Below are 72089 nucleotides of genomic sequence, written 5' to 3' on the forward strand. Positions count from 1 at the left end.
GTTTCATGTATAAATGGATACTGCAGATTATTCCCTCCCTTGTTGTCCATGATTTTGCTATATAAATGATTGTGAATCTCTTGAGTTGATGTTGTTTAAGCTTCAATGAGTTTGGTTACATTGTTCTCAATTCTATCGGATGTCGTTCTCGGGCGGTTAAATTACAGTGATGTCTTGAATTGATTTTTGATGTTTATGTTGATGGTTTCAGTTTGTTAATGGATGTTAGATTGAAGTTTGATTTTGGTTTTTGGTTGAATGTTTAGGATTTCAAATTGCTAGGTTTTAATTTGAATTTTGGATTTGGTTGTTTGATGTTCTGCAATTGGTATTCATGCATGGCGGGTTGATTTTGTTTCAAAAGAAAAGAAATGGCTATTTGGCCAGTTTAGTCACTAATTTGTTTTGATTAAATCAAACGAATTCCTTTAGTTAATTACCTACTGTTTTTGTCTTTAACCTTGGTATTTTATTTGAATTATAGTTAAGTGAATAATAAGCGACAAATATTTTACAATTTAAATTATAATTACTCGGGTAACTATATTTAATTTCAAATATATAAATGGCCTGAATATTGGCTAAATTATAATTTAGCCCTTGAATATATTTTTAACTTATTAAGTTGTTGGTTATAACTTTATATTTCATTTTGAATTATAATAACTATATTTAATTTCGAATATCAATTTGGCATGATATTGGCTAAATTAGAATTTAGCCCCTGAACGTTTTTATAACTTACTTTAGTAAGTTTTTGGTTAGTAACTTTATACTTTGTTTTAATTATAAAAAAAAGTAATTAATTTGATTTCGAATATCAAATTGGATAAAGTACAGTTTAGTCCTTAAACTTTTATAAACTTAAAATGGTTAAGTTTTTGTTGTAACTTGGGTAACTTGAAATTGAAGTTATTGAGTTCTGCTTTTAAAATGGATTATTATATTAATATAAACTCGGGTTTATATTTGATAAACGTTTTAAGTCGAGTTAGACTTGGATCACCCGAGAAGTGAGGTTAGCTTGGTAGTTATTGATAACTCGGTTAACCCACAATTGGGAAATTAGTTATTAATTAAATATTTTTAAATAATATTTGTAAATTGGATTTTAAAGCGAGAACTCAATAGACTTGTATTAATTGAACGTTTCTACCTATTGGGTATTTTTGTGTTGTTCTGGATTGTTTTATCCCAACGTGTTAATTGTGCTAGTCCTATGTGGTGTCTAGTACTCTCTAGTGTTAGGGTCTGTTTTTAATAATTATTTTATTTGTCTAGACCCGTCTACTGTTCGTGCTTTAGAGGCGAACCAGGATTAGTTGCTTGCCGGTTACACGTTGATTAGCAAGCAATGAGTTTGTACTTACTATTTACCGCTTTATTAAGTAAATTGTTATTTTAATATTAAATATATATACTGTACGTATATTTCAAACTGTTTTTAAATTATGGCTCTTAGTTGGAACATGCTACCTAATGGGCATCATTAGGACTGCGTGCGCACCGTTAATGATCTGGGTAAGGTATTTATGGAAATGTGGTAACTCGGTGTGAGCATAGCTCTCGGGACCAAATAGAGTAACTCGGTGTAGCACATCTCTCGGGACTCTTGATATGGTAAAAGTGTGGTCAGTGATAACTCGGTGTAGCTCAGCTCTCGGGACGAGGCCTATTGGATTATATTTATTATTTAGAATTGTGGATTAGGGTTCCAACTATTATTCGTAATATCGTTATTAAATGTTTTAAAGGGTTTCCCACTTGATAAATGTAAATAGTGGTATAAACTCATCTCAGTATATCTGACCACGTTGTTTTTCCAATTTTTCCCAAGGTTATGATCTGAGAGAGTCTGGTGATCTACGTCTTTAATTTTCTCGGAGGTTTCATTTATTTTAGTAAAACTATCAAACTGTTTTATTCTTAGACCACAGTAGTTGACTAGACGTCTTTATTTTTGTTACAGTTGTTTGTCGGATTGGTCCGACTGGATATATTGCTTTGGCATGTTTATATTGTTTACTCTGATTATTTTTATGCCATATTGGAGACTCGTAGTTGAACCAGTATTTATAATATTTAATGTTGAATATTATAACTGCTAGAATTAGGCTGAAGTCTCGGTTGCCCCCGAGCATTGGTTTTCTTGCAGGTTTATTATAAATGTATGTTAACCGAAAGGCTAGCTACGGGTTTTGGTACTACATTATCCATACCCTAGCGCCGGTCACGATTCATGAAAATGGGTCGTGACAAACTTGGTATCAGAGCGTTGGTTTCAAACCAAGGCCATTTGCATGCTATGTGTTTACTCTGTTAAGTGTTGCTGTGTCTTAGGAACTACTGCGGATATAGGTTTCTGTCATGTCTTTAGAAACGTCATCTTTTGATTTTAAAATATTCTGCCTACACCAATTGGATTGCGTCGAGTCGGTCATTATATGTTGATTTAATGCTTTTAATTATTGATGTTATTTCACTTGGGTGAATATTTTATTGCTGTTGATTCCTCGGGAAATCCTATTTGTTTCTTGTTTGTTCATACTTGGGTATGAAATATTTGTTATTTAAATTGTTTTTGTTCAATCCTTAGGATATGAATAACGCTGTTCGTACTCGTGCTCGTGCTGCAACAGAGCAAGAGGCTGAGGCTGATGATGCGATTTCCATGGAAGTCGATCAGAATGCACCACAGGTTCAGGCTAATGCTGGACGTGGTAGAGGTAGAGGTGCTGGTAGATGTAGAGGAGCTGGTAGAGGTAGAGGACGTGCTGCAGCAGGCGTTCAGGCACCAAGAGTGCAGCAGGCACCGGAGGTGCAACTGGCACCGAATATGCAGGAGTTTGACTTCACTACTTTCTTGGCTGGGATTGTTGAGATGCAGAACAATCAGCTCTTCTGCACAATCAGTGTACTGTACTGGGTCAGATAGCGCAGCAACAGCAACCTCAGGCTAGTGCTGTAGCTGGTATTCGTGGACTTACTGGTGTCGACCATGTTCCGACAGATAGAGAGGCGGTGATGAGTTACACGAAGTTGACTCCGACTACATTTGATGGCACTGGAGATGCCCTTGACGTTTTGGAGGAGTTTGAGTACAACTGCCAAAGGATTCAGGCTACTGATCGTCAATCAGTGATGCTTGTGGAGATGTCGCTTATGGGTCCAGCTAAGGACTGGTTCCGCGATAACATCAGATCAGAGACGGCTATAGTGACTTGGGTTGAGTTTGTGGTCAGGTTTAGAGGCTTTTATCTACCCTTCTCTGTTACTAAGAATTTCAGAGAAAAACTGCTAAATTTGAAGAAGGGGGATAGATCAGTGACAAATTACACTACGGAGTTTGTCCGTTTGGGGCGGTTTGCTACAAATCTACAGGGTGATCGAGTGCGGGTGAATGACCGCTATGTTAGGGGCTTAGGCTCGGAATTTCTTTCTTTGTTGATAGGGACAGACATGGAGTTCTCTCGAGCAGTAGATAGTGCTCGTCGGATGGAGAGCTCATTGGTTCAGTTTGGGACGATCTCTGACCCTTTCCAGATTCAGAAGGGAAAGAGTGATCTTCCTAGTGGGGGGGCAGCAGGCCCCATTGCAGCATGGTAGTGGGAACTACTACAGCGGCTCTTCTCAGGCCAATAGGGGGATTTGTCGGACGCACAACAAGGGGAGGCATAGTGCTAGGGGTGCTTCGTACAGTTCCAGCAGCAGTGGGAGTAACCGTTGTTTAGGACGCGGATACAGTGGTGGATCTAACATTCCGTTCTGCCAGAATTGCAGACGTAGGCATTATGGTCAGTGCAAGTTAGCTCCTATAGGTTGTTTTACTTGTGGCCATCCGAATCATTTCTCCAGGGAGTGTCCGACATCTGGGCAGCAGATGTCTAACTCCAGTGTGGCACAGTCGTCTTACCAGCAGTAGAGACCTGCGTTTACTCAGTTTGTAGGGTACTCTCAACCTGCAGCATCTTTTGGTGGCCAGCGGGACCGTGGTTCTGGTGTCAGAGGTTTTGGTGGCCGTGGTAATGGTGGCAGAGGTTCCAGCAGTTATGCTACTGTGAAGAGTTCTCAGCAGCAGCCACAGGGTCAGGTCAGAGTGTTCGCTCTTACTCCTCAGGATGCGCGTGCATCAAATGCTGTGGTGCAAGGTACCATTCCGATTTCTTTTACTGGTGCTTTGGTTTTATTTGATGCGGGTGCAACCCATTTGTGTCTACTTGCTTTGCTGGAAAATTGGGTATTGCACCATCTACTTTGCGTGAACCTCTAGTTGTGTCTACACCTATGTCTGAAGGTGTAGTAATGGACATCGTATATCCTTCTTGTCCTGTTGTTATACATGGTAGAGAATTATGTGCTGATTTGATTGTGCTTGACGTGCTTTCTTTTGATGTCATCTTGAGGATGGATTAGTTGTCACGCCACTTTGCTTCTATTGACTGTCGAGGGAAGTCAGTCGAGTTTAGGATTCCAGGTGATCTACCTTTTTCCTTTCAGGGAGAAAAGGCGGAGACACCTAAGAATCTGATTTCCGCCTTCAAGGTGAAGCGGATGTTAGGTAAGGGTTGCCAGGGTTTTCTTGCTGTGGTTGGAGATATGGAAGCGGAAGTTAGGGATATGCAAAGTGTACCGATTGTGAGTGAGTTCACAAATGTGTTTCCAGAGGAATTGCCTGCATTACCACCTGATCGTGATATTGAGTTTTGCATTGATGTGGTTTCTAGTACAACTCTGATTCCGATACCGCCGTATTGGATGGCTCCTGCAGAGATGAAGGAGTTGAAGGACCAGTTACAAGAGTTATTGGATAGTGGGTTCATCAGACCGAGTACTTCTCCATGGGGTGCTCCAGTTTTGTTTGTGAAGAAGAAAGACGGTTCCTTTCGACTGTGTATCGACTACAGACAGTTGAACAAGGCTACTGTCCAGAACAGATATCCTCTTCCTCGCATCGATGATTTGTTTGACCAGTTGCAAGGTGCAAAGTGTTTTTCCAAGATTTATTTGAGGTCAGGGTATCATCAACTTTGGATTCGTGATGTAGATGTACCTAAGACTGCTTTTCGGACGCGTTATGGACATTTTGAGTTTCTGGTTAAGTCCTTTAGTCTGACTAACGCACCAACACCGTTTATGGATATGATGAACCGAGTGTTCAAGCCGTTTTTAGATCAATTCGTTATCGTTTTCATTGATGACATTTTGATCTATTCTCGGAGTGAGGAGGAGCATGCTTACCATTTGAGGACTATACTACAGACGTTGCTTGAGCATCAGTTGTATGCTAAGTTCTCAAAATGTGAGTTCTGGTTGGATCAGGTTACTTTTTCGGGCACGTGGTGTCGAAAGATGGGATCAAGGTTGATCCGAAGAAGATAGAGGCGATTATGGATTGGCAGTGGCCGAGGTCAGTTACCGAGATCAGGAGTTTTCTTGGTTTAGCTGCTACTACCGTCGGTTCGTGCAAGATTTCTCCAGAATATCTGCACCGTTGACTAAACTGACACAGAAGGGTGTTAAGTTTGAGTGGACTGACAAGTGCGAGGCGAGCTTTGAGAAGCTCAAGGAGATTTTGACTACAACTTCGGTTTTGGCATTGCCTTTTGGCATTGATGGTTTCACAGTGTATTGTGATGCGTCTCGGATTGGTTTGGGTTGCGTGCTGATGCAACATGGACAAGTGATTGCTTATGCTTCCCGTTAGTTGAAGAAGCATGAGGTAAATTACCCTACTCATGATTTAGAGTTGGCAGCTGTGGTTTTTGCGCTGAAAATTTGGGGGCATTATTTGTATGGTACTACTTGTGAGATTTTCATTGATCATAAGAGTCTGAAGTATATCTTTGATCAGAGAGAGTTAAACTTGAGACAGAGGAGGTGGCTAGAGTTACTGAAAGACTACCATTGTACTATTCATTACCATCCTGGTAAGGCTAATGTGGTAGCCAATGCGTTGAGTCACAAGTCTTCAGGCAGTTTGGCTCATATTTCTGAGGTTGGGCGTAGACCCATGGTTAGAGAGTGGCACAGTTTGATAGCTTTAGGCTATGGTTTTCAGGTTTCTCAGGCTGGTAGTTTGTTGGCACAGTTACAAGTGCAACCTGTTTTGATTGATCGGATCAATGCTTTACAAGCTGAGGATCCACAGTTGAAACAGATTATTGAGGAGGTTCAACAGGACGGTAATTCTGAGTTTACTTTTGTGGATAAAGTTCTGAGACATGGTTCGAGATTGTGTGTTCTTGATTCAGATGGTTTGAGGGACCAGATTCTGGAAGAAGCGCACAAGTCTGCATATAGTGTTCATCCGGGTTCTACTAAGATGTATCATGATCTTATGGGTACCTATTGGTGGAGCGGGATGAAGAAGGATGTCGTTTAGTATGTTTCCAAGTGTCTGACTTGCCAGCAGGTGAAGCTGGAGCATCAGAGGCCTTTTGGCTATTTGCAGCCACTACCTATTCCAGAGTGGAAGTGGGAGCGGATTGCCATGGATTTTGTGGTTGGTTTACCACGTACTCGACATGGGTACGATTCCATCTGGTTGATAGTTGACCGTATGACCAAGTTTTCGATCAAGGTTTCGTATCCTGCTTCGAGGTTGGCTCAGTTGTACATCGACAGGATTCTCAGTTTGCATGGTGTACCGTTTTCTATTGTTTCAGACAGAGGTTCCGTGTTCACTTCGAGGTTCTGGAAAGCATTACAAGAATCTTTGGGTTCACGACTGGATTTCAGTACAGCTTTTCATCCTCAGACTGACGGTCAGTCTGAGAGGACTATTCAGACATTGGAGGATATGCTTAGGATGCGTGTTCTCGATTTCCAGAGTAGCTGGGATGCTCATCTTCCATTGATTGAGTTTTCTTACAATAACAGTTACCACGCGAGTATTGAGATGGCGCCGTATGAGGCTTTGTACGAGCGCAAGTGTAGATCTCCTATCTGTTGGGAGGAGGTTGGAGAGCGTAAATCTCGGGAGCAGAGATTATTCAGATTACCTCAGAGAAGGAAGTGTTGATCAAACGGAGGTTTAAGACTGCTTTTAGTCGGCATAAGAGTTATGCTGATACGAAGAGGAAAGACATTGAGTTTCATGTTGGTGATTTTGTGTTTCTTCGGGTTTTGCCTATGAAAGGCGTGGTTTGTTTTGGAGTCAACGAAAAGTTGGCACCGAGGTATATTGGTCCTTACGAGATTTCAAGAGGATTGGAGCTATGGCTTATCGTCGGGTTCTGCCGCAAGACATGTTTTAGTGCATCCTGTGTTTCATGTTTCTATGTTGAAGATGTGCATTTCTGATCCTTCGCACGTGATTGTGCCTCATAGCGTTGAGATTGACCAAGAGTTATCGTATGAGGAACAGCCAGTTGAGGTTGTTGATACGCAGGTGCGTAAGTTGCGGAACAAGGAGATTCTGATGGTCAAAGTTCTCTGGCGCAATCATTCTGTAGAGGAGTGCACTTGGGAGACTGAGTCGGATATACGGAATCTCTATCCTTTTCTTTTTCCGTGAGGTACCATGCTTTGTTTTTAAGTTATTTCTATGGTTGTTATCTGTGTACGTGTTATTCTGGCGTTAATTGGTTGTCGTGTTAAATACGAGGACGAATTTGTAATTAGTTGGGGAGAATGTAATATCCCGTAAAAATTTAATTTATTTCTTGATGAATTTCCGATAGTTTTCTGGTCGTTTTTGGTTTAGTGGTTCGGTTTGTGGGTCAACCAAAAGGGTTGAACCACACCCTTTAAATCAGGTCTCAAAAGAGACCTGATTTGTGATGAGTCTCGTAGACCTGATTTGTGATGAGTCTCGTACGAGACCTTAGAAATTAAGCCTGGTCTCGTTCGAGACCAGGGTTCTCGAATGAGAACCAGCTTTTAATTGCTGGTCTCGTTTGAGAACAGCTTTTCCGTTTCAGGGGGCACTTTCATCATCCGTTTCTAACCTAATCGACCTACTTAAATACCTAAATTTCAACCCTAATTCATTCTCCATACTACAAACAAACTATAGCCTCCATCATCTTGCTAATTCTCTGAGAAATCGCTGCTCATTATCGCTCTCAAAGTTTCCAGAAAATCATCGGTAAGTTCTCCTTCGTTTCTTGATCGAAATCAGAATCGTTTGATCCCGGAGATTGTAGACTCGATTCTCTACGTTTCCCCATCTCATTTTCGCATAACGGTACGCTATCGATCTCGTTTTAATCGCCGTACGGTTTACCGTTTTAAGTTTGTATAATCGGTTTCATGTATAAATGGATACTGCTGATTATTCCGTCCCTTGTTGTCCATGATTTTGCTATATAAATAATTGTGAATCTCTTGAGTTGATGTTGTTTAAGCTTCAATGAGTTTGGTTCCTTCGTTCTCAATTCAATCGGATGTCATTCTCGGGCGGTTAAATTGCATCGATGTCTTGAATTGATTTTTGATGTTTATGTTGATGGTTTTGGTTTGTTTACGTATGGTAGATTGAAGTTTAATTTTTGTTGAAGGTTGAAGGTTTAAGATTTCAAATTGCTAGGTTTTAAGTTGAATTTTTTTATTTGGTTGTTTGATGTTCTGCAATTGTTATTCATGCATGGCGGGTTGATTATGTTTCAAAAGAAAAGAGACGGCTATTTGACCAGTTTAGTCACTAATTTGTTTTGATTAAATCAACTGAATTCCTTTAATTAATTACCTACTGTTTTTGTCGTTAACCTTGGTATTTTATTTGAATTATAGTTAAGTTAATTATAAGCGACAAATATTTTACAATTTAAATTATAATTACTCGGGTAACTATATTTAATTTCGAATATCTAAATGGCGTGAATATTGGCTAAATTACAATTTAGTCCTTAAATATATTTTTAACTTATTAAGTTGTTGGTTATAACTTTATATTTCATTTTGAATTATCATAACTATATTTAATTTCGAATATCAATTTGGCATGATATTGGCTAAATTACAAATTAGCCCCTGAACATTTTTATAACTTATTTTAGTAAATTTTTGATTAGTAACTTTATACTTTGTTTTAATTATAAACAAAAGTAATTAATTTGAATTCAAATATCAAATTGGCTAAAGTACAGTTTAGTCCCTAATTGACTAAAGTACAGTTTAGTCCCTAAACTTTCATAAAATTAAAATAGTTAAATTTTGGTTGTAACTTGGGTTACTTGATATTGAAGTTTATTGAGTTATGCTTTTAAAATGGATTATTATTTTATCGAATTATTTTTATAAATATAAACTCGGGTTTATATTTGATAATCGTTTTGAGTCGGGTTAGATTTGGGTCACCCGACAAGTGAGGTTAGCTTGGTAGTTATTGATAACTCGGTTAATCCACTATTTCGAAATTAAATATTAATTAAATAGTTTTAAATAATATTTGTTAATTGGCTTTTAAAGCGAGAACTCAATAAACTTGTATTAATTGAACGTTTCTACCTATTCGGTATTTTAGTGTTGTTCTGGATTGTTTTATTCCAACGTGTTAATTGTGCTAGTCATATGTGGTGACTAGTATTCTCTAGAGTTAGGGTCTGTTTTTAATAATTATTTTATTTTTCTAGACCCGTCTACTGTTCATGCTTCAGAGGCGAACCAGGATTAGTTGCTTGCCGGTTATCACGTGGATTAGCAAACAGTGAGTTTGTACTTGCTATTTACCGCTTTATTAAGTATATTGTTATTTTAATATCTATATATATATTGTACGTATATTTCGAACTGTTCTTATATTATGGCTCTTAGTTGGAACATGCTATTTAATGGGCATCATAAGGACTGCGTGCGCACCGGTAATGATCTGGGTAAGCGATTTATGGAAATGTGGTAACTCGGTGTGAGCATAGCTCTCGGGACCAAATAGAGTAACTCGGTGTAGCACAGCTCTCGGGACTCTGGATATGGTAAAAGTGTGGTCAGTGGTAACTCGGTGTAGCTCAGCTCTCGGGACCAGGCCTATTGGATTATGTTTATTATTTAGAATTGTGGATTAGGGTTCCAACTATTATTCGTAATATCGTTATTAAATGTTTTAAACGGTTTTCCACTTGATAAATATAAATAGTGGTATAAACGCATCTCAGTATATCTTACCCCGTTGTTTTCCCAATTTTTTCCATAGTTATGATTTGAGAGAGTCTGGTGATCTCCGTCTTTACTTTTCTCGGAGGTTTCGTTTATTTTAGTAAAACTATCAAACTGTTATATTCTTAGATCACAGTAGTTGACTAGACGTCTTTATTTTTATTACAGTTGTTTGTCGGATTGGTCCGACTGGATATATTGCTTTGGCATGTTTATACTGTTTACTCTGATTATTTTTATGCCATATTGGAGACTCGTAGTTGAACGAGTATTTATAATATTTAATGTTGAATATTATAACTGCTAAAATTAGGCTGAAGTCTCGGTTGCCCTCGAGCATTGGTTTTCTTGCAGGTTTATAATAAATATATGTTAACCGAAAGGCTAGCTACGGGTTCATGTACTACATTAACCAATACCCTAGCGCCGGTCACAATTCATGAAAATGGGTCGTGACAATTTCACATGCTTCACTTCATTTAAATAGGAAATGGCTAAAGTACCGTTTAGTACTAGCTCAATCATGCACTTTAAGCCAACTTCTAAACTAGTCGTCCGTAGCCCAAACGCAAACGATTTCCAAATTTCGTGAAAATTTTACCAAAAATAAAATAAAATTTAACGAGAATAAAGATATAATTTTCATTCTCATCCACCTTATATTTTATTCTTAATAAATCATTTTGGATTTATTAAGTCCGCATTGACTCCGCTTTATAAAATTTCTGCTTTCAAATTTTATCAAATTTTCACGATAAACTTTTTAAAATATTTCACGAATATTAGCACCAAAAATATTCGCTGGGGACTTATGAATTATTTTCTATCCAATTCATAATTCCATATTGTCCCCGTTAACTATGCAGTTAATCAAATTTAAATTCTACAAATTTATATTTGCAATCCTATAGCCTTAATAAAAATTTAGGGACACTTGTAATTAAATTTATCTTTAAATTTAATTTACCTACTTCTGTCTAATAAAATATTAGACACGTGGTTATATTTTATCTCTTAAATTTCCGGGTTATTACAAAATCCTAACGTTTCACCTTTTTAGCTATTTAAGCTAAACGTTTAAAACGATACAAAACAAATCCAAACGTTTCCCCTTTTTGGCTATTTAACCCAAATGTTTAAAACGTTACAAAACAAATCTAAACGATTAAAACATTACCAAACAAATCTTAAGGTTTCACCTTTTAAGCGATTTAAGCTAAACGTTTAAAACGTTTTAAAACAATTCCTAATGTTTCACCTTTTTAGCGATTTAATCCAAACGTTTTAAACGTTACAAACAAATGCTAAAATTTCACCTTTTTATCTATTTAAGCCAAACGTTTATAACGTAACGAAACAAATCCTAACGTTTAAAACCTTACGAAACAAATCCTAACGTTTAAAACGTTACAAAAAATCCAAAACGTTTCACCTTTTTAACAATTGAAGCCAAACGTTTAATATGGTACAAAACAAATCCTAACGATTCATCTAGCCAAACGATTAAAATGTTACGAAACAAATCCAAATGTTTCACCTTTTTAGCGATTTCAGCCCAACGTTAAAAATGTTACTAAACAAATCCAAACAATTCCCTTTTAAAACGTTTTAAAACAAATCTTAATGTTTCACCTTTTTGACTATTTAAGCCAAATATTTGAAACATTATGAAAAGAATCCAAACGTTTGAAACGATATCAAAGAAATCCAAATGTTAAAAACGTTACGAAACAAATCCTAACGTTTCACCTTTTTAGCGATTTAAGCCAAATGTTTAAAACGTTATGAAACAAATCCTAATGTTTCATCTTTCTGGCGATTTAAGCCACATATTTAAAACGTTACGATACAAATTCTAACGTTTCTCATTTTTTGCAATTTAAGCCAAACGGTTAAAACGTTACGAAACAAATCCAAACGTTTAAAACGTTACGCAAAAAAATCTAAATGTTTCACCTTTTTAGCGATTTAAACCAAAAGTTTAAAATGTTACGAAACAAATCCAAACGTTTCACCTTTTTAGAAATTTAATCCACACTTTTAAAGCGTTACGAAACAAATCCTAACATTTCACCTTTTTTGATATTTAAGCCAAACGTTTAAAACATTACGAAACAAATCCAAACGTTTAAAACGTTACGGAAAAAATCCAAATGTTTTAAACGTTACGAAACAAATCCTAACGTTTCACCTTTTTAGCTATTTAAGCCAAACGTTTAAAACATTACAAAACAAATCCTAATATTTCACCTTTTTTGCGATTTAAGCCAAGCTTTTAAAACGTAACGAAACAAATCCAAACGTTCAGAACATTACGAAAATAATCCAAACGTTTAAAACGTTAAGAAACAAATCCAAACGTTTCACCTTTTTAGCTATTTAAGCCAAACGTTTAAAACGTTACGAACAAATCCTAATGTTTCTCCTTTTTAGCGATTTAAGCCAAACGTTTAAAACATTTCGAAACAAATCCGAACGTTACGAAAGAAATCCAAACATTTAAAGCATTGCAAAACAAATTCTAACATTTGAAACGTTAATAAACAAATCCAAACGTTTCACCTTTTTAGTAATTTAAGCCAAATGTTTAAAATAATACAAAACAAATCCTAACGTTTCACCTTTTTAGCTATTTAAGACAAACGTTTAAAACGCTATGAAACAAATCTAAAAGTTTAAAATGTTACAAAACAAATCCTAATGTTTCACCTTTTTAGCGATTTAAGCCAGACGTTTAAAACATTACGAAACAAATCCTAGTGTTTCACCTTTTTAGCAATATAAGCCAAACGTTTAAAACATTACGAAACAAATCCAAAATTTGCACCATTTTAGCTATTTAAGCCAAACATTTCAAAAGATATGAAACAAATCCTAACGTTTCACTTTTATAGCGAATTTAAGCCAAACGTTTAAAACGTTATGAAACTAATCCTGACGTTTAACCTTTTTAGCGATTTAAGCCAAAAGTTTAAAATGTTACGAAACAAATCCAAATATTTAAACATTACGAAACAAATCCAAACATTTAAAACCTTATGAAACAAATCCAAACGTTTAAAACGTTTCGAAGCAAATCCAATCAATTATAACGTTACAAAACAAATCCAAACGTTTCAGTTTTTTGGCGAATTAAGCCAAATGTTTAAAATCTTACGCAACATATCCAAACGTTTAAAACGTTGGAAAACAAATCCAAACGTTTAAAACGTTGCAAAACAAATCCAAACGTTTAAACATTTTAGCGATATAAGCCAAACGTTTAAAACGATACGAAACAAATCCAAACATTCAAAACGTTACGAAACAAATCTAAATGTTTCACCTTTTTAGCGATTTAAGCCAAACGTTTAAAATTTTATGAAAAAAATCCAAATGTTTCACCTTATTAGAAATTTAAGCCAAACATTTAAAACGTTACGAAACAAATCTTAACGTTTCATCTTTTTAGCTATTTAAGCCAAACGTTTAAAACGTTACGAAATAAATCCAACGTATAAAACGACGAGACCAACAGGTCTCATACGAGACCTGTGTTGCTTGAAATTAGGTCTCGAACAAGACCTCAGTTGATTTTGCTGGTCTCGTTCGAGACCAGCAACAAACCTGTAGGGTTCGGTTTTGACTCGTTTTCCTTATTTGTTTCAACACGTATCTAACCTAATTAATCACTATAAGTATATAATTTTTTTAACCCTAGTCTTTTCCCCTCACATCAAACAAACCTTAGTCGCTATCCCTTCTCCAAAATCTCTGAGAATCACTAAACAATTCATCGTCCAAAGTGTTGTGTTTATTGCTAAACTGTTGTTCTTAGTTTCAGTTTTTGCTTAAACGACACTTCTGTAATTTAGATCGTTCTCTCTCGTTCCTAGATCAAAATCAGTTCTGTTTCATCCCGAAAATTGTAGACTCACGCCTCTACGATTCCATGCCTTGATTTCGCAAAACAGTACGCAATCGATCTCGTTTCAATCGTCGTTGTTTAACTGTATTGTTGTTGCATATAACTTTTTCTTATTTCAATGTTTACTGCCGATTCCATTTCTTTTAGTTGGCTTTGATTTTGGTTATATTTCATGATGTTAGATCTTTAGGAATGTTGTGATTCATAAACAAATTGATAGTGTTGTGATAAATCTATCCGTTTGTCACCGTTTTGATTTGTTGAATTCACGCAATAAATTCTGCCGTTTCTTGTTCGTTATGTGGTTGCTGTGTAGATCAAACATAATGCCTAGGATCATGCTTAAGGGTTTGCGTTAGCTTCTAGGTTGTTTCTTTTCGATGATTAATGTTGCCTTGTTGTTTGAATCTTCATGCTTAAGGTTTAATGTTGCTGCTGTAACTTCTTGGTGTAATGGAGGGAGTTTTTTGTTTAAAATGAAAGAGATGGCTAATTAGCCATTATGATTATTAAAATATTTATGTTGAAGCAAGTGACTCCTTCAAGTTAATTACCTATTGATTTGTTTTGAAAATAACTTGAATTTCACTTTAATTTATAAATTGATAAATTGTAACGATAAGTGTTTTACAAACTTAAGTTAATATAATTACTCGGGTGATTATATTTGTTTTCAAATATAAAAAAATTGGCTAAATTACGATTTAGCCCTTGAATGTTTTTAAAAACTTATTTGATTAGGTTATTGGTTATTAACTTTATATTTGTTTTAATTATAAACAAAGATTATTATATTTATTTTCGAATATCAATTTGGCATGAAATTGGTTAAGTTACAGTTTATCCCTTGAACGTTCTTAAAACTTATTTAATTAAGTTTTTGGTTTGTAACTTGGGTTACTTGAATTTGAAGTTATTGAGTTCTGTTATAATGGTTTATTATTTTATCAAATTATTTTTATGAATATAAACTCGGGTTTATATTTGATAAATGTTTAGAGTCGGGTTAGACTTGGGTCACCCGACAAGTGAGGTTAGCTTGGTAGTTATTGGTGACGCGACTAACCCACTATTTGGAAATTATTTATTATTTAAAGGTATTAAATAATATTTATAAATGGGATTTTAAAACAAGGACTCAATAGACTTGTATTAATTGGGCATTATAAATTATTTGGATATGGTGGTTGATCTGATTGGTTCTACGTTGACTTGTTATTTGTGCTAGTCCTATGTGGTGTCTAGTACTCTGTAGAGTTAGAGTCTTTTTAATAATTATTTATTTGTGTTTAGACTCGTGGACTGTTCTTGCTTTTGAGGCGAACCGAGTATAGGTTGTTTTCCAGGAGTTATCACGTGGATTAGCAAGCAGTGAGTTTGTACTTACTATTTACCGCTTTTGTCACGACCCATTTTCATGAAACGTGACCGGCGCTAGGGCATGGGTATTGTAGTACCAACACCCGTAGCTAGCTTTCCTTATAACATACAAGTCAATTAAACCTGCAGAAAACCAATGCTCGGGGGCAACCGAGACTTCAGCCTAATTCTAGCAGTTATAGTATTCAACATTAAAATATAACATGCTTTCCAATACTGAATTATAAATAGGCGAAAGATAAATAATTCGGAATAATTATATAACTGCCAAAGCAATAATAATCCAGTCGAACCAATCCGACAACAACTAGAATAAAATAAAAACGTCTAATCAACTACTGCGGTCTAAGAATTAAACAGTTTGATAGTTTTACTAAAATAAATGAAACCTCCGAGAAAAGTAAAGACGGAGATCACCAGACTCTCTCAGATTATAACCCTGGGAAAAATTGGGAAAACAACGGGGTCAGATATACTGAGATGAGTTTATACCACTATTTACATTTATCAAGTGGAAAACTTTAAAACCTTTTTAAAACATTTAATAACGATATTACGAATAATAGTTGGAACCCTAATCCATGATTCTAAATAATAAACGTAATCCAATAGGTCTAGTCCCGAGAGCTGAGCTACACCGAGTTAGCACTGTCCACACTGTTACCATATCCAGAGTCCTGAGAGCTGTGCTACACCGAGTTACTCTATTTGGTCCCGAGAGCTATGCTCACACCAAATTACCACATTTCCATATATACCATACCCAGATCATTGCCGGTGTGCACGCAGTCCTAATGATGCCCATTAGGTAGCATGTTCCAACTAAGAGCCATAATATAAAAACAGTTCGAAATATACGTACAGGATATATATATATATATATATATAATATTAAAATAACAATTTACTTAATAAAGCGGTAAATAGTTAGTACAAACTCACTACTTTCTAATATCCACGTGATAACCGGCAAGCAACTAATTATGGTTCGCCTCTGAAACACGAATAGTAGACGGGTCTAGACAAATAAAATAATTATTAAAAAAACAAACCCTAACTCTAGAGAGTACTAGACACCACATAGGACTAGCACAATTAACACGTCAGAATTAAACAATCTAGAACAATACAAAAATACCCAATAGGTAGAAATGCCTAATTAATACAAGTCTATTGAGTTCTCGCTTTAAAATCCAATTTACAAATATTATTTAAAATATTTAAATAATAATTAATTTCCAAATAGTGGGTTAGCCGAGTTACCAATAACTACCAAGCTAACCTCACTTGTTGGGTGACCCAAGTCTAACCCGACTCAAACGTTTATCAAATATAAACCCGAGTTTATATTTATAAAATAATTCGATAAAATAATAATCCATTTTAAAAGTAGAACTCAATAACTTCAATTCTAAGTAACCCAAGTTACAACCAAAACTTAACTATTTAATGTTTATAAAAGTTTAGGGACTAAACTATACTTTAACCAAATTAGGGACTAAACTGTACTTTAGCCAATTTGATATCCGAAATCAATATAATTACTTTTGTTTATAATTAAAACAAAATATAAGGTTACCAACCAAAAACTTACTTAAATAAGTTATAAAAACGTTCAAGGGTTAAATTGTAATTTAACCAATTTATGCCAAATTGATATTCGAAATTAGATACAGTTATTATAATTCAAAATGAAATATAAGTTATAACCAACCAATTAATAAGAAAAAAAATATGTTCAAGGGCTAAATTGTAATTTAGCCAATTTCATGCCAAATTGATATTTTTAATTAAATATAATTACCCGAGTAATTATATTAACTTAATTTATAAATAACTATCGTTTTTAATATTTAATTTATAAATCAAAATAAAATCCAAGTTATTAGTTAAAATTTAAGTTTAAGGATTTATTTGATTTAAGTAAAAGACTTTGGTGATCCTATAGAGTATTTAACCATCCCCTTCATTCAAAACCAAAACAAACCCGCCATAGCCTACAATCACCATATTCATCAAGGATTCAATTACAAAAATAAAGAATTTCTCACTTTCAAAAAAACAACTCCATAACTCTCAAACAAACTTATAACTAAGCAAACTTCATAATCCATATGCCCCTAACATCAACAAACACAGTAACTCATTTACAAAATGAAACCGAGAATCGTCAATTATAAATGGATCCGAATTGATGGATTCAATCCACAACCGATAGCTTAAACAACAATTAACTAACACCCCTTAAGACTTATAATCATGATTATAGCAAAAACAAAGCGAAAGGAAGGATGGAAATATTCGGCAGAAACAAGTTGACATGAGACATATTTCAAAAACTCTAAAACAATAAACCGTACAGCGATTAAAACGAGATGATTTACGTACCGTTAAGCAAAAACGAGATAGGGAATCGTAGGTACGTGAGTCTAGAATCTCTAGGATCAAACGATTCCGATTTCGATCAACAAACGAACAAGAACGAATCAATTAACTGAATGACGTTTAAAAGCTTTAAAACTGAAATTTACGAATCAAGGGACTTATCGAGGTAGCGACTTTGAAGGACGATAACAGCTTCGTTTCTTAGAGAATAAAGTGAATAAACACGGCTAGGGTTTCTTTGTAGAATAGAGAATGAACTAGTGTCGGAACTTAGGTATTTAAGTAGGTCGAAATAGGTTAGAACGGAAGACGAAAGTGCCCCCTGAAACAGAATGGCTGTTCTCGAACGAGACCAGCAATTTAAGGCTGGGTCTCGTATGAGACCAGGCCTAAATTTCTAAGGTCTCGTACGAGACCTATTGTGTCTCGTACGAGACTTATCAAAAATCAGGTCTCTTTTGAGACCTGATTTAAAGGGTGTGGTTCAACCTTTTTGGTTGAACCACAAACCGAACCATTATACTGAAAACGACCAAAAAACTACCGGAAATTCATCGAGAAATAAATTAAATTTTTTACGGGATATTACAGCTTTATTAAGTAAATTGTTATTTTATTATATCTATATTGTATACGTATTATTTTGAACTGTTTTATCATTATGGCTTCTAGTTGGAACATGCTACCTAATGGGCATCTTTAGGACTGCGTGCGCACCGGTATTGATCTAGATAAGGTATGTGAAATGTGGTGGTAACTCGGTGTGAGCATAGCTCTCGGGACCTGTAGAGTAACTCGGTGTAGCTCAGCTCTCAGGACTGATTATGGATTAAAATTGGTCGGTGGTAACTCGGTGTAGCTCAACTCTCGGGACCAGACCTATTTGGATTATGGTTACATTTAGTATTGTGGATTAGGGTTCCGACTATTATAAGTAATGTTGTTATTAAATATTTTAAACAGTTTGAAATGTTTTCCACTTGATAAATGTAAATAGTGGTATGAACTCATCTCAGTATATCTGACCCCGTTGCTTTCCCAATTTTTCCAGGGTTATGATTTGAGCGAGTCAGCTGCTCTCCGATTCTTTATCTCCTCGGAGGTTTTACTTTTTATTTTAATAAAGTTAGTAAACTGATTTTATTCTTAGACCGCAGTAGTAATTAGAAGTCTTACTTGTCTAACGCTTGTTTTCAGTTTTAGTCCAATTGATATTTATATCGTTTTAGTATTTCTATATTAACTTGGATTAATATGTATCTATGCCATTTTTAAGACTCAGAGTTGGCTGAGCACTTTTAAGAAATGTTGAATATTATAAACTGCTAGAATTAGTTTGAAGTCTCGGTTGCCCCTGAGCATTTGTTTTCTTTCAGGTTTATCTAATTGTTGTTTATCCGCAACTAGTTACAGGTTTTGGTACAACCATACTCATACCCTAGCGCCGGTCGCAATCCACGAGCTTTGGTTTCAAACCAAGGTCTTATGCATGTTATTTGTTATGTGTTTTTGCATGATAAGTGGTGTCATGTCTTAGGAAGTACTGCGGAATTAGGATTCGTGTCTTGTCTTTTAAAACGTCATCTTTTATTTTCAAACTTTCAGCCTAAATCCTATAGATGATGTCTGTCAGTCTTTATTTGATGTTGATGCTATGATTGACAATAAATTTCACTTGGATGTTACTTGCTGTGTTTTATCTTGTTGAGGTTATTTCACTTGGGTGATTATGATTGTTTTCGATTTCTCAGGAAATCTTAGGTTGGTAAATTTTTCTAAAACTCATACTTGGGTATGATGCTATTTGATAAACTTTGGCATTATGCCACTAATGATTTAATAACGATGGATTATATGGTAGTACAATATAGCTTTGGCCGTAATTGTTGCGTGCTACATACGCTAGCACCTATGAGGATACATTTGGGCGTTAGCCTTATTTTGTAATAAATAAATTTTTGATTAAACTTTAAAACGTGTTTTGTGGTCATATATAGTTTGACCACATGTTGCTTTAAAGGTTACATTACGAAACAAATCTTAACGTTTCACCTTTTTTGTGATTTAAGCCAAACGTTTAAAACGTTACGAAACAAATCCACATGTTTCACCTCTTTAGTGATTTACGCCAAACGTTAAAAATGTTATGAAACAAATCCAAACGTTTCACCTTTTTAACATATTAAACCAAACGTTACGAAACAAATCCCAATGTTTCACCTCTTTAGCTATTTAAGCGAAACGTTTAAAATATTTCGAAACAAATCCAAACGTTTAAAATGTTACAAAATAAATCCTAACATTTCTCCTTTTTAGCGATTTAAGCGATAACGTTTAAAACTTTACGAAACAAATCCTAAAATTTCACCTTTTTAGCGATTTAAGCCAAATGTTTAAAACGTTACGAAACAAATTCAAAATTTTGAAACGTAACAAAACAAATCCCAATGTTTCATCTTTTTAGCGATTTAAGCCAAACGTTTAAAACGTTATGAAACAAATTAAAAATTTTGAAACGTAACAAAACAAATCCCAACGTTTCACCTTTTTAGCGATTTAAGCCAAACGTCTAAAACGTTTGGAAACAAAGCCGAACGTTTCAGCTCTTCAGCGATTTAAGCCAAATGTTTAAAACCTTACGAAAAAAATCAAAACGTTGAAAACGTTACGTAAAAATCCAAACGTTGAAAATGTTACGTAAAAATCCAAACGTTTAAAACGTTACGAAACAAATCCAAATGTTTCACCTTTTTAGCGGTTTAAGTCAAACATTTAAAACGTTACAAAACATATCCAATCATTTCACCTTTTTAGCTATTTAATCCAAATGTTTAAAATGTTATGAGACAAATCCTAACGTTTCACCTTTTTAGCACTTTAAGCCAAACTTTTAAAACGTTTCGAAACAAATCCTAACGTTTCACCTTTTTAGCGATTTAATTAAAACATTACGAAACAAATCTAAATGTTTCACCTCTTTAGCAATTTAAACCAAACGTTTGAAATGTAACGAAACAAATCCAAACGTTTCACCTTTTTTAGAAATTTAAACCAAATGTTTAAAACGTTACGAAACAAATCCTAACATTTCACCTTTTTAGCAATTTTTGCCAAACGTTTAAAACGATACGAAACAAATCCAAACGTTTAAAATGTTACGAAACAAATCTAAATGTTTCCTCTTTTTTTGCGATTTAAACCAAACGTTTAAAATGTTACAAAACAAATCCAATTTTTTAGAAATTTAAGCCAAACGTTAAGAAACAAATCCTAACGTTTCACCTTTTTAGATATTTAAGCCAAACGTTTAAGACGTTTCGAAACAAATCTTAACGTTTCACCTTTTTAGCAATTTTTGCCAAACGTTTAAAACGATACGAAACAAATCCAAACGTTTAAAATGTTACGAAACAAATCTAAATGTTTCCTCTTTTTTGCGATTTAAACCAAACGTTTAAAATGTTACGAAACAAATCCAATTATTTTACCTTTTTAGAAATTTAAGCCAAACGTTTAAAACGTTAAGAAACAAATTCTAACGTTTCACCTTTTTAGCTATTTAAGCCAAACGTTTAAGACGTTTCGAAACAAATCCGAACGTTTAAAACGTTACGAAACAAATCCTAACGTTTTTCCTTTTTAGCTATTTAAGCCAAATATTTAAAACGTTGCGAAACAAATCCCAACGTTCACTTTTATAGCGAATTTAAGCCAAACGTTCAAAGTGTTACGAAACTAATCCTCATGTCTAACCTTTTTACCGATTTAAGCCAAACTGTTAAAACGTTACGAAACGAATCTAAACGTTAAAAACGATACAAAACGAATCCTAACGTTTAAAACGTTACTAAACGAATCCAAATGTTGAAAACGTTACAAAACAAATCCAAACTTTTTACCTTTTTTGCGATTTCAGCCAAACATTTAAAACGTTAGAAAACAAATCCAAATGTTTCACCTTTTTAGCTATTTAAACCAAACGTTTAAAACGTTACGAAACAAAACCAAATGTTTCCTCTTTTTAGCAATATAAGCCAAACATTTAAAATGTTAAAAAAAATCCTTACGTTTCACCTTTTTAGCTATTAATGTCAAACGTTTAAAACGTTACGAAACAAATCCAAATGTTGAAAACGTTACGAAGCAAATCCTAATGTTTCACATTTTTAGCTATTTAAGCCAAACGTTTAAAACGTTACAAAAAAATCCAGACGCTTAAAACGTTACGAAACAAATCCTAACGTTTCCCCTTTTTAGCGGTTTAAGCCAAACGTTTAAAATTTTATGTAACAAATCCTAACGTTTCACCTTTTTAGCTATTGAAGCCAAACGTTTAAAACGTTAAGAAACTGTCACAGCCCATTTTCATGAATCACGACCGGCGTTAGGGTATGGGTATGGTTGTACCGAAACCCGTAGCTAGCCTTGCGGATAACAAACATTTATCATTAACAACATTGTACCTGCATAAAACCACATGCTCGGGGGCAACCGAGACTCCAACCTAGTATAACACTTTATATGTACAACATATAAATAATAAATGCTCGGTCAACTCCGAGTCTCTAACATGGCTTAAATATTAAAATAACATAAGTTAATAAAATAATGCCAATAAACAAATAATCCAATTGAATTAATCTGACAACAAGTACTATAACAAGACTTGTAATTACTACTGCGTTCTAAGAGTAAAATCAGTTCAATAACTTTAATAAAATAAAGTAAGACCTCCGAGGAAATAACGAATCGGTGACCAGTTGACTCGCTAAAATCATAACCGTAGAAAAATTGGAAAACAACGGGGTCAGATAAACTGAGATGAGTTCATACAACTATTTACATTTATTAAGTGAAAACCTTTAAAAACCATAAAACATTTGTAAAGCAATTTATCATTATGGATAAGCATTGAAACCCTAAACCACAAATATCTAAATCCACTTGTCATGTCGGTGAGACGTATCTCCATAACCGATCACCGACTACCACTCAAATGAAATATGTGAGTCCTAGGAGACGTATCTTCCACCGGCGCCCTCATTATGGCGAGACGTATCTCAAACCTACCTCAATACCATATGATCATATACCGGTGCACACGCAATCTCGATGATGCCCATCGAGTAGCCCGTTCCAATTCCGATCCATAATGTCAAAAACAGTTTGAAAGCTGTATATACAGTATATATATGCAAAAATACAATTTACTTAATAAAGCGGTAAATAGCGATATAAACTCACTGCTTGCTAATCCACGTGATAACCTGGCAAGCAATCTAATCCCGGTTCGTCTCCAAAGCACGAACGGTCGATGAGTCTAGACAAGGTATAAATAATAATTAAAACATACCCTAACTCTAGGGAGTACTAGACACCATGTAGGACTAGCACACGTAATAACAAGCCAACGTAAAACCGAACACATAAGGTTCATACACATCCAAACCATAACCCAAGTTATAGAATACAAACCATATAAGTTTCCACTTCAAAAAATAATTTGAATAATTCAGAAAACAATTTTAAATAACCCAAGTTTAAATCCATACCAGTGAGTCAGACGAGTTATGAAAACTACCAAACTTCTTCCCACTTGTTGGGCGACCATAGTCAAACCCAACTCAAAGTTAAACCTAAATAAAACTAGTTACAGGTTTTGGTACAACCATACTCATACCCTAGCGCCGGTCGCAATCCACGAGCTTTGGTTTCAAACCAAGGTCTTATGCATGTTATTTGTTATGTGTTTTTGCATGATAAGTGGTGTCATGTCTTAGGAAGTACTGCGGAATTAGGATTCGTGTCTTGTCTTTTAAAACGTCATCTTTTATTTTCAAACTTTCAGCCTAAATCCTATAGATGATGTCTGTCAGTCTTTATTTGATGTTGATGCTATGATTGACAATAAATTTCACTTGGATGTTACTTGCTGTGTTTTATCTTGTTGAGGTTATTTCACTTGGGTGATTATGATTGTTTTCGATTTCTCAGGAAATCTTAGATTGGTAAATTTTTCTAAAACTCATACTTGGGTATGATGCTATTTGATAAACTTTGGCATTATGCCACTAATGATTTATTAACGATGGATTATATGGTAGTACAATATAGCTTTGGCCGTAATTGTTGCGTGCTACATACGCTAGCACCTATGAGGATACATTTGGGCGTTAGCCTTATTTTGTAATAAATAAATTGTGGATTAAACTTTAAAACGTGTTTTGTGGTCATATATAGTTTGACCACATGTTGCTTTAAAGGTTACGTTACGAAACAAATCTTAACGTTTCACCTTTTTTTTGATTTAAGCCAAACGTTTAAAACGTTACGAAACAAATCCACATGTTTCACCTCTTTAGTGATTTACGCCAAACGTTAAAAATGTTATGAAACAAATCCAAACGTTTCACCCTTTTAACATATTAAACCAAACGTTACGAAACAAATCCTAATGTTTCACCTCTTTAGCTATTTAAGCGAAACGTTTAAAATATTTCGAAACAAATCCAAACGTTTAAAATGTTACAAAATAAATCCTAACATTTCTCCTTTTTAGCGATTTAAGCCATAACGTTTAAAACTTTACGAAACAAATCCTAAAATTTCACATTTTTAGCGATTTAAGCCAAATGTTTAAAACGTTACGAAACAAATTCAAAATTTTGAAACGTAACAAAACAAATCCCAATGTTTCACCTTTTTAGTGATTTAAGCCAAACGTTTAAAACGTCATGAAACAAATTAAAAAATTTGAAACATAACAAAACAAATCCCAACGTTTCACCTTTTTAGCGATTTAAGCCAAACGTCTAAAACGTTTAGAAACAAAGCCGAACGTTTCAGCTCTTCAGCGATGTAAGCCAAATGTTTAAAACCTTACGAAAAAAATCAAAACGTTGAAAACGTTACGTAAAAATCCAAACGTTGAAAACGTTATGTAAAAATCCAAACGTTTAAAACGTTACGAAACAAATCCAAATATTTCACCTTTTTAGCGGTTTAAGTCAAACATTTAAAACGTTACAAAACATATCCAATCATTTCACCTTTTTAGCTATTTAATCCAAATGTTTAAAATGTTATGAGACAAATCCTAACGTTTCACCTTTTTAGTACTTTAAGCCAAACTTTTAAAACGTTTCGAAACAAATCCTAACGTTTCGCCTTTTTAGCGATTTAATTCAAACGTTACGAAACAAATCTAAATGTTTCACCTCTTTAGCAATTTAAACCAAATGTTTGAAATGTAACGAAACAAATCCAAACGTTTCACCTTTTTAGAAATTTAAACCAAAAATTTAAAACGTTACGAAACAAATCCTAACATTTCACCTTTTTAGCAATTTTTGCCAAACGTTTAAAATGATACGAAACAAATCCAAACGTTTAAAATGTTACGAAACAGATCTAAATGTTTCCTCTTTTTTGCGATTTAAACCAAACGTTTAAATTGTTACAAAACAAATCCAATTTTTTAGAAATTTAAGCCAAACGTTAAGAAACAAATCCTAACGTTTCACCATTTTAGATATTTAAGCCAAACGTTTAAGACGTTTCGAAACAAATCCTAACATTTCAACTTTTTAGCAATTTTTGCCAAACGTTTAAAACGATACGAAACAAATCCAAACGTTTAAAATGTTACGAAACAAATCTAAATGTTTCCTCTTTTTTGCGATTTAAACCAAACGTTTAAAATGTTACAAAACAAATCCAATTATTTTACCTTTTTAGAAATTTAAGCCAAACGTTTAAAACGTTAAGAAACAAATCCTAACGTTTCACCTTTTTAGCTATTTAAGCCAAACGTTTAAGACGTTTCGAAACAAATCCGAACGTTTAAAACGTTACGAAACAAATCCTAACGTTTTTCCTTTTTAGCTATTTAAGCCAAATATTTAAAACGTTGCGAAACAAATCCCAACGTTCACTTTTATAGCGAATTTAAGCCAAACGTTCAAAGTGTTACGAAACTAATCCTCATGTCTAACCTTTTTACCGATTTAAGCCAAACTGTTAAAACGTTACGAAACGAATCTAAACGTTAAAAACGATACGAAACAAATGCAACAGTTTAAAACGTTACTAAACGAATCCTAACGTTTAAAACATTACTAAACGAATCCTAACGTTTAAAACGTTACTAAACGAATCCAAATGTTGAAAACGTTACAAAACAAATCCAAACTTTTTACCTTTTTTGCGATTTCAGCCAAACCTTTAAAACGTTAGAAAACAAATCCAAATGTTTCACCTTTTTAGCTATTTAAACCAAACGTTTAAAACGTTACGAAACAAAACCAAATGTTTCCTCTTTTTAGCAATATAAGCCAAACATTTAAAATGTTAAAAAAAATCCTTACGTTTCACCTTTTTAGCTATTAATGTCAAACGTTTAAAACGTTACGAAACAAATCCAAATGTTGAAAACGTTACGAAGCAAATCCTAACGTTTCACATTTTTAGCTATTTAAGCCAAACGTTTAAAACGTTACAAAAAAAATCCAGACGCTTAAAACGTTACGAAACAAATCCTAACGTTTCCCCTTTTTAGCGGTTTAAGCCAAACGTTTAAAATTTTATGTAACAAATCCTAACGTTTCACCTTTTTAGCTATTGAAGCCAAACGTTTAAAACGTTAAGAAACTGTCACGGCCCATTTTCATGAATCACGACCGGCGTTAGGGTATGGGTATGGTTGTACCGAAACCCGTAGCTAGCCTTGCGGATAACAAACACTTATCATTAACAACATTGTACCTGCATAAAACCACATGCTCGGGGGCAACCGAGACTCCAACCTAGTATAGCACTTTATATGTACAACATATAAATAATAAATGCTCGGTCAACTCCGAGTCTCTAACATGGCTTAAATATTAAAATAACATAAGTTAATAAAATAATGCCAATAAACAAATAATCCAATTGAATTAATCTGACAACAAGTACTATAACAAGACTTGTAATTACTACTGCGTTCTAAGAGTAAAATCAGTTCAATAACTTTAATAAAATAAAGTAAGACCTCCGAGGAAATAACGAATCGGTGACCAGTTGACTCGCTAAAATCATAACCGTAGAAAAATAGGAAAACAACGGGGTCAGATAAACTGAGATGAGTTCATACAACTATTTACATTTATTAAGTGAAAACCTTTAAAAACCATAAAATATTTGTAAAGCAATTTATCATTATGGATAAGCATTGAAACCCTAAACCACAAATATCTAAATCCACTTGTCATGTCGGTGAGACGTATCTCCATAACCGATCCCCGACTACCACTCAAATGAAATATGTGAGTACTAGGAGACGTATCTTCCACCGGCGCCCTCATTATGGCGAGACGTATCTCAAACCTACCTCAATACCATATGATCATATACCGGTGCACACGCAATCTCGATGATGCCCATCGAGTAGCCCGTTCCAATTCCGATCCATAATGTCAAAAACAGTTTGAAAGCTGTATATACAGTATATATATGCAAAAATACAATTTACTTAATAAAGCGGTAAATAGCGATATAAACTCACTGCTTGCTAATCCACGTGATAACCTGGCAAGCAATCTAATCCCGGTTCGTCTCGAAAGCACGTACGGTCGATGAGTCTAGACAAGGTATAAATAATAATTAAAAACATACCCTAACTCTAAGGAGTACTAGACACCATGTAGGACTAGCACACGTAATAACAAGCCAACGTAAAACCGAACACATAAGGTTCATACACATCCAAACCATAACCCAAGTTATAGAATACAAACCATATAAGTTTCCATTTCAAAATATAATTTGAATAATTCAGAAAACAATTTTAAATAACCCAAGTTTAAATCCATACCAGTGAGTCAGGCGAGTTATCATAACTACCAAGCTTCTTCCCGGATATTAAACTCTATAGATCACTAAGCTTTCCTCAAATTACAGAATGGTCACTAAAAAAACTTTTGTTACAAAATGGTCATTAAACTATACCTTTTATTACAAAGGGGTTCAGCCATCTAAAACGTTGCGTTTTAAGCAAAAACGCAACATTTTTGCTGACGTGGCATGCCAAAATTTCAAAAAGGAACATAGTTGAGTAACCTTTTTGTAATAAGAGGTATTATCTAGTGATATTTTTTTAATTCACGAAAAGTTTAGTGTTGTTTTTGTAACAACATAAACATTTTTGTAATAAAAGGTATAGTTCAATGACAATTTTGTAACAAAAGTTTTTTTAGTGATCTTTCTGTAATTTGAGTAAAATATAATGATCTACGGAGTTTAATATCCCTTCTTCCCACTTGTTGGGCGACCATAGTCAAACCCAACTCAAAGTTAAACCTAAATAAAACCCAAGTTTACATTCTGAATAACTTTAATGAAAAGTATAGTCTTTTAATAACAAGAACACAATCCATCGTTTAGCCAACAATTGGCAAATCACACCATGCCAACATATGTATGTTAAATTTCTTTTAAATGAACCAAAAAGGATAAAATCATCCATTTAAACGTTAAACTCAGATTTGAAACAAGATTCAAACCACAACTTAACCACAGCATGAACTTGACTACTAAAGTGAATAAACACAAATAAAGTATTTCACAACCAAGCAATGCCAACATGCCAACAATGATACAAAACAGCCCCAACACAACCATAGAAAGCAATTCTAACATCGAAGAGTAAACAATCCACAAACTTAATAAAATCATTCATTAAAAACAAACCCATCAACCTATTTTTTACCAAACAAGCCAAAAGATGTAACATCGATTCGAACACATGTAAACAGCCCCAAATATAATTTTCAGCCCTTCTATACCATACCAAAACAGCAAAGTAACGAGCCAATATGATACGAAACCATCTGGCACTTAACCCCAATAATTGACATGAGTTCTAATGATGAAATCAAGTCAATCTAATGCTAAACACCCTATTACAGATTTGACATGAACATCCAGAGATCGAATAAGCCATAACATGGGTAAATCACATTAGAACACAAGCTAGCAACCTAACACATGAATCCCTACTTATAAATCAAGGGATAGCAACACATACAGTTAAGAAGCAAGATCAACGAAAGAACCGAATGAAAATAATAAATCAACACCCGCAACACGCTGAAAAAAGGGTTTGAATAAGTTAACAATCGATATACGTGATGAGGAATTTATTTAACGAAAAACGGAGTGTTAAAATTGCTTACCGAATCCAAGAATGTGAGAGATAGCAAATGAATTCGTATTTCAGAGAGTCTTTTAAGTGCCCAGGGTTTATAAAATAAGTGAGGGCTGATATTTGTCGAATAGGGGGTCTATTTATATGCTCCAACACAAAATTACAGGTGAGGCGCGATGGGAGGCGCGATGCGAGGCGCGTTCGTCCCATCGCGCCTTCACCAGGCACAGAAAACTTATGGGGCGCGTTGCGAGGCGCGATGGCCTATCGCGCCATCCAACACACCTCAATATTTGATCCAACGGTCAACGTTTTCTTGGGCACAATATATCCAAAAATGAGTCCGATCCAACAATAAAATTGGGGAATATGCATGTTTTATCAAAACATGTCAGATTTAGAAGGTACACGAATACATCATAGATTATAAACTGGATACAATTCAAATCGCCATCGAAAACTCACACGACACATGCAACACATATAAGATACAACTCAAACCCCAAACAAAGTGTCACACTTTCTAAGTCCACCATTAACAATCCAAAACTAAGTCGGAAACACAACGAAACCATGACGGAAAAACATGGGATATTACATTCTCCCCAACTTATATAAAATTCTTCCTCGAATTTAAAACAACACAACCCGCGTAATAACATATCATCAAACTATATGCTTTCCGAATGAAAATGCACATAGCCAACGTAAAACACATAAAAAGATACCCAAGGTAATCAATGACAACAATAATAACAATTCTGCATAGCAACTCTTTCTTTTAGGAACATTCCTCAACCAAGTCCAATCCAAACTGTAATCATAGGAATTTCCATGCTTAATGACCTAAGTACTTGCGTAAGCAAAAACTCAAAAGGTTGTTCCTCAAACGATAACTCTAAACCACCACTTTCATAAACCGAACAATCTCAAATGATCACAAAAAGTATCAACACTAACTTCCACTTACCATAAAACGATAATGCCATTTCTAGGTGAAACCAAACGAAGGAATACAAACTCTCCCCCATTAAACTCGACTGAAATTCTAAGGATAATCAAGAACGAAACCTCGAATCTTTTCAATGATAACTCTAACAAAATTTTCACCCAGAGAAGGTCAACACAAGACGAAACACGCCGAAAACATATGGGGTATTATATTCTCCCCTACCTATGAAAAATTTGACCTCGAATTTTAAATCTGAAACTGATTCGCAGTTTAAACGGTCACAACATACATATGCGCAAAAATTCTGATCCTAACAACTTGGTGCTCCGACGATCACTTGATCAACACAAATGTGAACCATAAAAATTTTCCAACGAAGTTGGTTTCCAAAACTAGCTCGAACCTTAATGATTACAAAATCCATATCATCAAAGTTCAAGAACAAACCCAAAGTTCAAACTATAGTTCTTATGATATCAACTCTAACGTTTCCACCATGAACATTGAAAAAACACAATCTGATATATTATTATGTTCCGCAATACTTACTCATTTGTCCACTTATAATGAGCTCGATACCAAAATAATCGACAACGATAATCAATAACAACTAAATAATATTACGGCCAAAAGCAAACACTACTAGGATTATCTAGTCCAACGATCAATACCAAGTTCAATAATATCATCAATTTCGCGAATTATAAAACACAAAAACTCATATCGTCATTCAAAAAAATACGTGAACCTATCTCATGATAACAAAATCTCCAGATTATTCACAAACAATCTCTATCATAATTTTTTCTCCAACCATTAAAAGATAAACATCCCATAATAGTCTAAGGTGACTAACCATCCACTTACATCCTAACTATATTTCACACACTTAACTTTATTCCACACACAAAAGGTTCGATATACGAAGAAAACGATATTCAAATTTTCAACGATAAAACCCTCAATTAACAGTATCGACCAGCCAACATTGTTGCCGAAACTCACCAAACGCGATCATCGATTTCCGAATCAACTAGCTCAAATAATCTAACCAAATATAAATTCTCAAAATTACTCTAATCAACTCACTAAAACCTCGTATACAACGAGAGATCACTTCGACCAATTCACCCCGACCAGATCGTTAGTTATGCTCAAAACCAAACCTATGGGGATATAAAAAATTTCAATACACAAAACATTTATATTCAAAATTTTCCACTTCTCTTTAAAAGACTTTACGTCCTACACCTCCTTTTATATTCAAAATCGAATTACCTTTACCGTTAAAAAAACCATCAGTTTTGTAAACCCTTGAAAATTTTAAAATATTTGCATTTTGGTTTCACAAGTTTTCCTTATTTTTAAATACATGTGCGAATTTCACGAAACAGTTCAACTGGAAAAATTTATATTATCTGTAAATCAAACTTACTAAAATAATTTATACTTTTCTCGTAAATGATCAAACCGTGGAAGAATCCCCCGTATTTAAAATGCACATTGATGTTTCAAACATCTTAAATTTAAATCGCTTTTAAATCTTACTTTCAAGTGAAAATACGATTTGATGAAATTGTTTAACCGAAAAGTTTTAGTATTCCTTGAATCAAATTTAACGAAATTTCTTCCTCACCTCAGAAGGGTAAAATTTGCAATGCAATCTCTTTGTTTATAAAAATACCTTTATATCAATATACTGAAACATTTGAGTAAAAATCAAATCTATATAAACAACTTACTTTTTAAAATTCCAGTGTAAAAATAATATAAATGGAGCATAACCAAATCCCTTAATTCAACAATTCAAATCAAAATCGTAAATTTCCACGAAAGTTTTCTAATCAACAATACTCTATACCGCACTTAGCACAACTAAAATCTCGAGGGCAAACCTTAAAGCTATTATTACTTCTCACGAAGCACAAGATTCTGAAAATACAGATCGATCCCTAACAATGTAATCATCCAAAATACACCACCGTCAGCACAGAGTATTTGTCTAGCTACCTTTTGGTAATTGTTTCAAAATCATTTGAAATCCAACAACTTTATAAATAAATTATCACAATGTGACTCGCGAGCTCATTTCAAAACATCTTTCTCAAAATACTTTATCGCTAAAATCCATTTTACATAATTGTGCGCCAGGGTGATGACATCTCTCATGCCCAAAGAGTTGCATCCAACCCTAATCATTTCTATGCACGTGATGCATGTACTATTATGCATGTATCAGTTATTGGTTTATCTTTTATTTAGTGAACATACTTAGTGCTCAATGCAATCCTATTCGTGATATTCAAAATGCAAGTTCATGATATGGCTAGGCACAATTACGTGTTGAAAATATTTCAAATATTTTAACAAATTAACCTTTGAAATCCATTTGTCGATAAAACATTTGCTAGACTTTACACTATGTGAGATGTGCACTCAATAACCTCAAAATATTTCTCAAACTCAATACTTGTAATCTACCGACATTCGATGTTATATAACACCTCAACCTAATAATTTCGTTACAACTCTTCGGTAAAAGTACCCAACTAACTTCAACCCAACTAAAACTTATACTCAATGAAAATAACACATCACATACGTTCCTACGAAACCTACCTCCAGCTCCCGCATCGCATCATTAACTTAATGAAAACATCAGTGTATTAATATACCGCTCTATGTTTTCGGCCAGATTTCAAATATCTTTTTTAGGATAATCAGAAACCATCAACTATTTCAGGGGAATACTCCCCTCGTCTTTCTCGATATCCAAACCCAAAGTTTTCGATCCACGAAACAAACAACAAAACCCCGCGCAACCCAAAACCGAACAAGGGAAACAAGGTCAAAACAAAGTTTTTACTCAAAGGTTAAGACCATACATCGAGGTACGCCAACCATGACCACGTGATTAAATCATCTCACGTGCTGCTCCGCACGAAGAGACAAAACACAAACAATCAAGTTAGTCCAACAGACAAGCAAGTTATACAACGCAAACTATTTCTAAAAGATATCAAATATGTAAATCATAAACCACGTAAGCATGCCATTCAGCAAAAACAAATCAATCATTCTTAAAGACATATATCAAGACATGCTACAACAAGCTTTGAATTTCATAACGAAATCACCTTGCAATAATTCATCTTAATGGTTCAAAATTCATTTTGAAATTTAAAGTCAATCACAAAACTTTCAAATTTTTTTGTTGAGCCCCACGGTTAAAACAAAATCAATATGTAGAAAAATATCTTCTTATAAAAGAATTTCCAGTGTATCTCAATATATAAAACCATCGAGTTAACCGAGTCATTACAACTTCCAAGCCAAACTTCCAGTTTAGGTAACCCAAGTCAAAACCTAAAATAACCGTTTATGAAACAAATTCAAAACATTTGTAAATCCGAGAAAGTTTTTAAACAGAATTCCCATCCTTTCAAATAAAGAGCTCAACGTAACCCAACTGCTAAAACAGCAATAAAAAAACTCAAGTGAGAATTTTTTTTTGATTTCAAACAGCCATTCGGTAAAACCCAAAATTTTAAGATGTTGACAAAATAAAATTTATGTTAAATTCTTAACACGACAAATCATCTTGTAAATAATATCATTTAGAAAATCATCGTTTGTCAACATCAAACCAACATAATATATCAAAACACAAGAATTTCTTTTACTGGTATATTGACCAAAATCAAACTTATAAAGAATTAATGTCACGACCCATTTTCATGAATCGCAACCGGCGCTAGGGTATAGGTAATGTAGTACCACAGCCCGTAGCTAGCCTTTCAATTAACATACAAACACATATACCTGCCGAAAACCAATGCTCGGGGGCAACCGAGACTTCAGCCTAAATCTAGCAGTTATAATATTCAACATTTAGAATAACATGCTTTCCAATAATGGTATTAGATCGGCTTAACATAAATAATCCGGAATAATCATATAACATGCTAGAGCAATAAATAATCAATCAGACAAATCTGACAACAACTAGAACAAAATAAAGACGTCTAGTTACTACTGCGGTCTAAGAATAAAACAATTTTACAGTTTATCAAAAATAAATGGAACCTCCGAGAAAAAGTAAATGCGGAGATCACCAGACTGTCTCAGATCATAACCCTGGGAAAAATTGGGAAAACAACGGGGTCAGATATACTGAGATGAGTTTATACCACTATCTACATTTATTAAGTGGAAAACTTTTAAAACCGTTTAAAACATTTAATAACGATATTACGAATAATAGTTGGAACCCTAATCCACAATTCTAAATATAAACATAATCCACTAGGCGTGGTCCCGAGAGCTGAGCTACACCGAGTTACCACTGACCACACTTATATCAGAGTTCCGAGAGCTGAGCTACACCGAGTTACTCTACCTGGTCCCGAGAGCTATGCTCACACCGAGTTACCACATTTCCATATATACCTTACCCAGATCAATACCGGTGCGCACGCAGTCCTAATAATGCCCATTAGGTAGCATGTTCCAACTACAAGCCATAATATAAAAACAGTTCGAAATATATGTACAATATATATTTAATATTAAAATAACAATTTACTTGATAAAGCGGTAAATAGTAAGTACAAACTCACAGCTTGCTAATCCACGTGATAACTCCTGTCAAGCAACCTAAACTCGATTCGCCTCAAAAGCACGTAAGCTCGACGAGTCTAAACAAATATAAACGAATATTAAAAACATACCCTCACTCTAGAGAGTACTAGACACCACATAGGACGAGCACAAACAACACGTCGGAATAAATCAATCCAAAGCAACACCAAAAATACCCAAAAGGTAATAACGCCCAATTAATACAAGTCTATTGAGTTCATGCTTTAAAATCCATTCAGAAAATATTATTTAAATAATCTTTAAATAATAATTAATTTCCGAATAGTGGGTTAACCGAGTTACCAATAACTACCAAGCTAGCCTCACTTGTCGGGTGACCCAAGTCTAACCCGACTCAAAACGTTTATCAAATATAAACCCGAGTTTATATTTATAAAATAATTCGATAAAATAATAAAAGAGATACGAATCAAGAACGATAATATCAATATCAAAATGAAGAAACGAGTTAAACGATTACTTACCGGATCTCAAACGAATGGAATACGTAATGAAGAGTTAATGTGTTCTGAGAGCTTTTGGAGTCGGCTAGGATATTATGTTTAGTTTAGGGTTTCCAAAAAAATAAATGAAAAGCATCGTGATGTAACAGTTCTATTTATAGACCTGTTACTGCCCGCAGAAACAGGTGTGCGATCGCACACCTGAAGTGTGTGTTCGCACACTGCTTGATTGAAGAGTGTGCGTTTGCACACTAAGTGTGAGTTCGCACACTTGAAAACTACTCCAATGCGTCTTATATTTTGATCCGACGGCCAACTTTTTGTCGTGCACAACATATCCAAAAATGAGCCCGATCCAACAGTGCAATTGGGAGATATGGATATTTTATAAAAACATGTCAGATTTAGAAGGCACACGAACACAACTTCGATTATAATCCGGATACAAATCAAATCGCTATCGAAAACTCACACGACACATGCGAAACATACAAGATACAAATCCAACCCCAATTAAAGTTTCACACTTGCTAAGTCCACCATTAATAATCCGAAACCAAGTCGGAAACACAACGAAACCATGACGAGAAAATATAGGATAATAGAATGTCCCCAACTTATATAAAATTCGTTCTCGAATTTAAAACTAAAACAATCATCATACAACATAACATAAAAATACACGCCAATATGAATAAAACGCCCGTCACCAATGTGGAAACGCATCCACAAGATACCAAACGTAAATAAAGACAGTAATAACAACAATAACGCAAACGAACTCTGTCTTCCAAAACAGTCCCCAACCAAGAACCAACCCAATTGAAAACAAAGGTATACCGTACCTAACGACCAAAGCACTTGCGTAAACAGAACTCAACATGTTGTCCCTCAAGACAACTCAACACCACCACTTGCATAAACCGAACAATCTCACAAGATCACTAAAGCATCAACATTACTTAGCATATACGATAACTTCATATTTTCAATGATAACTCTAATCAAAATTTCTGCTAAGCGAAGGTCAGCACAAGATCAAACAGCCCGAAAATACATATGGGGTATTACATTCTCCCCCAACCTATGACATTCGACCTCGAATTTCAAATCCGAACTTATTCGCACTATAACCGTCGCAACACACATATACGCAAAATTTTGATTCTAACAACTTGGTGCTCTAACGATTACTCGATCAACCCAATGTGAATAGTCAACAATTATCCGACTGAGAGTCACAATTACTCTATACCGAAGTAACTTCCAAACCAGCTCAAATCTTAACAACTATAAAACCTCAATATCAAAATACAACACTACTAGGATCATTTAGTCCAATGACTAACATCAAATTCAATAATACAATCAACTTCGTGAATTATGAAACATAAAAACGCATACCGTTATTCTCAAGAAAACATGAACTCATAATAATAAAATCTTTAGATTAGTAATAAATAATTTCAAACACAATGACTCCTTCAATCATTCAGAAACATAACACCGCAACTAAACTGAGCATCGACAGCATCTCACATTAATTGCACAACTTAAAATTTTGTCGCCCACACTAAGGGTTCAACTACTGACCCGAACGATATCCAAACATTACTATAATACCATCAATCAACAAAATCGATCAACCAATACTGGTTGTCGAAACCTATATACTACGATCCTCGATTCTCGAATCAACTAACTCATATATATTCAAATCAAACTCAAATTCACAAAATTATTTAATCAATTGACTATAACTTATATACCACGAGAGATCAATACGACCAGTTTACTACGACCGGATTGTTAGTTATGCTCAAGACCAACCCCAAGATACAAATATTTTATATACAAAATTTTCCACCCTGTTTAAAAGACTCTACGTCTTACACCTCCTTTTGCATTCAAAATCAAAATGCGTTTACCGTTGAAAAACCATCGGTTTTGTAAACCCTTGAAAATTTTCAAGTTACTCACACTTTGAATCAACAATTTCTCTTTACTTTTAAAAATATTTGCAAATTTATGAAATAGTTCAACTGGCAAAATTTATGTTCTCTTTAAACTAAACTTGCTAACATCAATTTATACTTTTCTCATAAAAGTTAAACCGTGGAACTCCTCCATATTCAAAATACATATAAATATTTCAAGACATTACAGATTAAATCGTATCTAAATTTTTGCTCTTAAACAAAAACACAATTGAAGAAATTGCTCAAGTGAAAAATTTATTATCCCTTTTAAATCAATTTTGACAAAATGTCTCCCTTTTCCCAGAAAGGTAAAATTGGCAATGTAAATCTCTTGTTTATAAAAATACCTTTGTATCAATACACCAAAATACTTGGACAATTTCAAATTTGAAAAGATAAAGTTTCTTTTAAAAAAAATATTGTATATACACACATGAGCATAATCAATATCCTTAATCCACTAATCCTTAAATCACTAATAGGAAATTATCACGAAAACTTCCTAATCTGAATCTAACCATACGCCACACTTGGCATAACTATATCTCGAGCGCAACCTCAAATTCAATTTCACGTTCCATGAAACACACGATTTTGACAATTTAGACTGATCCATTACAACGTAATTGCCCAAAATTTACCACCATCATCACAGAGTATTTGTCTAGCTACCTTTCGGTAACAGTTTCAAATCATTTGAAATCTGGCAACTTTATAAATAAATTTATCACAATGTGACTCGTGAGTTCGTTTCAAAACATCTTTCTCAAATCACTTTATCGATAAAATCCATTTACATAATTGTGCACCAGGGTGATGACAGCTCTCATCCCCAAAGAGTTACATCCAACCCTAATCATTTCTATGCACGTGATGCATGTACTATTATGCATGTATCAATTATTAATTTATCTTTTATTTAGTGAATATACTCAGTGTTCAATGCAATCCTATTCGTGACATTCAAAATGCATGTTCATGATATGTCTGGGCACAATTACGTTTTGAAAATATTTTAAAAATTTCAACAATTCAACCTTTGAAACCCATTTCCCAATAAAACATTTGCTAGACGTTACACTCTGTGAGATGTGCACTTGATAACCTCAAAATATTTCTCAAATTCTTTACTTGCAACCTAGCAACACTCGATGTTATATAACAACTCAACCTAAAATTCTGTCACAACTCTTCCGCTTAAATATCCAACCAACCTTAAACCTAATTGAAATTCATTCCCAAAGAAATAATACATCAATACGTGCCTACAAAATTTACCACCAGCTCCCACATCGCATCATTAGACTTGGTGGAAACACTAGTGTATTAATACACCGATCTATCTTCTCGGTTCAGAGTTTCCAATATCCGTTCTAGGATAGTTAGAAATCATCAGCCAATCCAAGGGAATATTTCCCTCGTCTTCCTCGATATCGAAACCCAAAAATTTTGATCCACGAATCATATATCAAGGTAGCCAACCTTGACCACGTGATACTTTTCACAAAAGAAGAAGCAAAGTATTCAACTTAGTCTAACAGGTAAGCAAATTATACCACGCAATAAAATCAAAAATATTATGATTTCTACGAACCATAAACCACGTACGTGTTGCCATAGAACACAATTAACTCAAACATACTTAAAAGACCAAATACAAGACGTGCCATAACATTGTTTTTTTTTTTGAAATCTCAATACAAAATCACCATGTAATTATATCATCCTTTAATAGTGCGCTTCAAAATTCGCTTTGAAATTTTAAAGTCTTTTACGAAAATTTCCAAACCTTGTTGAGCCCCACGGTTAAAATAAAATCACAATTTGTAAATGTCTCTTCTTATAAATCAGTTGCTTTAAAACGGATACCCAAGTATCTCAAATAATAAAATCACCGAGCTAGCCGAGTCATTACAACTACCAAGCTCAACTCCTAAATTTGGGTGACCCAAGTTGAACCCAAAACAACCGTTTATAAAACGTACTCAAAATATTTGTAAATCCGGAAAATATTTTAATAAAATTTACATCCCTTAAAATTTTAGGAGCTCAACGTAAACCAACCGCTAAATAGTAATTTAAAAACTCAAATGAAAAATCTTTTATTTCAAACAGCCATCCCGTAAATCCTAAAAATGTTAAAATGCTGGCATACTACAACATTAAATTCTTAAAACAACGACCCATCTCATAAAATATCATTTTGAAATCATCGTTTGTTAACACCAAACCAAACATAATATTTCGAAATACAAGAATTTTTTTTACTGGTAACTTAACCAAAAATTGACCTTTTTAAGAATTTAAAATCAATTTCTCTTATGATTTTGTGTCGAAACACAAATCGGATAAAACAATATTCTCAATGAAAATCTTTAAATCAACATGTGTTCAAACAGTGCATAACCATCAAAACACGTTTTAAGGTTTAACCCAAAATCTCTTTAATAGAAAGACAAGGCTAACGCCCAACATACGATCACATTTAAAATCAACAATCGAGGCCAAAGCCAAGATGTACTTTATTAATAAGGCAAAAACAGTTCAACGCATCATGTAAAATAACTGTAAGCATACCATATATTCTAAATCGTATCAGGCATAAATGCCAAAATTTACCAAACAACATCATACCCAAGTATGAGTTTAGAAAACATCATCAATAAAAGATTTCCCGAGAAATCAGAAACAATTAAAATCACCCAAGTGAAATAAACTCAACATGATAAGACACAACAAGTAACATGCAAGTGAAATTAATTGTCAAACATAGCATCAATACCAAATAAAGACTGACAGACATCACCTATAGGATGTAGGCTGAAAGTTTAAAAACAAATGATGACGTTTTAAAAGACAAGACACGAATCCTAATTCCGCAGTAGTTCTCATGACACAACATCAACTTATCATGCCAAAAACACGTAACACGTAACATGCATAAGGCCTTGGTTTGAAACCAAACCTCTGATACCAAATTTGTCACGACCCATTTTCATGAATCGCAACCGGCGCTAGGGTATGGGTAATGTAGTACCAAAACCCGTAGCTAGCCTTTCAATTAACATACAAACACATATACCTGCCGAAAACCAATGCTCGGGGGCAACCTAGACTTCGGCCTAAATCTAGCAGTTATAATATTCAACATTTAAAATAACATGCTTTCCAATAATGGTATTAGATCGGCTTAACATAAATAATCCGGAATAATCATATAACATGCTAGAGCAATAAATAATCAGTCAGACAAATCTGACAACAACTAGAACAAAATAAAGACGTCTAGTTACTACTGCGGTCTAAGAATAAAACAGTTTTACAGTTTATCAAAAATAAATGGAACCTCCAAGGAAAAGTAAATGCGGAGATCACCAGACTGTCTCAGATCATAACCCTGGGAAAAATTAGGAAAACAACGGGGTCAGATATACTGAGATGAGTTTATACCACTATCTACATTTATTAAGTGGAAAACTTTTAGAACCGTTTAAAACATTTAATAACGATATTACGAATAATAGTTGGAACCCTAATCCACAATTCTAAATATAAACATAATCCACTAGGCCTGGTCCCGAGAGCTGAGCTACACCGAGTTACCACTGACCACACTTATACCAGAGTTCCGAGAGCTGAGCTACACCGAGTTACTCTACCTGGTCCCGAGAGCTATGCTCACACCGAGTTACCACATTTCCATATATACCTTACCCAGATCAATACCGGTGCGCACGCAGTCCTAATGATGCCCATTAGGTAGCATGCTCCAACTAGAAGCCATAATATAAAAACAGTTCGAAATATATGTACAATATATATTTAATATTAAAATAACAATTTACTTAATAAAGCGGTAAATAGTAAGTACAAACTCACAGCTTGCTAATCCACGTGATAACTCCTGTTAAGCAACCTAAACTCGATTCGCCTCAAAAGCACGTAAGCTCGACGAGTCTAAACAAATATAAACGAATATTAAAAACATACCCTAACTCTAGAGAGTACTAGACACCACATAGGACGAGCACAAACAACACGTCGGAATAAATCAATCCAAAGCAACACCAAAAATACCCAAAAGGTAATAACGCCCAATTAATACAAGTCTATTGAGTTCATGCTTTAAAATCCATTTAGAAAATATTATTTAAATAATCTTTAAATAATAATTAATTTCCGAATAGTGGGTTAACCGAGTTACCAATAACTACCAAGCTAGCCTCACTTGTCGGGTGACCCAAGTCTAACCCGACTCAAAACGTTTATCAAATATAAACCCGAGTTTATATTTATAAAATAATTCGATAAAATAATAAACCATTTTAAAAGCAGAACTCAATAACTTCAATATCAAGTAACCTGAGTTACAACCAAAACTTAACCATTTTAAGTTTATAAAAGTTTAGGGACTAAACTGTACTTTAGCTAATTTGATATTCGAAATCAAATTAATTAATTTTGTTTATAATCAAAACAAAATATAAAGTTACCAACCAAAAACTTACTTAAATAAGTTATAAAAATGTTCAAGTGTTAAATTGTAATTTAACCATTTTGATATTCGAAACCCAATATAATTACTCGTTCCAATTTGCTAAATTATAATTAAAACAAAAAATCCAAAAGTTATCCTCGATATAAAACCAATAGATAAAACTTATTACGAAACAAATCTGAGCGTTTAAAACGTTACGAAACAAATCTGAGCGTTTAAAACGTTACGAAACAAATCCTAACGTTTTACCTTTTTATCGATTTAAGTCAAACGTGTAAAACGTTAAAAAACAAATCAACATGTTTCACTTTTTTAGCTATTTAAGCCAAACGTTTAAATCATTACGAAACAAATCCAAACGTTTCAAATTTTTAGCAATTTAAGCGAAAGCTTTAAAACATTACAATCAAATCCTAAAGTTTCACCTTTTTAGCTATTTAAGTCAAATGTTTAAAACGTTACGAAACAAATCAAAACGTTTAAAACGTTACGAAACAAATCGAAACATTTCACCTTTTTAGCTATTTAAGCCAAACGTTTAAAACGTTACAATACTAATCCAAACGTTTAAAACGTTACGAAACAAATCCTAACGTTTCACCTTTTTAGCAATTTAAGCCAAACGTTTAAAACGTTACGTAACAAATTCTATCGTTTCACCTTTTTAGCTATTCAAGCTAAACGTTTAATAAGTTACGAAACTAATCCAAACGTTTAAAACGTTATAAAATAAATCCTAACATTTCACCTTATTAGCGGTTTAAACCAACAGATAGGAGACCTACACTTGCGCCCGTACAAAGCCTCATACGACGCCATCTCAATACTCGCGTGGTAACTGTTGTTGTAAGAAAATTCAATCAACGTGGAATGAACATCCCAGCTACCCTAAAAATTGAGAACACACATCCTGAGAATATCCTCCAATGTCTGAATAGTCCTCTCAGACTGACCGTTAGTCTGAGGATGAAAAGCTGTACTGAAATCCAGTCGAGAACCCAAAGATTCCTGTAACACTTTCCAGAACCTTGAAGTGAACACAAAACCTCTTTCTGAAACAATAGAAATTGGTACACCACGCAAACTGACAATCTTGTCAATGTACAACTGAGCCAACCTTGAAGCAGGATACAAAACCTTGATCGGAAAGAAATGAGCTGACTTGGTCATACGGTCAACTATCACCCAGATGGTATTGTACCCCTATCGAGTACGTGGTAAACCAAATCCATGGCAATCCGCTCCCACTTAGACTCTGAAATAGGTAGTGGATGCAGATAGCCAAAAGGTCTCTGATGCTCCAGCTTCACCTGCTGGCAAGTCAGACACTTAGAAAAATACTTAGCGACATCCTTCTTCATCCCGCTCCATCAATAGGTACCCTTAAGATCATGGTACATCTTAGTAGAACCCGGATGAACGCTATAAGAAGACTTGTGCGCTTCTTCCAGAATATGGTCCCTCAAACCATCTGAATCTAGAACACACAATCTCGAACCATGTTTCAGAACTCCATCCACAAAAATAAACTCAGAATTACCGTCTTGCTGAAGCTCCTCTATAATCCGTCTCAACTGTGGATCCTCAACTTGTAAAGCTTTGATCCAATCAATCAAAACAGGTTGTACTTGCAACTGTGCCAACAAACTACCAGCCTGAGAAACCTGAAAACCATATCCTGAAGCTATCAAACCGTGCCACTCTCTAACCATGGGTCTACGCCCAACCTCAGTGATATGAGCCAAACTGCCCGAAGACTTGCGACTCAACGCATCGGCTACCACATTTGCCTTACTTGGATGGTACTGAATAGTACAGTCGTAGTCTTTCGGCAACTCTAGCCACCTCCTCTATCTCAAGTTCAGCTCTCTCTGATCAAAAATATACTTCAGACTCTTATGATCAGTGAAAATCTTGCAAGTAGCACCATACAAATAATGCCTCCAAATCTTCAGCGCAAAAACCACAACTGCCAACTCTAAATCATGAGTAGGGTAATTCACCTCATGCTTCTTCAACTGATGGGAAGCATAGGCGATCATTTATCCATGTTGCATCAGAACGTAATCCAAACCAATACGAGACGCATCACAATACACTATGAAACCGTCAATGCCAGAAGGCAATGCCAAAACCGGAGTTGTAGTCAAAATCTCCTTGAGCTTCTCAAAGCTCGCCTCACAGTTTTCAGTCCACTCAAACTTAACACCCTTCTGTGTCAGTTTAGTCAACAGTGCAGATATTCTTGAGAAATCTTGCACGAACCGACGATAGTAGCCAGCTAAACCCAGAAAACTCCTGATCTCGGTAACTGATCTCGGCCTCTGCTAACCCATAACTGCCTCAATCTTCTTCGGGTCAACCTTGATCCCATCTTTCGACACTACTTGTCCTAGAAAGGTAACCTGATCCAACCAGAACTCACATTTTGATAACTTAGCATAAAATTGATGCTCATGCAACGTCTTTAGTATAGTCCTCAAACGATAAGCATGCTCCTCCTCACTCCGAGAATAGATCAAGATGTCATCAATGAAAACGATAACGAATTGATCCAAAAACGGCTTGAACACTCTGTTCATCATATCCATGAACGCTGCTGGTGCATTAGTCAGACCAAAGGACATAACCAGAATCTCAAAATGTCCATAACACGTCCGAAAAGCAGTCTTAGGCACATTTACATCACGGATCCGAAGTTGATGGTACCCAGACCTCAAGTCAATCTTGGAAAAACACTTCGCACCCTGTAACTGGTCAAACAAATCATCGATGTGAGGAAGAGGATATCTATTCTTCGCAATAGCCTTGTTCAACTGTCTGTAGTCGATACACAATCGAAAGGAACTGTCTTTCTTCTTCACAAACAGAACTGGAGCACCCCATGGAGAAGTACTCGGTCTGATGAACCCACTATCCATCAACTCTTGTAACTGGTCCTTCAACTCCTTCAGCTCTGCAGGAGTCATCCGATACGGCGGTATCGAAATTGGAGCTGTTCCAGAAGCCACATTAATGCAAAACTCAATATCACGATCAGGTGGTAATCCAGGCCATTCCTCTGGAAATACATCAGTGAACTCACTCACAATCGGCACACTATGAATATCACTAACTTCCGCTTCCACATCTCGAACCACAGCAAGAAAACCCTTTCAACCCTTGCCTAACATCCTCTTCGCCTTGATGGCGGAAATCAAATTCATAGGTGTCTCCGCCTTTTCTCGCTGAAAGGAAAAAGGTAGATCACTTGGAATCCTAAACTCGACTGGCTTCCCTCAACAGTCAATAGAAGCAAAGTGGCGTGACAACCAATCCATCCCCAAGATAACATCAAAAGAAAGAACGCCAAGCACAATCAAATCGGCACATAATTCTCTACCATGAATAACCACATGACAAGAAGGATAAAGGACGTCCACTACTACACCTTCAGACATAGGTGTAGACACAGCTAGAGGTTCACTCAAAGTAGATGGTGCAATACCCGATTTTCCAGCAAAGCATGTAGACACAAACGAATGGGTTGCACCCGCATCAAATAATACCAAAGCATCAGTAAAAGAAATCGGAATGGTACCTTGCAGATATAGCCTGAGGAGTAAGTGCGAACACTCTAGCCTGACCCTGCGGCAGCTGCTGCGAACTCTTCCCAGAACCATAACTGTTGGAACCTCTGCCAACGTTACCACGGCCACCAAAACCTCTGCCACCAGAACCACAGCCCCGCTGGCCACCAAAAGATGCTGCAGGCTTAGAATACCCTACAGACGAAGTAAACGCAGGTCTCTGCTGCTGGTAAGACGAATGTGCTACACTGGAGTTAGAAATATGCTGCCTAGATGTCGAACACTCTCTGGAGAAATGACCAGGCTGGCCACAAGTAAAACAACCTCCTAGAGCTAACTGGCATTGGCCATAATGCCTATGTCTGCAATTCTGGCAGCACGGAATGTTAGATCCACCACTATACCCGCGTTCTGAACCACGGTTACTCCCACTACTGCTAGAACTGTACGGAGCACTCTTAGCACTATGCCTCCCCTTGTTGTGCGTATGGAGACTCCCCCTATTAGCCTGAGAAGAGCCGTTGTAGTAGTTTCCACTACCATGCTGCGCTGGGGCCTGCTGCCCCCCCCACTAGGAAGATCACTCTTTCCCTTCTGAGTCTGGAAAGGGTCACAGATCGTTCCAAACTGAATCAATGAACTCTCCAGCTGACGAGCACTATCCACTACCGAGAGAACTCCATGCCAGTCCCTATAAGCAAAGGAAGAAAGTCCAAGCCTAAGCCCCTAACATAGCAGTCATTCACCCAAACTCGATCACGCTGTAGATCTGTAGCGAATCGACCCAAGCGAACAAACTCTGTAGTATAATATGTCACTGATCTATCCCCCTTCTTCAAATTTAGCAGCTTATCTCTGAAACCTTCAGTAACAGAGAAGGGTATATAGAAACCTCTAATCTAGACCACAAACTCAGCCCAAGTCACTGTAGCCATCTCTGGTCTAATGTTATCGCGAAACCAGTTGTCACGATCCAATTTCATGGATCGCGACCGGCGCTAGAGTATGGGTATAGTTGTACCAAAACCCGTAGCAAGCCTTGCGGAAAACAACCAATCATATAAACCTGCAGAAAATCCAATGCTCGGTGGAAACCGAGACTCCAACTTAATCAACAGTTTATATAATAATATTTTCATTAATTAATAACTAACCAGAGTTAAACAATTTAATATGCCAAAGCATATAATAAGCAAGCCAGACCCAATCCGACAACAACTATAATAGTAGAGACTTCTAATTTACTACTGCGGTCTAAGAATAAAAATTAGTTTGACAATTTGTTAAAATGAAATAAACCTCCGAGGAATAAAGAATCGGAGATCAGCAAACTCGCCCAAAATAATAAACCTGGAAAATGGGGAAAACAACGGGGTCAGATATACTGAGATGAGTTCGCAATACTATTTACATTTAATAAGTTTAAAAACCCTTAAATCAAAATCCTTTTATACTGATATAATATATGATTATGGAATAACAGTATTGAAATGATCCCAGCGTAAGTATGACATAGCAGAGTATATACCGGTGCACACAGTCTCGATACAAGCCTATCGAGTAGCTCGTTTCAATCCAGATCCATAATCACTTAAAACAGTTCAAAAACATTTATAATACTAAAATAAGATGTGGTACTTAATAAAGCGGTAAATAGCACTACAAACTCACTGCTTGCTAATCCACGTGAAAAACTTGGCAAGCGACAAAACCTGATTTGACTCCGAAGCACCAGTAGTCGACGAGTCTAAGACAGGATAAAAACAATATTAAAATCAACCCCTAATTCTAGAGAGTACTAGACACCACATAGGACTAGCACAAACCAAGTCAAATACAAGCATAGCCAAAACAGAATGGACAATTTATAACACAATGACCCGAGTCAAAATATGAAACCACATCGAGTAGCACAATAAATAAGTCAAGTCTATTGAGTTCTCGCTTTAAAATCTGTTCCGGAAAATATTACTTAAATAATAATTAAATAATAATTAAAACAATTCCTCAAATAGTGGGTTAGCCGAGTTACCAATAACTACCAAACTACCTCACATGTCGGGTTACCCAAGTCTAACCCGACCCAAAATATTTTATCAAAATATGAATCATAGTTTATAATTTCCAAGATAATACTTTTTGATAAAATAATAATCAAATATAAAATCGGAACTCAATAACTTGAAACAAAAGTAACCCATAGTTACCGACAAATACTTAACAAAAACAAAAGTAAAAAAAATATTTAAAAGCTAAAATATAATTTAGCCAATTTGGCACACCAAGCAATAATTCTCAAAAAGATAATTACCCGAGTAATTATCCGAATAAAAGATTATAATATACTCCAAAATATAATAATTAAAATAATTTAAATTATAATTGATGCTAACATTATTTTCAGATTTGAATAACGTTATTAAATAATAATTTCAAATTGAAACGATATTTGAAAATCCGGTTTAAATCTATATTTAACCAAATAAATAATCTTTAATTAATTTAAATTAAACACCAACGGACCATTTCAATTGAAAAGGAGACAAGAATGCTGCTGCCACTTTATTAAAATCACATAACTATATATAAAGCAAAAGAATATAACCAAATTAACAAATAATTAATACAGAAACCCACAACCCAACACCATTTGAACAATTATCAAAATTTCCCGCCCATATAATTTAATCACAAATAGGACAGCCAAACAAACAACCCAAAATTGAAGAAATAACCAAGAATTAAGTTTAAATGAAAAACCAAAGTTGACAGTAATCTCAGCAATTCTTTATTCTCACAATCAACTAAACCAATTCAGTTAACAGTATACATTTGGTAATTAATAGAAAAGAAAAAAAAAGTAGATGAACGACCATAAGATTGCTCATGCAGACATTTGGTACATCCACAATTAAACTCAAACCCAGGCAACATGACCATAAATGGAGGAAGAACTCCAAGTCACAGGAGTAAAACTCAGTTCCTTTATCATCCTCAAGCACAACAACATTGCTTAATTTGTATATCAAAGACATATGAAAGATCAATCAAGAACAACAAACATGGCAACCAATATACTACGGCAGTAACCGGGACAAAGGATTCAACCAACCCAAATCGAAACGTACGAGCCAAAACTTAAAACAATGAATCAAGTAATGATTTGAGATCAGATTACACTCTCAAAAACAACAAGAATAATATTTCTAAAAGAGCCAAAACCATCGACAGAAAGTAACAAAGCAAAACAATTACAATAACAGTCAAAAACGATACCACGACGGCGGCTCAAACGGAGAGGTTAACATACCGTAATAATATTTCGAAGTGTAGAATCGAAGAGGACTGAATTAACTACAACATCAAACAAATGGATCTCGATTAGGTGCTAAAACAAAAGAGAACAAACTAAGAAACGAGACATGACGATTAACAAAACTAAACAAAAACAGAACAAGAGAAAAGCTTGCCTAATTGTTGCAGAAATGGAGAGGATGAAGAAGGTATAATTTTAGAGAATTTTGAGGTGAAAAGTGACAGTTAGGGTTGTAGAATAATAGAGAAATGAATTTGGGTTAAAACGGTTTAAAGAAGGAATATGCATAGGCTGAGAACCAAAGATGTAGCCTAAAACAATTGAACAGATCTCGTGAAAAGGAAAATGCAAGGGTCTTAAAGGCCTATGCAAAGAAGAGTAGAAAATACTCTTGGGCCAACTAAAATGGGCCTGACCGATTTAATCAAACCAAGGACTAAACCGAATAGTTTACTCAAACCACGAACTGAACCACGAATCCCAAATGACTCCAATTATTACCGGAACTTCACGGAATAATTAAATAAAAAAAATAAAAAAAAAATTACGGGATATTACACCAGTCCTTAGCTGGACCCTTCAGCGACATCTCCACAAGCATCACTAATTGACGATCGGTAGCCTGAATCCTCTAACTGGTGTAATCAAACTCCTCCAAAAAGTCAAGGGCATCTCCAGTGCCATCAAATGTAGTCGGAGTCAGATTCATGTAGCTCATTAGCGCCTCTCTATCTGTCGGAACATGGTCGACACCAGCAAGTCCACCAATACCAGCTACATCACCATCCTAAGGTTGTTGTTGCTGCGCTATCTGGCCCAGTACAGTACACTGATTATGCAGAAAAGCCTGATTGTTCTGCATCTCGACAATCCCAGCCAAGAAAGTAGTGAAGTCGAACGCCTGCATGTTTGGTGCCTGTTGCACCTCCGGTGCCTGCTGCACTTCCGGTACCTAATGCACTCTTGGTGCCTGAACGCCTGCTGCAGCACGTCCTCTACCACTACCTCTACCAGCTCCTCTACCTCCATCAGCACCTCTACCTCGGCCATGTCCATCATTAGCCTGAACGGGTGGCACATTCTGATCGACTTCCATGGAAATCGCATCATCAGCCTCAGCTTCTTGGTCTGCCGCAGCACGAGAACGAGTACAAACAACGTTGTTCATATCCTAATGATTGAACAAAAACAATTTAAATACACAGATATTTCATACCCAAGTATGAACAAAACAAGCAACATATAGGATTTCCCAAGAAATCAACAGCAATAAAATATTCACCCAAGTGAAATAACATCAACAGTTAAAAGCATCAAATCAACATATAATGACTGACTCGACGCAATCCTATTGGTGTAGGCAAAATGTTTTAAAATCAAAAGATGACGTTTTAAAGACATGACAAGAAACCCATATCTGCAGTAGTTCCTAAGACACAACAAAGCTCTGATACCAAGTTTGTCACGACCCATTTTCATGAATTGTGACCAACGCTAGGGCATGGGTAATGTAGTACCAACTCCCGTAGCTAGCCGTTCTTATATCATACAATTACAATAAACCTGCAGAAAACCAATGCTCGGGGGAAACTGTTAGCAAAAATACCAACTCGTAATATAGTGGACTTTAAGTCCGGGTTGTCGAATCCACAAGGACTAGAGGTTTAAAGTGAATGAAATTGATTGTGAAATTCAATTCGGAAATCAAGAAAAAGGGATTTGTTTTGATTAACACTACAACTAAACACAAGCGACTAATACTTAACAATTAAATAAACGCAACAACAAACAATTAATCGAGAATGATAATTAAATACGATAATTAAAAACGTCTAAGGGTTGTCTAGTCATGCCAATCGAGTCCTAGGATTAATAGGTCGGGTCAATGGATAATGGTTTGAGTCTAGCTATTCGAGTGTATCAAATCCGCTCTCTCGAGCCGGAGGTTGAAAAATCGCTACTTGATTAAAACGCCGAAATCTAACTCACTCTCGCGCAATTAGATTTCGATAGGGTTAATCAAGCCGATTGATTCGCAAACTATACAACCGCACAACCCCTAGATCACTCTCGTGCATCTAGGTACCGAGCTTATGCTAACTAGGTCCACTCAATTAATTTAACTCTCGTCCTCATTAATAGAGCAATAACAAAGATCAAGAGATCAACTTAATCTAGGCAATAGGTTCAAGCTAACACAACAAACCCTAATCCAAAAACCCAAGTCCTAGTCACCTACTCATCATATATGGCATTCATAAATAACCCCTAGACTAGGGATTTAACCAATCATAACTACACAAACATTAATTACTAAGCAAGGATTAATGAGCATAATGAAGATTGGAGTACTTACCTTAAGTAGAAATAAAGAGCAATAAATTATATAAGAAAATGAAGCTTCAATAAATAAATTCAACTTGTATTAAACGATCTTTCTTTAAGTAGCAAAATCTGGAAATAACACTCAAGAACACCAAGCACATTCAATCTCTATTCTATATTTGGAGAACAAAAAGGAATAATAACTAAAAATTGATTCAAAGTTGTCTTACAAAAGTGAATATCCCCTAACCTAAAAAGATAATGTGTCTTATATAGTCTAGACAAATAGGGAAATAAAAACATCCTAGTACAAAGGTGTTGGGCCCAAAAGTGGAAATGGACCCCAAACAAGGCTCTTGTTTCGAAATTGATTTTTATCTTTGCTTCAGCCCTGTCTCGATCGAGAAGCTTGAGGAATGAGCCTTCTCGATCGAGAAGCTCTTAAAAATTATACCGGGCATTTCCTCAATTTGTGTCTTGATCGAGAAGCTTGAAGAATGGCCTTCTCGATCGAGACCTTATGAAAATCCAGACTTCATTTCTTTTCTCGCTTGCTTGAACTTCTTCTTCTTCTTTTCCACAAAATCCTCAACACTTCTCCTTTTTGATCCAAAATAGCTCCAAAAACGCTTCCCTTTCCTGAAAGTAAGAACACACGTAATAAGGTATGAGACACTCAAAAACGCGTAACAAATCATGGTAAAGCGATGTGAAAACTAACAATTATTAGGAGTATTTCTACTCCTATCAAACCTCCTCACACTAAATCAGGCTGGTCCTCAAGCAAGAAATGCATTGCACGCAACTCAAAAACTAGTATTTCTGGCAAGATTGAATGTGCATCAACAATCATACTCTAGTATCAAAAATGCACAAATGCAAACGTCTAACATCAACAACTATGAACAATGCACACAAATGAGCCATGGAAATGTAATGACATATTGCGAAGACAAAGAAAAGACAATTGCATTAGTCTAAGGTCAATCTAGAATACTCAAGTTGTTACCATCATCTACGGGACATGCGAATACTTGGTCAACAAGAACATTGGGCAAGTTATGGAAAAATCAAACATAAGTATTGATCAAAGGCACTAAAAACCTCACAAGGTATCACTCCAACACACAAGTGTAGCAAAGAATTGAAGCACACAAACATGGAATTCCCATAGGTTTGCTCATAGTCCTAAACTCCACTACTTAGCTCGGTGATTGACAACTATCCTATGGACTTTGTACGGGTGGTAACGTGGCCAAGGTCGGGGTAGGTGAAGTTGATATTTAGGCTACAACTTGACTTGAAACTAGTTACTACATTAACATCGAGCTTTTTAGGCTAGCTTGGAGTTTTTAGCATCATTTAACTTCTCTCTTCATTCTAAGACCTTTATTTCTTTTCTTACTTCTATTTTTGTGTTTTTTCTTTTCCTTTTTCAACTTTTCTTTGTTTTCGAATTTTTCTTTCTTTTTCTTTCTTAGGTGTAGATTTTTGCCTTTGGAACTCAAGTTCAAACTTCTTTATTTTCATCAAGCTATTACCCTCTCCTCCTCACACTAGTTCTCAAGTCAAGTTCGGGTGATTAATAGTGGAAATTGAAAAATGGAATATGATGTGATTATGGAAATATTCAACAAAGGTCTAGGCCCAAATTTGGCTATCTAGAGGTAAAAGGTGAGCTTTTTAAGTGGTCTCTAGAATTGGTTACACCTAATGCCATACTCATCTAATTATCAACCACTCAACAATGTAATTTTGAATGGACACCGAGCATATTCTAGGAATTCTGGACAATTGACACTCACAACAACCAATTAGGCTTGAAAAAATCTCGAAAACAATATGTGGTGTTATGCCTAATGCTCAATTCCTATGTTTTCATGCCACTTATGCCCAAAATTACGTTAACACAAATTTTTCAAACTTTGTCACACATCATGCATCCGTATTAGGCTAATCAAATGAATTTGAGAATCAACAACTAAAGGTCAATTTTACCACTATCCCTTTGCAACATGTCATATCAATTTACATTTCATTAAGCAAGCATTGTACACAATTGTCTAAGATAGAAAAATGCATTCATGCCATTCACTACGGGAGATAACAAGGGTTGATGATCATTCAAGATTTTTGCCAAATTACTAACATATGCATTCACAAACTTGGTTCGCACAAGGATTTAGTGGAGGCGACACTTAAAATTCTAAACTCAACATGAAATTAAGGCATGACAAAAATAAATAAATAAAAAGCAAGATAATCAAACGAGATACAATTCGCTAACCCTCCTCATACTATTTCGAGCTTAGGCCCTAAGCAAGAAATATTCAAAAACAAGCAAAATTGTATGAGTTTGAGTTAGGAAGTGCAAATCTTGCTTAGTCGAACTACGGGGTGGCGGGAGATTGTGGCGGGGTGTCAATCCATTGAATGCATTGGCCATTCACATAGTCTTGGAAATTTTCATCTTGGCGATCCATCTTCGCCCGCAAGCACTCTTGTTTGTATTCGAGTCTCGCCAGTCCGCACCTTTGGGCCGCTTCCATTCGCTCCAAAATTTCCTTTTGTTCCGCCCAAGCTTGGCGGTTTTGGGTCTCCAAATCATGGAACCTATGGTCAAAAGAGGACCATGGAGTCTCGTCTTCCGGAATCTCTTGATCGCCGTGGCTTGCCTCGCCCACCTTACTCTTCCCTTTCTGACGCGCATTCTCCTTCCTTGGCATTGGGGGTATCTCGGATGGATCAACATCGGGAAATTCTTCTCTATGTGCCGCTTTGTACCCGTGCTCCTTAATCCAAGTCGTCCGTTTGTAATACAGAACCACCACACCATTCTTCACATATTTGCTGTGTTTTAGATGTTCTGTATCAATTTTCTGTGCTTGCGTGGGAGTGAAACGAGAGAGGTCCACCACAAGCTTCGTGGCAATAAGTGTCACCACCCACCCCATACCAATCTTGGTGGAAGAATCGATAACAAAACGCACATACTTCAAGAGGCGGCGGGGCATGTTGAGCTTGAACGATCCTTCCTCCGGCCTTAACAATGCCTTCATCATATACAATTCGATCTCCCCCACCTTGTTGTACTCATGCCGACCACCAAATGTGTGGCCGAGCCACTTAAACATCACCACTAGAGCGGTGTCCTTAACGTCGTTTAACTTGGCGGTTTTTGCCCGGTAGCCTCCTAATCCACTTAATTCAAACCATACTTCCTCCGCATCGAATGTTTCCGGGATGGTACGGGATCCTTCATTTCTCATGTGGAACGAACGGGTTACATCTTCCACCGACAATCCCCATGACTGTCCATCCAAGAGAAAGCCAATATCCACATCGGAACCGGGGATACGCCTCAAGGTTGTGAAAAACTCATACACCAACGTTTCATACATTGTGTGAGATTGTTCCGCCAAAAATCGTAATCCCAAAACGTCCAAATGACGCCGCAAATCTTCTGCCAATCCCAATTCTTCCATGTTGGCCCAATTTATCTCAAATGGGCTTGCGATTCCCCTTGCTTGAAGCGCTTCAAATTTCTTCCCCTCGTCTTCGGTTCGGATCTCAAAGGGGGCTCCAAATCTTCGAGTAAGGGAGGCCGGTGCGTTGACACCCACTCGTGATGCCTCGGAGGCTGTGAGTTTAGTCCGGCGAGGTCGGTTGGTTGCCGGAAGTGGTGGAATAGTTGGGTCGGGTGCTCTAGCGGATGGTTCCCGGGTCGGTCGGTTTTCGGCTGATTTTCTTCGAACCATGATGAGTATGGTCAAAAGGGTGTTTGGAAAGGTGGTTTTTGTAAGATTCGACGGTTGTTAAGATGGGTTTGTGGTGGTGGCCGGAGTTGAGAAGGAGAGAAGAGAAAAGGATAAGTTTGTTTTTCTATTTTGGGTAAAGGAAAGGTTGAAGATAAAGATAGTGCAATTAGATTTTCAATGGTTCAGATTCCGCCACATCAGCAATCCAAGTGAAGTGTGTTTTGATTAGAAGGCCTAGATTAATCCACCTCATCTCCCATGTGCTTTACTCTTTTCTCAAGACATTCCAACTGCAGGAAACGATGTGTCTCGATCGAGAAGCGTGAGGAATGAGCCTTCTCGATCGAGAAGCTCTGTACCAAGATTGTGCAGTTTAATTTTTCCATGCTTCTCGATCGAGAAGCTTGAAGCATGTCCTTCTCAATCGAGACGTTCTGTACCAAGATTTTTCGGATTAATTCTTCCATACTTCATCCTAATGATGCCCATTAGATGTCATGTTCCAACTAAGAGCCATAATATAAAAACAGTTCGAAATATATGTACAATATATATATTTAATATTAAAATAATAATTTACTTAATAAAGCGGTAAATAGTAATTACAAACTCACTGCTTGCTAATCCATGTGATAAACTGGCAAGCAACTATTCGTCTCCGAAGCACGAACAATCGACGAGTCTAGACAATATAAATATTTATTAAAAACAGACCGAAACTCTAGAGAGTACTAGACACCACATAGGACTAGCACAAACAACATGTTGAAATAAAACAATCCAGAGCAATACAAAATATTCATATAAAAACAATGCCCAATTAATACAAGTCTATTGAGTTCTTGCTTTAGAATTCATTTCAAAAATATTATTTAAATAATATTTAAATAATAAAATAAATCAACTTCTAAATAGTGGGTTAGCCGAGTTACCGATAACTACCAAGCTAACCTCACATGTCGGGTGACCCAAGTCTAACCCGACCTAAATATTTTATCAAAAATATAAATCATAGTTTATAATTTCAAAAATAACTTTGATAAGATAAATATAATTATATCCAATTATAAACCATAGTTTATAATTATAGAAACCACTTTGGTAAAATAATAATCAAAATTTAAAACGGAACTCAATAACTTATTACTTAAGTAACCATTAGTTACCTTCAAACTTAACCGAAATAAATTAAGAAAACGTTTAAAATCTAATACATCAAATTGGCACGTCTAGTCAATAATTTCAAGAATAATAATTACCCGAGTAATTATAATTATAGTTTATAGAATAGATATCGTTTTCGGACTATAATAATCAAACAATTTAACTTATAATCGAATCAATATTATCTTATAAAATAATGTTAATTAATGGCAAATTAAAAATAAATACAATAATTAAAAGTCCGGTTTGAAAATCGGTATTTGATTATTCAATAATCTATGAATAATAAGAAATTAATTAACAAAAATAAAGAGTTTAAAATGCCTAATCAATTTTGAATAAGAACCCAAGCCCACCATTTAATCATACCAACAAAAACAAAACAACATAAAAGTTGCCGCCAACTATAATTTTGAAGCCAAAAGCCCAAGCCAACATAGGAAACCAAAAGACCAATAGAAACAAGGAAATCATAGATTTAAACAACAATAATTCACGTATCATAACACTCAACCCCGTCAATTCACAATCTCAAAGAATAGTAATTATATTATTTCCAGAAACAAGAAAAAGAAACCAAGAACAAACCAATATTAACTCACCGAGAATTCAAAACGATAAGCTAAAATCCTACCAAACAATTACCAAATCAAGAACACATAAAATTAACAATCATATAAACAGCAAAAACCTACTTATCCAATCAACATTATTTGGCAGATGTTACCAACAATTAGAACCAGAATTACACGTGAAAACGATGAAACAGCGACGGATACAGCGGAATAATTCACGTACCGTTTGGCGAAATGAAGTTGAGAATCGTAGAGGCGAGAGTTTAGAATCACAGGAACAAAACGGATCTCAATTTAACGCTGAAACGAATGAGAACAGACCAAATAACGGAGACATCGATTAAGAACTCAAAACTGAAAGTTAAACAAAACGGTTAGACGTCGGCGAACATAACGAAAAAGATAACGTACCAAAATTTAATCCGAAAGTTGGAGGGCGAAGAGGAATGAGTCAACTATCGCTGGGATGAGACGGTTCTCAATTTGGTTCTTAAACGAAGGAGAACGAGCCAAGCAAACAAAACATCAATTTAAAGAACAAAGCTGAAATAAACATCCAATGCTTTGCCGATTTCTCAAGCGACAAGAGGAAAGTTTTGGGCGATGATTTTCAGAGATATTAAGAGCTATATGACGGCTAGAGTTTAGAATAATAAAGGAATGAATTTGGGTTGTTAAGATAATATAAATAGGAGGAAGAAACGTAATTAATAAATATGGCAGGGAGATAAGTCACAGAAATAAGTTTTGTTTCAAACAAAACAAACCAAGCAATAACAGGTTTTGCATAAGTTGAAATAAATACATGGGCCATGATGGCCATGCAAAGAAGAGGAAAAAAAAGACCTCAGGCCCATGAAATAGGCCTAATTGAATTAATCAAACAAAGAACTAAACCAAACAATTAACTTAAACCATCAATTTAACCACGAAACCACAAACGACTCCAATTATGGCCGGAAACCCAACGGTAATTATTTTTTTTTTAAAAAAACGGGATATTACATTTTTAGCGAAACCAATCCAAACGATTAAAACATTACGAAACAAATCCAAACATTTTACCTTTTTAGTGATTTAAGCCAAACGGTACAAACGTTACAAAACAAATCCAAACGTGTCACCCTTTTAGCGATTTAAGCCAAACGTTTACAAACGTTACGAAACAAATCCAAATGTTTCAACTTTTTAATGATTTAAGCGAAACGTTTACAAAAGTTCTGATACAAATCTAAACGTTTCACATTTTAAGCGATTTAAAGCAAACGTTTTCAAACGTTACGAAACAAATCCAAATGTTTAACCTTTTTTGCGATTAAAGCCAAACGTTTACAAACTTTACGAAACAAAACAAAACATTTCACCTTCTTAGTGATTCAATCAAACGTTTACAAATGTTACAAAACCAATCCAAACGTATAAAAGGTTATGAAACACATCGAAACGTTTCCCCTTTTTATCGATTGAAGACATACGTTTACAAATGTTACGAAACAAGTCCAAACGTTTCACCTTTTTAGCGATTTAAGCCAAATGTTTACAAACGGTACGAAATAAAACCAAATGTTTCACCTTTTTAGCGATTTAATCCAAACGTTTACAAACGCTACGAAACAAAACCAAATGTTTCACCTTTTTAGCGATTTAATCCACACGTTTACAAATGCTACGAAACAAATCCAAACATTTCACCTTTTAGCGATTTAAGCAAAACGTTTTAAACGTTATGAAACAAATCCAAATGTTTCACCTTTTTAGCGATTTAAGCAAATGATTACAAACGTTATAAAACAAATTCAAACGTTTCTCATTTTTAGCGATTGAAGCCAAACGTTTACAAACGTTACAAAACAAAACCAATCGTTTCACCTTTTAGCAATTTAAGCCAAACATTTAAAACGTTACAAAACCAATCAAAACGTTTAAAAAATTACGAAACAAATCTAAACCTTTCACATTTTTAGCGATTTAAGCCAAACGTTTACAAACATTACGAAACCAATCCAAACGTTTAAAAAATTAAAAAAACAAATCCAAACATTTCACCTTCTGGGGATTTATGCCAAACGTTTAGAAACATTACGAAACAAATCCAAACGTTTCACCTTTTTAGCGATTTAAGCCAGGCGTTTAAAACCTTAGGAAACCAATCCAAACGTTTAAAACGTCGCGAAACAAATTCAAACATTTCACCTTTTTAGCGATTTAAGCCAAACGTTTATAAACGTTACAAAACAAATCCAAACGTTTCCTCTTTCTAGTGATTTAAGCCAAACGTTAAAAACGTTAGAAACAAATCCGAACGTTTAAAACTTTACAAAACAAATGCAAACGTTTCACGTTTTTAGCGATTTAAGCGAAACGTTTACAAACGCTACGAAACAAATCCAAAAGTTTTAACGATTTAAGCCAACTGTTTAAAACGCTACGAAACCAATTCAAACCTTTAAAGCGTTACGAAACAAATCCAAATGTTTCACATTTTTAGCGATTTAAGCCAAACGTTTAAAGCCTTACGAAACAAATTCTAACATTTCACCTTTTTTGCGATTTATGCCAATAGTTTATAACGTTACAGAACAAATCCTAACATTTCAGTTTTTTTGCGATTTAAGACAAAAGTTTAAAACGTTCTGAAACAAATCCAAACATTTCCTCTTTTCAGAGATATAAGCCAAACGTTTAAAATATTACCAAACCAATCCAATCATTTACAACGTTACGAAATAAATCATAATGTTTCATCTTTTTAGCGATTTAAGCCAAATGTTTAAAGCTTTACAAAACAAATCCTAACGTTTCACCTTTTTAGCAATTTAAGCCAAATGTTTAAAACGTTACGAAACAAATCCTAACGTTTCCCCTTTCTAGCGATTTAAGTCAAACTTTTAAAACGTTTCGAAACAAATCCAAACGTATTACCTTTTTAATGATTTAAACCAAACTTTTAAAATGTTACGAAACCAATCCAAACGTTTAAAACGTTTCCCCTTTTTAGCGATTTAAGCCAAACGTTTTAAACGTTACGACACAAATCCTAACATTTCACCTTTTTAGCGATTTAGGCCAAACATTTAAAACGTTAAGAAACAAATAAAAATGTTTCAGCTTTTAAGCGATTTAAGCCAAACGTTTAAAAAGTTACAAAACCAATCCGAACGTTTAAAACGTTACGAAATAAATCCAAACGTTTAAAACGTTACGACGTAAATCCAAACGTTTCCCCTCTTTAGCGATTGAAACTAAACGTTTATAAATGATAAGAAACAAATCCAAACGTTTTACCGTTTTAGCAATTTAATTCAAACTTTTAAAACGTTACGAAACCAATCCAAATGTTTATAATGTTACGAAAAAAATTCAAACGTTTCCCCTTTTTAGCGATTTAACCCACCCGTTTACAAACGTTACGAAACAAATCCAAATGTTTCACCTTTTTAGGGATTTAAGCCATACGTTTAAAACGTTACGTAGCCAATCCAAACGTTAAAGACTTTAAGAAACAAATCCAAACATTTCACCTTTTATGTGACTTAAGCCAAACGTCTTAAACGTTACGAAACAAATCCAAATGTTTCACCTTTTTAGCGATTTAAGCCGAACGTTTATAGCCTTACAAAACAAATTCTAACGTTTCACCAGTTTAACAATTTAAGCCAAATGTATAAAACGTTACGAATTAAATCTTAATGTTTCATCTTTTTAGCGATTTAAGCCAAACATTTAAAACGTTTTGAAACAAATCCAAATGTTTCACCTTTTTAGCGATTTAAGCCAAACTTTTAAAATGTTATGAAACTAATCCTAACATTTAAAACGTTACAAAACAAATTCTAACGTTTCACCTTATTAGCGATTTAAGCCAAACGTTTAAAACTTTACGACACAAATACAAACGTTTCACCTTTTTAGCGATTTAGGCCAAACATTTAAAACGTTAGAGAAACAAATCTAAACGTTTCACCTTTTAAGCAATTTAAGCCAAATGTTTATAAAGTTACGAAACCAATCCAAACGTTTAAAACGTTACGAAACAAATCCAAACGTTTCTCCTTTTTAGCGATATAAGCTAAACTTTTATAAATGTTACGAAAAAAATCCAAACGTTTAACCTTTTTAGCGATTTAATTCAAACGTTTAAACGTTACGAAACCAATCCAAACGTTTAAAACGTTACAAAACAAATCGAAACATTTCCCCTTTTTTGCGATTTAAACCAAACGTTTACAAACCTTACGAAACAAATCCAAATGTTTCACCTTTTTAGGGTTTGAAGCAAACGTTTAAAACGTTGTGTAACCAATCCAAACGTTTAAGACTTTACCAAACAATTCCAAACATATCACCTTTTAAGCGATTTAAGTCAAACGTTTAAAACGTTACAAAACAAATCCTAACATTTCACCTTTTTAGCAATTTAAGACAAACATTTAAAAGGTTTTGATACAAATCCAAACGCTTAAAACGGTACAAAACCAATACAAACGTTTAAAACGTTACGAAAAAAATCCTAACGTTTCCCCTTTTTAGTGATTTAAGCCCAACGTTAAAAACATTACGAAACAAATCCTAACGTTTAACCCTTTTAGCAATTTAAGCCAAATGTTCAAACCGTTACGAAAAAAATCCTAACGTTTCACCTTTTTAGTGATTTAAGCCAAACGTTTAAAACATTTTGAAACAAATCCAAACGTTTCACTTTTTTAGCGATTTAAGCCAAACGTTTAAAACGTTACGAAAACTATTCAAATGTTTAAAACGTTACAAAATAAATCCTAAAGTTTCACCTTTTTAGCGATTTAAGCCAAACATTTAAAACGTTACGAAACAAATCCTAACATTTCACCTTTTTAGCAATTTATGCTAAACGTTGACAAACGTTATGAAACAAATCCAAGCGTTTCACCTTTTTAGAAATTTAAGAAAAAAGTTTACAAACGTTACAAAACAAATCCTAACATTTCACCTTTTTAACGATATAAACCAAACGTTTACAAACTTTACAAAACAAATCCAAACGTTTCCCATTTTAAGCGATTTAAGCCAAACGTTTACAAACGTTACGAAACAAATCCAAATGTTTCACCTTTTTAGCGATTGAAGCCAAACGTTTACAAACATTAATAAAAAAAACCAAATGTTTCACCTTTTTAGCGATTTAAGCCAAACGATTACAAACGTTACAAAACCAATCCAAAGGTTTAAAACGTTACGAAACAAATCCAAACGTTTCCCTGTTTTAGCAATTTAAGCCTAACTTTTACAAATGTTACGAAACTAATCCAAACGTTTAACATTTGTAACGATTACAGCCAATGGTTTACAAACGTTACGAAACAAATCCAAAAGTTTCACCTTTTTAGCGATTAAAGCCAAATGTTTACAAACGCTACGAAACAAATCCAAGCGTTCACATTTTTAGCGATTTATGGCAAACGTTTACAAACGTTACGAAACAAAACCAAACATTTCACCTTTTTAGCGACTTAAGCCAATTGTTTACAAACGTTATGAAACAAATCTAAACATTTCTCATTTTTAGCGATTTAAGCCAAACATTGACAAACGTTACGAAACAAATCTAAATGTTTCCCCTTATTAGAGATTTAAGCGAAACATTTAAAACATTGCGAAACCAATCCAATCGGTTAAAACATTACAAAACAAATCCAAACATTTCACCTTTTTAGTGATTTAAGCCAAATGTTACAAAACAAATCCAAACGTGTCACCCTTTTAGCGATTTAAGCTAAACGTTTACAAACGTTACGAAACAAATCCAAACGTTTTAAACGTTCTGAAACAAATCCAAATGTTTCACCTTTCTAGTGATTTAAGCGAAACGTTTACAAAAGTTATGAAACAAATCCAAACGTTTCACATTTTAAGCGATTTAAGCCAAATGTTTTCAAACGTTACGAAACAAATCCAAACGTTTCACCTTTTTAGCGATTGAGGCCAAACGTTTACAAACTTTACGAAACAAAACAAAACATTTCACCTTTTTAGCAATTTAAGTCAAACGTTTACAAATGTTACAAAACCAATCAAAACGTTTAAAAGGTTATGAAACACATCTAAAAGTTTCCCCTTTTTAGCGATTGAAGAAATGCGTTTACAAACGTTACGAAACAAAACCATACATTTTCCCTTTTTTGCAATTTAAGCCAAACGCTTACAAATGTTGCGAAACAAGTCCAAACGTTTTGCCTTATTAGCGATTTAAGACAAACGTTTACAAATGTTATGAAACAAAACCAAATGTTTCACCTTTTTAGCGATTTAAGCCAAACGTTTACAAATGCTATGAAACAAATTCAAACGTTTCACCTTTTTAGCGATTTAAGCGAAACGTTTTAAACGTTACGAAACAAATCCAAATGTTTCACCTTTTTAGTGATTTAAGACAAATGATTACAAACATTATGAAACAAATACAAATGTTTCACCGTTTTAGCGATTGAAGCCAAACGTTTACAAACGTTACAAAAAAAAAAACCAATCGTTTCACCTTTTTAGCGATTTAAGCCAAACATTTAAAACGTTGCAAAACTAATCAGAACGTTTAAAACATTACGGAAAAAATCCAAACGTTTCCCTATTTTAGCAATTTAAGCCAAACGTTTAAAACCTTACGAAACAAATCCAAACGTTTCCCTTTTTTTAGCGATTTAAGCCAAACGTTTACAAACGTTACGAAACAAATCCAAACGTTTCACCTTTTTAGAAATATAAGCCAAACATTTAAAACGTTACGAAACTAATCTAAACATTTAAAATGTTACGAAACAAATCCAAACCTTTCACCTTTTTAGTGATTGAAGACAAACGTTTACAAACGTTAAGAAACCAATCTAAACGTTTAAAAACGTTATTAGCGATTGAATCCAAACATTTAAAAGGTTACAAAACAAATCCAAACGTTTACAATGTTATGAAAAAAAAACCAAACGTTTCCCTTTGTAGCGATATAAGCCAAACCTTTACAAACGTTACGAAACAAATCCAAACATTTACCCTTATAGCAATTTAAGCCAAACGTTTACAAATGTTTCAAAACAAATCCAAACGTTTCACCTTTTTAGAAATTGAAGTCAAATGTTTAATATGTTACAAAACCAATCCAAACGTTTCATCTTTTTAGCGATTTAAGCCAAACGTTTAAAACGTTATAACCCAAATGTTTCACCTTTTTATCGATTTAAGGCAGTCGTTTAAAACGTTACGAAACCAATCCAAACGTTTTAAACGTTACGAAAAAAATCAAAACGTTTCACCTTTTGAGCGATTTAAGCCAAACGTTTACAAATGTTACGAGACAAATCCAAACGTTTATAACGTAAGGAAGCCAATCCAAACGTTTAAACGCTACAAAACAAATCCTAACATTTCACCTTTTTAGCGATTTAAGCCTAAAATTTAAAACGTAGCAATTTAAGCCAAACGTTTACAAACGTTACGAAACAAATCACCTTTTTAACGATTGAATCCAAATGTTACACAGCCAATCCAAACGTTTACAAACGTACATTTGACCTTTTTAGCGATTTAAGCCAAACGTTTGCAATCGCTAAAAACAAATCCAAATGTTTCACCTTTTTAACAATTTAAGCTAAAATTTTACAAACGTTATGAAACAAAACCAAACGTTTCACCTTTTTAGCGATTTAAGTCAAACGTTTAATACGTTACGAAACCAATCCAAACGTTTAAAATGTTCTAAAAAAAATCCAAACGTTTCGCCTTTTTAGCGATTTAAGCCAAAAGTTTACAAACGTTACGTAACCAATCCAAACCTCTCACCTTTTTAGCAATTTATGCCAAACGTATATAAACATTATGAAACCAATCCAAACGTTTCACCTTTTTAGCGATTTAAGCCAAATGATTATAAACGTTACGAAACAAATCCAAACGTTTCACCTTTTTAGCGATTGAAGCCAAACGTTTACAAATGTTACAAAACAAAACCAATCATTTCACCTTTTTAGCGATTTAAGCCAAACATTTAAAACGTTACAAAACCAATCAGAACGTTTAAAACGTTACGGGAAAAATCCAAACGTTTTCCCATTTTAGCAATTTAAGTTAAACGTTTAAAACCTTGCGAAACAAATCAAACGTTTCCCCTTTTTAGCGATTGACGACAAATGTTTAGAAACGTTACGAAACAAATCCAAACGTTTCCCCTTTTTAGCAATTGAAGCCAAACGTTACGAAACAAAACCAAATGTTTCACCATTTTAGCGATTTAAGCCAAACGTTTGAAACGTTACGAAACAAATACAAACGCTACACCTTATTGCGATTTAAGCCAAACGTTTACAAACATTACAAAACAAATCAAAAAATTTCACATTTTTAGATATATAAGAAAAATGTTTACAAATGTTACGAAACCAAACCAAACGTTTCACCTTTTTAGAGACTTAAGCCAAACATTACAAAACAAATCAAAATATTTACAAACATTATGAAACAAATCCTAACGTTTCACATTTTTAGGGATTTCAACCAAACATTTACTAACATTACGAAACAAATCCAAACGTTTCACCTTTTTAGCGATTTAAGCCAAATGTTTAAAACGTTACAAAATAAATCCAAACGTTTCACATTTTTAGCAATCTAAGCCAAAAATTTACATACGTTACAAAACAAATCCAAACGTTTCTCCTTTTTAACGATTTAAGCCAAACGTTTACAAATATTACGTAGCAAATGCAAACGTTTCTGCTTTTTAGCGATATAAGCCAAACGTATTAACGTCACGAAACCAATGAAAACGTTTAAAACGTTACGAAACAAATCCAAACGTTTTACCTTTTTAGCGATTTAAGCCAAACTTTTAAAACGTTATGAAACCAATCCAAACGTTTTACCTTTTTAGCGATTTAAGCCAAACGCTTAAAACTTTACGAAACAATCGAAATGTTTAAAACGTTACAAAACAAATCCAAACTTTTCACCTTTTTAGCCATTTAAGCCTAACGTTTGCAAACGTTACGAAACAAATCCAAACATTTCACCTTTTTAGCGATTTAAGCCGAACGTTTACAAACGTTTCGAAAAAAAATCCAAATGTCTCACCTTTTTATCCATTTAAGCCAAACATTTACATATGTTACAAAACAAATCCAAACGTTTCACCTATTTTTGTAATTTAAGCCAAACGTTTAAAACTTTACAAAACCAATCAAAATGTTTGAAACGTCACGAAACAAAACCAAACGTTTCACCTTTTTAGCGATTTAAGCCAAACGTTTACAAACGTCATGAAACAAATCCAAACATTTCCCCTTTTTATCGATTTAAGCCAAACGTTTAAAACGTTACGAAACCAATCCAAATGTTTAAAACGTTACGAAACCAATCCAAATGTTTAAAACGTTACGAAACAAATCCAAACCTTTCACCTTTTTAGCTATTTAAGCAAAACATTTACAAACGTTACGAAACAAATCCAAACATTTCACCCTTTTAGCGATTTAAGCCGAACGTTTACAAACGTTACGAAACAAATCCAAATGTTTCACCTTTTTATCGATTTAAGCCAAACATTTACAAACGTTACAAAACAAATCCAAACGTTTCACCTTTTTTGTGATTTAAGCCAAACGTTAAAAACTTTACAAATGAAATCCAAATTTCTAAAACGTCACGAAACAAAACCAAACATTTCACCTATTTGGAGATTTAAGCCAAACGTTTTCAAACGTCACGAAACAAATCCAAATGTTTCACCTTTTTATCGATATAAGAAAAACGTTTAATGTGTTACGAAACCAATCCAAATGTTTAAAACATCACAAAACAAAACCAAACGTTTCCCCTTTTTAACGATTTAAGCCAAACGTTTGCAAACGTCACGAAACAATTCCAAACATTTCACCTTTTTAGAAATTTAAGCCAAACGTTTACAAACGCTGCGAAACAAATCCAAATTTCACCTTTTTAGCGATATAAGCCAAACGTTTACAAACGTTACAAAACAAATCCAAATATTTCACCTCTTTAGCGATTTAAGCCAAACGTTTACAAATGTTACGAAATAAATCCAAACGTTTCACCTTTTTAGCGATTTAAGCCAAACGTTTACAAACGTTATGAAACAAATCCAAACGTTTCCCCTTTTTAGTGATTTAAGCGAAACGTTTAAAACGTTATGAAACAATTCGAAACATTTAAAACGTTACCAAACAAATCCAAATGTTTCACCATTTTATGGATTTAAGTCAAAGGTTTAAAACTTTTAAAAACCAATCCAAACGTTTAAAACGTTACGAAACAAATTCAAACGTTTCACCTTTTTAGCGATTTAGGCCTAACATTTACAAACGTTATGAAACAAATCCAAACGTTTCACCTTTTTAGCGATTTAAGTCAAACGTTTAAAACTTTACGAAATCAATCTAAACGTTTCACCTTTTTAGGCCTAATAATCATCAACGATCCTCGACCTTTACCCTTAGCTTCCCTAGACCCCCTATTCTTTCAAAAGCTTCGCTAAACCCCCCAACTTTTGTGGCAGCGCTTATTCACGGTACTTATGGACGATAATATCCCAACAAAAAAATTTGGCGGCTGGCGGCGCAAAAAAAAAATTGACGGCGCCACATCATCATAAGTCCAAAAATATTCAAAAACCCCAAAACACCCTTAATTTAACCAAATCAAAATTAAACCAAAACACCCTAATCTAATCTAACCAAACCCAAAACAGCCTAATCAAACCATCTGGCCAACAACCGTCGCTGGTCCGGCCACCACCTCTGGCCACCACCTCCGCCACCTCCGGTCGCCACCTCCAATTGCCACCATCTGTTCTTCAAGAACAAATTGTTATCTGTTCTTCAAGAACAGATTTCACATCTGTTCTTGAAGAACAGCTGTGATATGTTCTTAGAAAAGATCTGGAAATCAGATATGTTCTAAGAATAGATCCGTTCGTCTTCTCAGTTCGTCTGAGAAGACAAACGCAGTCTTCTCAGACAAACTGAGAAGACGCGTTCGTCTTCTCAGTTCGTCTGAGAAAACGAATGCCGTCTTCTCAGACGAACTGAGAAGACGAACGCGTCTTCTCAGTTCGCCTGAGAAGACGGATAGATCTGTTCTTAGAACAGATCTGGATTTCCAGATCTGTTCCAAGAACAGATAGTCGCCGGAGATGACGACCGGTGACTGTACCGGCGGCGGGTGGATGGTGGTTTGGTAAGTTTGGTTCGGTTTTCGCTTGGTTGGATCGAATATGATTGAGTTTTGGTTTGATTAGCTTATTTTATGTGTATTTGGGGCTTTCATTTTTTAAAAACAAATTATGACATGTCAGATGACGTGGCGCCGCTAGCCGCCAATTGTTTTTTTGTAAGGGTGTTTTCGTCCATAAGGACCGTGAATGGCGCCACCACAAAGGTTGGGGGTTTAGGGAAGCTTTTGAAAGTATAGGGGGTTTACGGAAGCTAAGGGTAAAGGTCGAGGACCGTTGATGATTATTATCCCCTTTTTAATGATTTAAGCCAAACGTTTACAAACGTTACGAAACAAATCCAAACGTTTTGCCTTTTTAGAGAATTAAGCCAAACGCTTAAAACTTTACGAAACCAATCCAAAGGTTTCACCTTTTTAGCGATTTAAGCCAAACGTTTACAAACGTTACGAAACAAATCCAAACGTTTCATATTTTTAGGGATTTCAGCCAAACGTTTACAAACGTTACGGAAAAAATCCAAACGTTTCACCTTTTTAGCGATGTAAGCCAAAATCTAAAATTTTACGAAACCAATCCAAACGTTTAAAACGTTACGAGCAAATCCAAACGTTTCACTTTTTTAGGGATTAAAGCCAAACATTTACAAACGTTACGAAACAAATCCAAACGTTTCGCCTTTTTAGCAATTTAAGCCAAACATTTACAAACGATACGAAACAAATCCAAATGATTCATATTTTTATCAATTGAAGCCAAACGTTTACAAACGTTACGAAACCTTTCACCTTTTTAGCGATGTAAGTCAAATGTTTACAACGTTACGAAACAAATCCAAACGTTTCACCTTTTTAACGATTTATGCCAAACGTTTAAAACGTTACAAAACCAATCCAAACGTTTAAAACGTTACAAAATAAATCCAAATGTTTCACCTTTTTAGCAATTTAAGCCAAACGTTTACAAACGTTACGAAATAAATCCAAATGTTTCACCTTTTTAAAAATTTAAGCCAAAAGTTCACAAACGTTACGAAACAAAACCAAACGTTTCACCTCTTTAGCGATTTAAGCTAAACGTTTAAAACGTTATGAAACCAATCCAATCATTTAAAAAGTTATGAAGCAAATCCAAAAGTTTCCACTTTTTTAAGCGATTTACGCCAAACGTTTAAAACAATACGAAACCAATCCACACGTTTAAAACGTTACGAAACAAATCCTAACTTTTCACCTTTCTAGCGATTTAAGCCAAACGTTTAAAAAAGTTATAAAACCGATCCAAACACTTAAAACGTTACGAAACGAATCCAAACGTTTCATCTTTTTAGGGATTTAAGCCAAGCGTTACGAAACAAAACCAAACGTTTAGCAATTTTAGCGATTTTAAGCCAAACGTTTACAAAACCAATCAATATGTTTAAAACATTACAAAACAAATCTGAACGTTTCACCTTTTTAGCGATTTAAGCCAAAGGCTTACAACATTACGAAACAAAACCAAACATTTCACCTTTTTAGCAATTAAAGTCAAATTTATACGTTTAAAACGTTACGAAACCAATCCAAACAAACGTTTGGCTTAATTGGAAAAGAAGGTGAATCGTTTGAATTTGTTTCCGAACGTTTTAAACGTTTGGATTAGTTTCATAACATATTAAACGTATTGATTAGTTTTATAACGTTTTAAACATTTGGCTTAAATCATTATAAAGGTGAAACATTATTAGTGATTTAAGCAAAACGTTACGAAGCAAATTCAAACGTTTCACCTTTTTAGCGATTTAAGCCGAACATTAACAAATGTTACGAAACAAATCCAAATGTTTCACCTTTTTAGCAATTTAAACCAAACATTTACAAACGTTACGAAATAAAACTAAACGTTTCACTTTTTTAGTGATTTAAGCCAAACACTTAAAACGTTACAAAAAAATCCAAAGGTTTCACATTTTTTGCGATTTAAGCCAAAAGTTTACAAATGTTACGAAACAAATCCAAACGTTTAACCTTTTTACCGATTTAAGCCAAACGTTTACAAACGTTATGAAACACTTCACCTTTTTAGCGATTTAAGCCAAACGTTTACACACTTACAAAACCAAAAACGTTACAAAATAAAATCTAAACGTTTCACATTTTTAGCGATTTAAGCCAAAAGTTTAAAATGTTACAAAACCAATCCAGACATTTAAAATGTTATGAAATCAATCCAAATGTTTAAAATGTTACGAAAAAATCCAAATGTTTCACCTTATTAGCGATTGAAGCCAAACGTTTACAAACGTTACGAAACAAAACCAAACGTTTTCCCTTTTTGGCGATTTAAGCCAAACGTATAAAATTTTACGAAATAAAACTAAATGTTTCACCTTTTTAGGGATAAAAACGTGAAACGTTAGGATTTGTTTCGTACTATTTTAAAGGTTTGGCATAAATCGCTAATAAGGGGAAATGTTTGGATTTGTTTCGTAACGTTTTAAACTTTTGGATTGGTTTTGTAACGTTTTAAATGTTTGGCTTAAACCGTTGAAAAGGTGAAACCTTTGGTTTTGTTTCGTAACGTTTGTAAACGTTTGGCTTAAATCGATAAAAAGGGGAAACGTTTGGATTTGTTTTGTAACGTTTGTAGATGTTTGGCTTAAAAGGTGAAACGTTTGGATTGGTTTCATAACATTTTAAACGTGTGGCTTAAATCGCTAAAAGTTGAAACGTTCGGATTCAATCGCTAATAAGGTGAAACATTTGGATTTGTTTCGTAACGTTTGTAAACGTTCGGCTGAAATCGCTAAAAAGGTGAAACGTTTGGATTTGTTTTGTAATTTTTGTAAAAGTTTGGTCTAAATCGCTAAAAATGTGAAACGATTGGATGTGTTTTGTAACGTTTGTAAACGTTTGGCTTCAATCGCTAAAAAGGTGAAACGTTTGGATTTATTTCGTAACGTTTGTTAAAGTTTAGTTTAAATCGCTAAAAAGGTGAAACGTTTTGATTTGTTTCGTAAAATTTGTAAATGTTTGGCTTAAGTCGCTAATAAGGGAAACGTTTGGATTTGTTTCGTAACGTTTTTATTTTTGTAATGTTTGTAAACGTTTGGCTTAAATCGCTAAGAAGGTGAAACATTTGGATTTGTTTCCTAACGTTTTAATCATTTGGATTTATTTTGTAACATTTTGAACGTTTGGATTGGTTTCGTAAAGTTTTAAATGTTTGCCTTTAATCGCTAAAAAGGTGAAACATTTGAATTTGTTTCGTAATGTTTTAAACGTTTGGCTTTAATCGCTAACAACATCAAACGTTTGGTATTGTTTCGTAACGTTTGTAAACGTTTGGATTGGTTTTGAAACGTTTTAAATGTTTGGCTTAAATCGTTAAAAAGGGGAAACATTGGGATTTGTTTCGTAACGTTTATAAACGTTTGTCTTAAATCACTAAGAAGGTGAGACTTTTTATTTTGTTTCGTAACATTTGTAAACGTTTGGCCTAAATCGCTAAAAAGGTGAAACATTTGGATTTTTTTGTAATGTTTGTAAACGTTTGACTTAAATCGCTAAAAAGGTGAAACGTTTAATTTGTTTTGTAACGTTTCAAACGTTTGGATATGTTTGGTAATGTTTTAAATGTTTGGATTTGTTTGGTAATGTTTTAAACGTTTGGATTTGTTACGTTATGTTTTAAACGTTTGGATTTGTTTCGTAACGTTTTAAACGTTTGAATTTGTTTCGTAACGTTTTAAAAGTTTGGTTTTGGTTCGTTACGTTTTAAACGTTTGGATTTTTTTCGTAACGTTTTAAACGTTTGGATTTGTTTTGTAACATTTTAAACGTTTGGATTAAATCACTAAAAAGGTGAAATATTTGGGTTTGTTTCGTAACATTTGTTCACGTTTAGCTTAAATAGCTAAAAATGTGAAACGTTTACAAACGTTTAAAAATTTAAGCCAAACGTTTACAAACGTTACAAAACCAAAGGCGAAACATTTGGATTGGTTTCGTAACGTTTAAAATGTTATGAAACAAACGTAACAAAACTAATCTTAAAACGTTACGAAACGAATACAAACGTTAAAAACGATATAGATAAATCCAAACGTTTCACCTTTTTTTAGCGATTTAAGCCAAACATTTACAAACATTACAAATCAAATCCAAAACATTTAACCTTTTTAGCTATTTAAGAAAAACGTTTAAAACATTACAAAAAGGTGAAACGTTTGGATTTGTTTCGTAACGTTTGTAAACGTTTGGCTTAAATCGCTAAAAATGTAATATGTTTGGATTTGTTTCGTAACGTCTTAAATGTTTGGATTTTTTCGTAACGTTTTAAACGTTTGGATTTATTTCATAACGTTTGTAAACGTTTGGCTTAAATCGCTAAAAAGGTGAAACGTTTGGATTCGCTTCGTAACGTTTGTAAATGTTTGGCATAAATTCCTAAAAAGGTAAAATGTTTGGATTATTTTTGTAACGTTTGTAAACGTTTGGCTTAAATCGCTAAAAAGGTAAAACGTTTGCATTTGTTTCGTAACATTTTAAACATTTGGCTTAATCGCTAAAAAGGTGAATGGTTTGGATTTGTTTCGCAAAGTTTGTAAACGTTTGGCTTAAATTGCTAAAAAGGTGAAACGTTTTGTTTTATTTCTTAACGTTTGGATTGGTTTTGTAGCTTTGAAAATGTTTGGCTTAAATTGCTA

The sequence above is a fragment of the Mercurialis annua genome, linkage group LG1-X (genome assembly GCF_937616625.2).
Source record: "Mercurialis annua linkage group LG1-X, ddMerAnnu1.2, whole genome shotgun sequence".
Classification (NCBI taxonomy): Eukaryota; Viridiplantae; Streptophyta; class Magnoliopsida; order Malpighiales; family Euphorbiaceae; genus Mercurialis; species Mercurialis annua.